The sequence below is a fragment of the Oryx dammah genome, unplaced genomic scaffold (assembly GCF_014754425.2).
Source record: "Oryx dammah isolate SB20612 unplaced genomic scaffold, SCBI_Odam_1.1 HiC_scaffold_4, whole genome shotgun sequence".
NCBI lineage: Eukaryota > Metazoa > Chordata > Mammalia > Artiodactyla > Bovidae > Oryx > Oryx dammah.
This window is the reverse complement of record NW_024070188.1, coordinates 21416708-21488796: the sequence shown is the minus strand read 5'-3', so window position 1 is coordinate 21488796 and position 72089 is coordinate 21416708. Positions and strand designations below refer to the sequence as shown.

The window sequence follows — 72089 nt, the reverse complement described above, 5'->3', positions numbered from 1 at the left end:
CTGTGGTACATATACACAAGGGAGTATTACTCAGCCATTAAAAAGAATACATTTGAATCCATTCTAATGAGGTGGATGAAACTGGAGCCTATTATACAGAGTGAAGTAAGCCAGAAAGAAAAACACCAATATAGTATACTAACACATATATATGGAATTTAGAAAGATGGTAATGATAATGCTGTATGTGAGATAGCAAAAGAGACACAGATGTATAGAACAGTCTTTTGGACTCTGTGGGAGAGGGAGAGGGTGGAATGATTTGGGAGAATGGCATTGAAACATGTATACTATCATGTAAGAAACGAATCACCAGTCTAGGTTCAATACAGGATACAGGATGCTTGGGGCTGGTGCACTGGGATGACCCAGAGAGATGCTATGGGGAGAGAGGTGGGAGGGGGGTTCAGGATTGGGAACTCATGTACACTCATGGCGGATTCATGTCAATGTATGGGAAAACCAATACAGTAAAGTAAAGTAAAAATAAAATAAAATAAAATAAAAAATAAAAAAGAAAGCTGAGTGCCGAAGAATTGATGCTTTTGAACTGTGTTGTTGAAGGCTCTTGAGAGTCCCCTGGACTGCAAGGAGATCCAACCAGTCAATCCTAAAGGAAATCAGTCCTGAATATTCATTGGAAGGACTGATGCTGAAGCTGAAACTCCAATACTTTGGTCACCTGATGCGAAGAACTGACTCATTTGAAAAGACCCTGATGCTGGGAAAGATTGAAGGCAGGAGGAGAAGGGGATGACAGAGGATGAGATGGTTGGATGGCATCACCAACTCAATGGACATGCTGCTACTACTGCTGCTAAGTCGTTTCAGTCATGTTTGACTCTGTGTGACCCCATAGATGGCAGCCCACCAGGCTCCCCCATCCCTGGATTCTTCAGGCAAGAACACTGGAGTGGGTTGCCATTCCTCCTCCAATGCATGAAAGTGAAAAGTGAAAGTGAAGTTGCTCAGTCCAGTCCAACTCTTAGCAACCCCATGGACTGCAGCCTACCAGGCTCCTCCATCCATGGGATTTTCCAGGCAAGAGTACTGGAGAGGGCTGCCTTTGCCTTCTCTGTCAATGGACTTGAGTTTAAGTAAACTCAGGGAGTTGGTGATGGACAGGGAGGGCTGACGTGCTGCAGTCCATGGGGTTGCAAAGAGTTGGACACAACTGAGCTACTGAACTCAACTGATTTACAATGCTTGTTACATATATGTATGTACATATGTGTGTGTGTGTATATATATATATATATATATATATATATATATACACATATATGGCTTCCCTGGTGGCCCAGTGGTAAAGACCAGCCTGCCAATGCAGGAGATGCCGGTTCAATCCCTGGGTCCGGAAGATCCCGTGGAAAAGGAAATGGCAACCCACTCCAGTATTCTTGCCCGGACAGAGCAGCCTGGTGGGCTATAGTCCATGGGGTCACAAAGAGTCAGACACAACTTAGTGACTAAGCGAGCACACATCCTTCACCTCAGTCCCTTTATAGCCTTAAAAATCCAGTGTGGCTAGTCCAGGTCTAACTGCAGTCGCAGCCTACACTGCTGAGCTTTTCGTTTGCTATTCTACAGCCACTTTGTCTCCTATCAGTGTCTCAGAGGCACTGTCTCTTTGAGCAATAGTCCTTTCACCCAATAGTCCTTTCAATCTGTAAGATTTCCCTGATTTCTTAATGTGGTGTAGGTCACTCAATTAGTGTTATTGATTCATTTACTTTTTCATATTACATTTATTGCAGTCTACAGTTTTATATTTGTGTATTTTATTTAACACTTCTCTCTCTGTTCTTCTTCTTCTTCTTTTTTTTTTTTTTTAAATTTATTTTTGACCACACTGCCTGCAGCATGTGGGATCTTAGCTTCCTGACCAGGGATTGAATCCAGGCCCCATGAAGTGAAAGTGCGAAGTGAAAGTGTGGAGTCCTATCCCCTGGGTCAGGGAAGTCTCACTCCACTCTCCACTCTTATGCTGGGACTAAATACGTTGTGAGAAAAGGGACTGACTATTTTCTATTATTTCACAGGGCCTGGTACATAGTAATCACACACACACAAAAAATTGTTCAATGAGTTAGCTCTCAAAGGAGTATAAAAGTAATTAGGCAGACAAAAGAGGGAAATTACTCTTGGGAAAACAAGTAGGAAGTATGAAAACTCACAAGATGAGAAGAGTATTGATGCTTTTGTGAATCGCCAGATAGTTTGATGTGGCCAGAGGTCAGTATGCAAAAAGTAAAGGATAGACAATATACAGAAAAGGTGGATTTGAGGACAAATTCCCAGAAAATCACCTAAGGATTACAGGATAAAAGGAAAGGGATAAGAAAAGTTAATAAATACATAAGCATGTCCAGTAATGCATCTAATTCTTTTAAAAAGAAAGAAATACTATTTCCACTATTGTTTTCTAAATTATGAATGGATCTTCAAGTGAACAACAGACCATGAAAAGTGCATGTGTATATGAATGGAGAGTACTGTTAAATGTTTTTAATCGAAATAATTCTGGCAAAATTGCTGATGTATAGAATCACTTGTGATCTTCATAACAATTATTTCTAAACAGGAATCATTTAACTAAATAGACAATTTCTTCAAAACCTTGGACAAAGGAGAATCTATTGTCTCTATCTGATCTTGCCCCCAACAGAACAGCTTCTGTTGTAGCCCATAGCAGAAGGGTTGGAGTGGGGGGTGAGGAGTGGGGAAGGGGTAGGTAACTATTGTAAACAATCTAATTGAATTAAATGAGACATACGTAGATGAATAACCAGACCAAGTCCAAGTCTAATGATTCAGTAATACAACCATTTAATTGAAGCTTTTCCACAAGAAGAAAATAGGTATTGTATAGCAAGGTTATTATACAGCTATTGCAATAAAGGGCTTCCCTGGCAGCTCAGTGGTAAAAGAATCCAACTGCAATTCAGGAGTTGCAGTAGATGAGGGTTCAATCCCTGGGTCAGGACAATCCCCTGAAGGAGGGCATGGCAACCCACTCCAGTATTCTTTCCTGGAGAATCCCATGAACAGATGAGCCCGGCGAGCTATCATTCATAGTGTCGCATAGTATCAGACACAATGGAAGCGACTTAGCATGCATGCATTGCAATAAAAGGAAAGCAAAATGAAGTGTTATGAGGAAACAGAGATAGACCTCATATTCAAGGCTATTAGAATGATGGTAAACATGAGTGGCTGCTGATCCTGGAGTTATTTCACTGTGACAATCTTTTCTTTCTCATCAAAGGAGAAAAGAGAGAACCATTGTGAAGCATACCACCAGAGACAAGACTGAATTGCAACTGAGGGACCATATTCATGAAAGGATCCTATGGAAATAGTCTTTCCACCAGTCCCATTTTTCTCTCTTGGTAATCAGAGGTATGAGAGTTTAAAATAGTCTGTAAGTTAAGAAGCAGGAAATGTGTCTCCTCTAAGTAGGCAAGGTCAAAATTTACCCCATCTAGTCAAGGGAAAAAACTATGCCCAAAATTAAACTGAAAGCTTAAAAGAAGCAATGTAGAGCAAAATATTAAAGAATCAAGAAAGCACCTGCATTGTTTTACATATCTGTGTCATTCTAATGCACAAATATCATAGGTGATTTTCTGTTGCCTTGAATTTAAAGCTCATTATTACCCCCAGATAAACTCAACAGGAATATTTTTCATCTTTTCCTGAAAAAAAAAAAAATCATGATTTTGTTGCTGTCAGTTGCCAGTAACCATATGTAACAGAGGTGGGTACAGATGGGAGGAAATAGTAAAAAGGTCAGCTGCAAGTGAGTTTTGCACAAATAAGGCATATTTTGTTGAAAGCTTCAAATCTCTGAATAATTTACTGCATCCTGACCACTTTTAATTTAGAGAAGTGTGAGGTAGGTGGCTCAGATGATAAAGATTCTGCCTGCAATGTGAGAGACATGGGTTCGTAGATCCCTGGGCCAGGAAGATCCCCTGGAGAAGGGAATCGCTATTTACTCCAGTATTCTTGCCTGGAGAATTCCATTGTCATAGGAGCCTGCAGGACTACAGTCCATGGGATTGCAGAATTGAACATGACTGAGCGACTAACACATACACACATGAGGTGATACCTGGGTCAGGTCTGCAAAGCTACCACTTCATTTTAATGATCCCAAGTTAACAACTGGCCAGATTGTCACATAATGTCAGTGAAGTCTGGACCCTAAATTATTTTAAATGAGTACTGAGATTTATATTTACTATATTCTTAAACTTCAAAATTGTTCATATACCTACATATGCATAAAATAAACTTAACAGCCTTATTTAAGCAAACAAAACATAATTTGGAGCATCCTAGTTGATAAAATTAATTTAATAAAATAATAATATTAAGCTATTTGAAATACATTTCTACAATGAATTACCAAACTCCTCTGTATTCTGCTATGTCAGAGTTGCCCTACAGTTTATGCTCTCTGATTTATACCTTTTCCTCTTGTTTCCCAGAAGCACAATTTCAACATCAGACATGAGTCTCCTTTGTGCCAGCATGATCTCACTGAAAGTGGTTAGCCTCTCTGAGATTGGCCTGTTTGAAATAAGAATGTCCTCCCTTGACTCAGCTCAACTCTCTTTTCTCAAAGATATCTCTTCTGAATGCTCTGCTCTTTCATAATGCACAGATCTCCTTTCAACAGCCCATAACGTACAGGTCTGAGACACTATCTTTCTCATTTGGCTCATATCAAATGTGATAATATGCATATAACACAATAGTTGGGAGATGTTCTTCATATCATTAATTTCCAGCTGTGTGACCTTGGGATCAAATGTACCACTCCAACTTTATATTTCTAAAATATGTTAGGGAGAAGAGATGTACATTATAAAATTCATGTAAATAAAAAAAGGTTATAATTTAACTTTAAATAGCTAAGGGAAAATTATCAGCATCACCGACTCAATGGACATGAGTTTAAGCATGAGTTTAAGGGGCCACAAAGAAGCCAGGACTTAGCAACTGAACAATAACAATATTTGCATTTTGTAGTAAATTTAACCAACATTAACACTAGGTTTACAGAAGGTCAAGGGCTCACTGCTAGGATCTCTGTGGTTAAAAGAATGGGGAAGTCATACTATTACTTCCATAAACAAATTTATACTCTAGTTAGGATAATGAGGTAATCCCAAATATAACAGAATATGTTTTAAAAAACAGAACTTTGTGATTGAATTTAGAATGCACATTCCAAATGAGGTCAAATTGAATTAAATAGGATGATGATGTAGTAGGTAATAAATTTTAAGATGAGTTATAAACTTATAAGACACACAGGTCAGTAAGTAGTAGACATAGAACACAGCAAAGGGGAGGGGTCAAACGTTTGATTAGTAAAGAACCTTGACCAGAGGCTGCAGCTCTGGACCAAGCTCTCTAGATACTCTAGATATTGAGAGAGAACTTAGAGGTTTCCAGTTTGAACTCTCATAAAGTAAGAACCACCCCCCTCTGCAATCTCCTAAAACATCACACTGCTTTCTCATTAAACTAACATTCCAAAGAGCTTATCACTCCCACAATCACTGAATCAGTGTTGAGACAATACAACCTACAAGAGAGCTGTCCCCTATAAAACGAGCCAAAATTTAGGAGTGAAACGTCTTGACGTCTTTGAACATATTTTGCCCTTGATCATCATGTCAGGATTTGAGCTTTATTGAGGGCACCTGCTATAAGCAAGTATAAATGGAAATTCTATGAAATTGACTAAATGAAAACAAAGAATGTTATCTAATCTGCTCAGTCTAAACAGTTTTAATGGTAAAGGATTTGGGAGTTTACTAGAACTGGCTTAAGAAAATAACAAATACAGCCAATAATCTGATGATTATCGAAACAATGGCAAACTCACATGTTAAAAGAAAGATTCCATCAAAAACAGGGCAGTCTCCCGGAAGGGGAAGGCAGATGAAGGAGAGGTGCTGGGGAAGCCAACCGCGTGGTCCGGCGGCCGTTGGGTGGACGCCCTGGCCTTGGCGCCTCCGCCCGCTGTGTAGCCACGGGCAAGCTCAGCGGCTTATCGCGCCCACTCCCACCAACGTGGCTGCTGGCATGCCCAGCGGCAAAGTGAGATACGCAAAGCTCTCCAGCCCCGACGGCGGACATATTAACAGTCAGAAGGAAACTTCACCTGCCAAAGAGAGCTTAAAGCCGAAAAGATGCCCAGGTGTCGTAAGACCTCATGTATGGGAGAAAAGCCGTACTGACATTCCTTTTAAGGCCATTGCCTGCGCCTTCTCACAGTTTTTGGTTGGTGCTTTTCTCATTATTACGGGCTGCCTCCTGCTGGCAGGCTATATCAGCAAAGTGGGCGCCAGTCGAGCCTTCCCAGTCCTGACTGTCGGCATCCTGGTGTTCCTCCCCGGGTTTTACTACCTGATCGTCGCCTACAGAGCCTACCGAGGTTGCCCGGGCTGCTCCTTCCATGACCTTCCGGATTTTGATCACTAGCCCCCACCCCAGCCAGAGGAGTCACAGGTAGGGGTGAGCAGAGTTGAAGGCATTGGACAGAAGTTGTGGAAATCTATGCTTAAGAATTAAGGAAATCTACCGTTTTGCAGATAAATGTTCGGCACAACTATGGCCAGATTTTCTAAATCCATCCTCCAAATGTTAATTGAATTTACAGTTAGCCAACTAGGAAGTTAAGAGAGGACGTGTTCTTTTTTTATTTTCCTGGCCCTTGCAGAATCCCATGACAAATTTTCCACTTGGATATGTATCCAGGAGGAATAGCAATGTTAATTGTGTGAGGAAGTGAAGAGTTACTCTGTGAAAGCAAAATGTTGCCACCACCTAGTTAGAGCTGAATGTTTCTTTTAAATAATCCTCATCGACAATTTTATTATATCTTGTGGCAAATAGAAAAATGCAACGATTATGTTAAATTTATTACCAAGTGATTTATTTGAAAAGATTCTATTTTATCCCTCATATTAATCTCTAACTTTGTATTCTATGGATGATCTTGATAAAACCAAATATCAATTGAGGAAAAATTAAAAGAGCACTACAGCTGTGTTGTATGGAGGCCCTACAAGCTTTAGGGTCACACAGAGCTCCATTTAAATCCCAGAGGCAAACTTTCCAGCTGTATAAGTTTGGACAAATTAATACTCTGAGACACAGTTAGGGACCATAATTCCTACAGTTTTGGGTTCTCAGTTCAGTTCAGTTCAGTTGCTCAGTCGCATCCAACTCTTTGCGACCCCAAGAACCACAGCACGCCAGGCGTCCCTGTCCATCACCAACTCCCAGAGTCCACCCAGACCCATGTCCATCAAGTTGATGATGTCATCCAGCCATCTCATCCTCTGTCGTGCCCTTCTCCTCCTGCCCTCAATCTTTCCCAGCATCAGGGTCTTTTCAAATGAGTCAGCTCTTCGCATCCAGTGGCCAAAGTATTGGAGTTTCAGCTTCAACATCAGTCCTTCCAATGAACACCCAGGACTGATCTCCTTTAGGATGGACTGGTTGGATCTCCTTGCAGTCCAGGGACTCTCAAGAGTCTTCTCCAACACCACAGTTCAAAAGCATCAATTCTTCTGTGCTCAGCTTTCTTTCTAGTCCAACTCTCACATCCATCCATGACCACTGGAAAAACCATAGCCTTGACTAGATGGACCTTTGTTGGCAAAGTAATGTCTCTGCTTTTTAATATGCTGTCTGTGAAGTCATTCAGTCATGTCCGACTCTTTGTGATCCCATGGACTGCAGCCCACCAGGCTCCTCCATCCATGGGATTTTCCAGGCAAGAGTACTGGAGTGGGTTGCCATTTCCTTCTCCAGGGGATCTTCCCGACCCAGGGATTGAACCTGGGTCTCCTGCATTGTAGGCGGATGCTTTTGCCGTCTGAGCCACCAGGGAAGTGTCTAGGTTGGTCATAACTTTCCTTCCAAGGAGTAAGCATCTTTTAATTTCATGGCTGCAGTCACCATCTGCAGTGATTTTGGAGCCCAGAAAAATAGTCAGCCACTGTTTCCCCATCTATTTGTCACGAAGTGATGGGATTGGATGTCATGATCTTAATTTTGGGTTCTAGTGGGGGTTAAATAAAAAAATTCCATATCAACAACATAGCACATACGTGTTTTCAAAAGTGTTAATTTCTCACGGTAAAATAGGGTTCTATAGAAGAATGCACTAAGCCATAAATGAATTACATCTATTCACCTCAAACAACATAGAAGAGCTGGCCACCAGAGAGACTGAGACTGCTAATCTGCAAAGTTACAAGTTTAAATCCAGACACAGCATTACTTCTTATTTGCATGAACCTTCTCTTGATTCCTATAAATGAATAGGGCAGATCCAGGCTTTGTGGTGCTTAAATTTTCTATAATTTGGATGGGGGGGGTCTCTTAAGAAATAGAATGCAAATTTGTGAATTCAGAATTAAACAGAGGGCTTATCAAAGGGCATATACAAGGGTGGGACCCTGATGCGTAAGTCTCATTAGCTTCTGATAAATTTGGCTGTTAGAGAAAGTGAAGAAAGGATCTAGAGAAGAGGACTGAATATGGAGTCAAGGCTGTGGCTCCATAATAAAGGTAATATTGAACAAACTAGTAATATTTTCTAGAGAAAAGTATATCATCATATAAAAACAAATACTTTTTGAAGTGTTGTAATAAAGAACATAGATTTGTGAAAGATAAGGAAAGGAGTATATTTTCTGGACAAAGAATATTGTCAATTCATAAAAGAGAAGGAAAATACTCTCAGATGTGTTATTGTTAGAATAAACAGGATGTACTCAAGTTTAAAAAAAGAATTTGGTGATCTTCCATGGGTATTATATTATTGTTCATACCTAGACATATACATAATGAATGTGAAAAACAAATAAAGCTCCAAATATTAGTTTGATATTTATCAAATTGTGCTAAACAAACAGGGATAATATGAAATGTAATTTGTTTGGGCTCAGATAGCATCATCATAATCCACTCTCTTATTAGAAAGCACAGAATTTACAGAAGAGTATATTGGGAAAGTAACTGGTAAAAAGTTCACCACAGCTTCAATATGAGTAATTAATATTAAAGAACAATAAATCTGTGCAACATTAGTTAAGGAATGCCAATTCATGAAATCAAAGATCCAAATAAAGTCAGTAGTGGTAAACCTTTGCTCAGAGATGAGCCTCATCCCAAAGAACAGTTAGGCCAGTAAAGACATGCTATGACAGCATGATCATACCACAGAAGATGATACTAGAAATCCAAACATTGTTTTAACTCCACATTGTATGGATAGTATATGTGGTAACTTTATAAGTTTAGTTTATGAAGTCACATGTCTAACAACTCTTCTTGAATTGTAACATATTTATGTGCCTTTTCTTTTGTTATACAGAGTTTAGACAAATTTCCTAGGACAACATCCTTTTGAAACAACTAGATTTCCAAGCAGTGCCTGACAGCCATCTGATAACAGTTAATTGGCTCACCAAGCTAAGTCATTGGACCCAAGAGATGGTGAGAGAGTGTAAGAAGCAAAACCCATCTCCAGACAGAAGAATATTTCTAATAACATTCTGATAGTAGGAGCTTATCTTTGATTTTGGAACAGAGCACAGTACTTCATTAATTTTTGGAAGAAAGTCTTATTTCTCTGTCCTCCCAAGAGTGTGGGCCACAAACTAATAATTTACTCTGAGGTCTTCTTCCATGGTTTTGAAAGTAGCCTGTTTCACTGCGGATTCCACAAGCTCATTCATCAGCTGCTTTTCAAGAAATTTATAGAACATGTCAAGTCTTAAAACCTGTACTGAATTGAGAATATTATCTGTCAAAATTTTAAACAGACTAGATGCACCTGCCCAGTAAACTTGGGTCCCATCATCAAGATTTGTGTGGGAGACACAATGACAAACACCTATCCTGTGACAGCACGTTCAGCTTCAAATATATCATTTAAATGAATGTGGGAAAAAAAAACAAGACACTTGTCCTGCTGAACAGGTGCTAGTGCAGCAGCCAAATGAGCTTTTTTTCCAAGCCTTCTCTTTTCTGCCTTTCCCTCCTCAAAATACTTTATGAAAGGGTCTATTTGACAAAGTCGGCAAGTAAAAGTATTGGGAAAACAAGAACAAAACAAAACAAAAAAAGAAAACAGGATCATATAGAGCTATACCTGGAAAAAGGAAATGGGAAGTAGAAGAAAATGTTTCTAGCCTTGAGTAGATCCAGCTCACACGCTAAGATCTTTCAAGTTAGTCATCAATGATTGGAAATTGTTGGGCTCCCTCAAGTTAAGAAAGAATGGTTTGTGCATTTAACAATGAAGTGATATATTCCATTAAAACTGATCAGGATACACATACTTTGTTATACCTTTCCTCTCTTGGGACACGTTTGGGAAAAAAAATAATTCCTAAAAAATGATAATAAATACTTCTAACAATATTTTCTAGTGATTATTGATATATACACTGCTGCTGCTGCTAAGTTGCTTCAGCCATGTCTGACTCTATGTGACCCATAGATGGCAGCCTACCAGGCTCTTCCATCCCTGGGATTCTCCAGGCAAGAACACTGGAGTGGGTTGCCATTTCCTTCTCCAATGCATGAAAGTGAAAAGTGAAAGTGAAATCGCTCAGTCGTGTCTGACTCTTTGCAACCCCATGGACTGCAGCTTACCAGGCTCCTCCATCCATGGGATTTTCCAGGCAAGAGAACTGGAGTGGGTTGCCATTGCCTTCTCCTGATATATACACTAAAATGTTTTAAAAAAAAATTATATGACTTACTATATTTCAGATAAGAATCAATAAAGATGAGTAGTGTGGATTTCAAAGTCTTCCAGCACATTTAGAAAATTTGGGTTCAAAAGTGGGCATGAAAATTTAGAGTTTTGAAAGTGTACCACTGATTATCAACTGCTTTTGTTTTGATCTGCCATTGTTCAGTGAAATGCTACTAAAGCAGAGTAGCAGTTTAGAAAAAGTGAGTTTAATTTCTTTACTAGTCAGTGTGTAACAGGGCAGTACAGGGGGAATAAAAACAAGACAGTCTGGACTCTTAGCATTACTACCAGCCAATAAGGTGCTTTAAAGCCCGATATTCTTAAACAGATACATTTAGCTTCTAATTTTAAATGGTTTGTTAGATGTTTATGTACATTATTTGAGTGCTAAGTTATAAAGGGTATATCACATAGCATGTTCATAAGTACAAACTTGTTTTGAATGGCCAAAATACTAGATCATGGTATTTATTTGTATTTGTATCACATTCTCTGTGACATCAATGTAACTGATATACTGACATTTTAAGATGGTTGCATTGCTGCTTCTACATATAAAAATTTAACTGGAAAATCAACCATTTATAAATACAATTTAATAGAAAAATTTTTATACAGAATCAGAATATTTCAGGTAAGATATTATTTAACCAACTGACTTGTTCAGTTGCTCAGTTGTATCTCTTTGCGACCTCATGGACTGTGGCACCAGGCTTTCCTGTCCTTCACTATCTCCTGGAGCTTGCCTTATTGAGGTGAATTTATAAATATGGGCACAGGCCATTCATATCTACACAACTCAAATAATTTGTCAGTTCATATATTGCCCCAGATTTTTCAGACATCAATGTAACAATTATAGTAGCTTATCCATCTTTGTTGTTATTTAGTCACTAAGTCATGTCCGACTCTTTTGAGGCTCCATGGACTATAGCCCTTCAGGCTGCTCTGTCCATGGGATTTCTCAGGAAAGAATACTGGAGTCGGTTGCCGTTTTCTTCTCTAGGGGATTTCCAAACCCAGGGATTGAACCCTTGTCTTCTGCATTGGCAGGCAGATTCATCAGGGAAGTCATTATCAATACTGTTAGCTATCATTTGACAATGTAAATAAAAATTTTAAATGTACATAACTTATGATGCAGAAATTTCACATTTAGAATTTATCACATATATATAAATACATATACATACATATAATATATACTTTATGATCTGAACAAACATAATTGTGGTAAGATGTTTAAGTGTTATACTGTTTCAAGTATTAAAAATTGAACAACTAGGTCTCCATCAATAGTCATTAGGGTTAAATAAATTATAGAACATATTTAATATCAAATATGTTATACACACATATATGTACAAATTTTAGAATATGTTGAATAATTATTGAATATAATAAACAGTTCTAGAATAGTGCCTAATATCATCCCGTTTGTTTCTTTACAAAGTAAATTCACAAATACATATATTCCCTCTTAGTTTAATAAAAAAGATAAACTAACAGTGGGAAAATATTTTTTCTAAGTTCACGCATTTTTATCAATTGGCTTAGAAATATACACTATTACAACATTCATATTTGATTAATGGATTCAAAATTGTATGTGCATAGACTTTTTTACATTATACTAATACTGTTTAAATGTTTATTATGAGCATATATTATTTCTGTGTTTGAGAACTACTTTTAAGTACCTTGAATAATGAAATTTTATCCTATCAAAAATAAACTATGTGTACTAGATCTATAAAGATGTGAGAATGCTGAAATAATAGTAATTTGTGTCATTAAAGCAATCAAGTGAAAGTACTTTAGAGAATGTCTCCAAATACTAAACTCAATATAAGATTAATATCTAACTGTATTAAAAATAATGATGTTAATCATAATACCATTATTTGACCACATGTCCTAAAATTATTACCACAACCCTTTATAGATGTTAGTCCCACATTTTTATGGATAAAATCTGAGGCAAGAAGTCTAAGAAACTTACCTATGAGCACATAACTAGTAAGTAGAGAGCCGGGACTGGAATTCACAATTCTATGTGTTTAAGTCCTGGCAAAAAGAAAAAAAGGAATACCAAAGATGGCAGTGGAATCACAACCAAAATCACCAGGTCCATGCCAGAAAATTAAACAGAAAACTGGACAGCTTTCTAAGTTTAGAGGGCTAACAACATTTTTCAGGTAATAGATTTAATTCATCCTGTTTTTACATAAATACCCGATAGATTTTTATCTTGTGAACAAACCCAAATGCCTCTGCCATCCTTCATCTTAAGAATTGCTAGCTTTGTCTAAAACGATAGCAGTGACATGGTAGAGAAGGACAGTGGGCAGAATGAAAAAGCATATCTTTAAAATGGAAAGAGTTTGTGACTATATTATATAAACTATATCCCACAGTAGCAAGAGCTATTTCAGGGAGTTATTAATTGTAAAAGTGTAAAGTGGCTCTCAATAAAAAGTTTATTTATATAAGAAGTTCCCCCAAATAACCTGGTATCAAGTTGTATATTCATTGTCTGTAAAGGTGTTTCTTTCAGAGTAATTTGAGAATTACAAAAGAATTAGAAGCCTCCCTTCAAGAGTTAAACAGTAAACTGGCCCTCATTTGAGAGTCTGTAACTCAAGAGCATTTTTCACAGAAAGACATATCACTATCAGGGAGCAACTGGTTTGTTTCTAAAGTCTGAGATAGCAGTGAAGTCTGAGTGAGCTAATGTGATAGGCTATTAGATATGTCAGAGATTATTGAGAGGCAATATTAGTTCTTTTTGTCTTTTTTGCATTCTTCCAGTTTTTTTTATTTTGCAGTGAAGTTGGTCTACTAAATTGGCAGTTAGAAATAGGAAAGCAAGAGGATAATAATATGTCCATTTTTTATCTACTTAATACTCATACTCCATACCATGGCCAAAGAATAATGATGGTGTTAGCTTCCTGTACATACCAAAGGTTTTGTTTGTACACTGGGCATGTCAGTTCAATTATAAAAGATTTAACAAAGTCAGTTATTTCTTATCTACAAGAAACTCACTTTAAATATAAAGACACATATCAGTCAGTTCAACCGCTCAGTCATGTCCGACTCTTTGCGACCATGTGGACTGCAGCACGCCAGGCTTCCCTGTCCATCACCAACTCCCAGAGCTTACTCAAACTTATGTCCATTGAATCCGTGATGCCGTCCAACCATCTCATCCTGTTGTCCCCTTCTCCCACCTTCAGTCTTTCCCAGCATCAGATTTCCCAGTCTATTCCATGAGTCAGCTCTTTGCATCAGGTGGCCAAAGTATTAGAGTTTCAGCTTCAGCATCAGTACTTCCAATGAATATTCAGGACTGATGTCCTTTAGGATGGACTGGTTGGATCTCCTTGCAGTCCAAGAGACTCAAAAGTCTTCAACACCACAGTTCAAAAGCATCAGTTCTTTGGTGCTCAGCTTTCTTTATAGTCCAACTCTCACATCCATACCTGACTACTGGAAAAACCATAGCTTTGACTAGATGGACCCTTGTTGGCAAAGTAATATCTCTGCTTTTTAATATGTTGTCTAAGTTTGTCATAGTCTTTCTTTCAAGGAGCAAGAATCTTTTAATTTGATGGCTGCAGTCACCACCCACAGTGATTTTGGAGCCCAAGAAAACAACATCTCTCTCTATTTCCATTGTTTCCCCACATATTTGCCATGAAGTGATGACCCTGGATGCCATGATTTTAGTTTTTTGAATGCTGAGCTTTAAGCCAACTTTTTCACTCTCCTCTTTCACTTTCATCAAGAGGCTCTTTAGTTCTTCTTCACTTTCTGCCATAAGGGTGGTGTCATATGCATTCTGAGGGTATTGATATTTCTCCCAGAAATCTTGATTCCTTCTTGTGCTTCATCCAGCCTGGCATTTCACATGATGTACTCTGCATATAAGTAAAATAAGCTGGGTGACAATATATAGCCTTGATGTACTCCTTTCCCATTTTGGAACCAGTCTTTTGTTCTATGTACAGTTCTAACTGTTGCTTCTCGACCTATGTAAATACAGATTTCTCAGGAGACAGATAGGTGGTCTAGTATTCCCATCTCTTAAAGAATTTTCCAGTTTGTTCTAATCCACACAGTCAAAGGCTTTGGCGTAAACCAATGAAGCAGAAGTAGATGTTTTTCCAGAACTTTCTTGCTTCTTTGATGATCCAGTGGATGTTGGCAATTTGATCTCTAGTTCCTCTGCCTTTTCTAAATCCAGCTTGAACATCTGGAAGTTCATGGTTCATGTACTATTGAAGCCTGGCTTGGAGAATTTTGAGTATTACTTTACTAGCATGTGAGACGAGTGCAATTGTGCAGTAGTTTGAGCATTCTTTGGCATTGCCTTTCTTTGGTATTAGAATGAAAACTGACCTTTTCCAGTCCTGTGGTCACTGCTGAGTTTTCCAAAATTGCTGGCATATTGAGTGCAGCACTTTCACAGCATCATCTTTCAGGACTTGAAACAGCTCAACTGGAATTCTATCACCTGTACTAGCTTTGTTCGTAGTGATGCTTTCTAAGGCCCACTTGACTTCGCATTCCATGAAGAATGGGTCTAGGTGAGTGATCACACCATCGTAGTTATCTGGGTCATGAAGACCTTTTTTGTATAGTTCTTCTGTGTATTCTTGCCACCTCTTCTAATATCTTCTGCTTCTGTTAGGTTCATACCATTTCTGTCCTTTACTGTGCCCATCTTTGCATGAAATGTTCCCTTGGTATCTCTAATTTTCTTGAAAAAATCTCTAGTGTTTCCCATTCTTTTGCTTTACTCTAGTTCTTTGCACTCATCACTGAGGAAGGCTTTCTTATCTCCCCTTGCTATTCTTTGGAACTCTGCATTCAGATGGGTAAATCTTTCCTTTTCTCCTTTACCTTTAGCTTCTCTTCTTTTCTCAGCTGTTTGTAAGCCTTCTTCAGACAACCATTTTGCCTTTTTGCATTTCTTCTTCTTGGGAATGGTCTTGATCACTGCCTCTTGTACAATGCCATGAACCTCTGTCCATAGTTCTTTGGGCACTCTGTCTATCAGATCTAATCCCTTGAGTCCATTTGTCCCTTCCACTGTATAATCATAAGGGATTTGATTTAGGTCATACCTGAATGGTCTAGTGGTTTTCCGTACTTTCTTCAATTTAAGTCTGAATTTGGTAATAAGGAGTTCATGATCTGAGCCACAGTCAGCTCTCAGTCTTTTTTTATTTTACTTTTTTTTTTTTTTTTTTGCTGACTGTATAGAGCTTCTCCATCTTTGGCTGCAAAGAATATAATCAATCTGATTTCAGTACTGACCATCTGGTGTTGTCCATGTGTAGAGTCTTCCCTTGTGTTGTTGGAAGAGGGTGTTTGCTATGAACAATGTGTTCTCTTGACAAAACTCTGTTAGCCTTTGACCTGCTTCATTTTGTACTCCAAGGCCAAGTTTGCCTGTTACTCCAGTTTTCTCTTGACTTCCTACCTTTGCATTCCAGCCCCCTATAGTGAAAAGGACATGTTTTTGGAGGTATTAATGCTAGAGGGTCTTGTAGGTCTTCATAGAACTGTTCAGCCTCTTCAGCATTACTGTTCAGGGCATAGACATGGATTACTGTGATACTGAATGGTTTGCCTTGGAAACAAACAGAGATCACCCTGTCATTTTTGAGATTGCATCCAAGTACTGCATTTCAGACTCTTTTGTTTACTATGATAGTTACTCCATTTCTTCTGAGGGATTCTTGCCCGCAGTAGTAGATATAAGGGTCATCTGAGTTAAATTCACCCATTCCAGTCCATTTTAGTTCACTGATTCATAAAACGTTGATGTTCTCTCTTGCCATCTCCTGTTCGACCACTTCCAATTTGCCTTGATTCATGGACCTAACATTCCAGGTTCCTATGCAATATTGCTCTTCACAGCATTGGACTTCACTTCCATCACCAGTCACATCCACAGCTAGGTGTTCTTTTTGCTCTGGCTCCGTCTTTTCATTCTTTCTGGAGTTATTTCACAACTGATCTCCCTTTAACATATTGGACACCTACTGCCCCGGGGAGTTCATCTTTCAGTGTCCTTTTTGCCTTTTCATGGTGCTCATGGGGGGTTCTCGAGGCATGAATAATGAACTGATTTGCCATTCCCTTCTCCATTGGACCATGTTTTGTCAGAACTCTCCACCATGACCCATCCATCTTGGAGAGCCCTACAGGGCATGGCTCATAGTCATTGAGTTAGACAAGGCTGTGGTCCATGTGATCAGTTTGGTTCAGTTCAGTTCAGTTGTCCAGTCATGTCTGACTCTTTGCAACCCCATGAATTGCAGCAAGCCAGGCCTCCCTGTCCATCACCATCTCCCGGAGTTCACTCAGACTCACGTCCATCGAGTCAGTGATGCCATCCAGCCATCTCATCCTGGGTCGTCCCCTTCTCCTCCTGCCCCCAATCCCTCCTAGCATCAGAGTCTTTTCCAATGAGTCAACTCTTCGCATGAGGTGGCCAAAGTACTGGAGCTTCAGCTTTAGCATCATTCCTTCCACAGAAATCCCAGGGTTGATCTCCTTCAGAATGGACTGGTTGGATCTCCTTGCAGTCCCAGGGACCCTCAAGAGTCTTAGTTTTCTGTAATTATGATTTTCATTCTGTCTGCCTTCTGATGGAGAAGGATAAGAGGCTTATGGAAGCTTCCTGATGGGAAAGACTGAGGGTGAAACTGGGTCTTTTTCTGATGGGTGGGGCCATGCTCAGTAAATCATTAATCCAATTTTCTGTTGATGGGCGGGGCTTTGTTCCTCCCTGTTGTCTGACCTGAGGCCATACTGTGGTGGAGGTAATGAAGACAATGGCGACCTCCTTCAACAGGTCCCCTGCACGCACGGCTCCACTCAGTGCCATGACTCTGAGGCATCCCACTGTGGACACATGCCTCTGCCGGAGACTCCTGGACACTCACGGGAAAATCCGGGTCAGTCTCTTGTTGGGTCACTGCTCCTTTCTCCTGGGTCCTGGTGCACACAAAGTTCTGTTTGTGCCCTCCAAGAGTCTGTTTCCTCAGTCCTGTGTAAGTTCTGGCGGGTCTATGGTGGGGTTAATGGTGACCTCCTCCAAGAGGGCTTATGCCATACCCAGATCTACTGCACCCAGAGCCCCTGCCCCTGCGGCAGGCCATTGCTGACCCATACCTTTGCAAGAGACACTCAAACATGGTTCTGGCTCAGTCTCTGTGGGGTCTCCAGGTCCTGGTGGGCACAAGGTTTGTTTGAGCCCTCTGAGTGTCTCTGGAAGGTAAGGGGTTTGATTCTAAACGCAGTTTCACCCCCATACCATCTTGCTGGGGCTTCTCACTTGCCCTTGGAAATTGTATGTCCTTTTTTTGTGTGTGGGATTCAACATTTTCCAGTCGATGGTTGTTCAGCAGCGAACTGTAGTTTTGCAGTTCTCGCAGGAGAAGATGAGCGCACATCCTTCTACTCTGCAATCTTATGCCACAAACATCGGCAAAGACACACATAGGATAAAGTAAATGGATGAGCAAGAATGCCATGCTAACACTCAAACTCGGAGCAGCTATATTAATTTCAGACAAAGCTAACTTCAAAGCAAGGAAAATTATCAGAGATAAAGAGGGGTATCACATAATAAGGAATCAGTCGTCCAAGAAGACATGTATTCAGTTGCTCAGTCATATCCGGCTGTCTGTGACCCCATGGACGATAGCCCACCAGACTCTGCTTGTCCATGGAATTTTCCAGGCAAGAATACTGGAGTGAGTTGCCATTTCCTTCTCCAGGGGATCTTCCTGATCCAGGGATCAAACCTGCATCTCTTGTATATCCTGCATTGCAGGCAGGTTCTTTACCACTGAGCCACCTAGAAAGCCCCCAAGAAGATATCAGTTCAGTTTAGTTCAGTCACTCAGTTGTTTCTGACTCTTTGTGACCCCATGGACTGCAGCACACCAGGCAAGAAAACATAACAGTCATGGTGGCTTCACACTTACAAGCAAAAAGTCAAAATATGTAAGGCAAATACTGATAGAGTTACAGGGATAAATAAGTGAATCCACTATTGGAGATGTAGACTTCAACACTTCTCTATCCGAATAGACAGATATAGCAAGGAGAAAATCAACAGTCACATAGTTAAAGTCAACAATACCATCAATCAACAGACTGTAATTGACAACTATAGGCTACTTCATAAAACAACAGCAGAACATGCATTCTGCTTAGGCCCAGTGGAGAAGGCAATATCACCCCACTCCAGTACTCTTGCCTGGAAAATCCCATAGATGGAGGAGCCTGGTAGGCTGCAGTCCATGGGGTCGCTGAGGCTTGAACATGACTGAGTGACTTCACTTTCACTTGTCACTTTCATGCATTGGCGAAGGAAATGGCAACCCACTTCAGTGTTCTTGCCTGGAGAATCCCAGGGACGGGGGAGCCTGGTGGGCTGCCGTCTATGGGGTTGCACAGAGTCAGACACGACTGAAGTGATTTAACAGCAGCAGCAGCAGCTTAGGCCCAGATCGAATATTCGTCAAGGTAGACCACATTCTAGGCCATAAAAGGATTTTAACAAATTTAAAGGATATAAGAAAATAAATATTAAAATCATATAGACCACAATGGAATTAAACTATAAATCAATAACAGAAAAATAGGTGGAAATCTCAAAATATTTTGAAATAAATGGAAATGAAAATATAACATCAAAATTTGGGGAATGCAGCAAAATCAGTATTTAGAGGAAAATTTATAGAGGTGAACACATATATCAGAAAAGAAGAAACATATAAGTCATCTAAGCTTCAATCATCTAAACTTCCACCTTAGGTAACTATAAAAAAGAAGCAAATTAAATCCAAAGTAAACAAAAGAAGGGAAACAATATAAATTAGAGCAGAAATTAATGAAATTGAAAACAGAAAATTAACAAGATCAAAAACTATTTCTATGAAAGGGTCAATCAATTAATAAGCCTCTAGCAAGGTTAAGTAAAAGAAAAAAAGGAGAGAAGTTGCAATTACTAATTCAAAAATTAAAGATATAATACCACTAGTGATCCCATAGACATTAAAAGGATAATAAAAGATACTATGAACAAGTCTAGGTTTGTAAATTTGATAACACAGGTAAAATGGACCAGTTCCTTGAAAAAATCAGTCTGCCAAAACATACATAGACTTATATATATAGGCAAGTTCCTCATATGTGTGTGTGTGTGTGTGTGAATCTATTGAATCAATAATTAATAATCTTCAAAAATAAGCCCAGATGGGTTCACAGGTGAATTCTACCAATTCTCTACAATCTCTTCTAAAAATCAGAACCAGAGAAGATACTTTCTGATTCATTCTATGAAGCTAGAATTACTCTAACAACAAAACCAGACAGACATTACAAGAAAAGGAAACTACAGATAAATACTTCTTGAGAACAGAGATGCAAAAAACTCTTCCTTATCATCCCTTTCTCCTGGTCTTACCATCCTGCTCTGGCTTGTCAGTCCAAGAAAAAAGCCACCATCATTTCTTGCCAGCTTCAAGGGTGGAGAGAATAGAACTATGAAGGGGGAAAAAAAATGCTATCCCCCCTTTAGTCCTTGTACCAATTACAAAAAATGAGATCTCCAATTTATAATTCTAGCTTATCTTTCATTTTGTTTTTAGAATCTATTCCAAGAGCTCTAATCGGGGGGCCTCTGACTTCAAGGAGTCTCTGAACTAGAAGAAATTACATACAACATTCTGTGTGTGCACATCCATGTACATTTTGGGAGGGGTAAAGATCCACAGCTTTGAACAAAGTATTGAAGAGGAGTTCTGTGCTTTTTTTTTTTTTTATTTTTTATTTTTTAATTTTTACTTTACAATTCTGTATTGGTTTTGGCATAGATTGACATGAATCCACCACAGGTGTACATGCGTTCTGTGCTTTTTAACCTCCACTAAACTCGGGGTGGGTGGTGGTAAATACGATGCTCTTTCATGAAGTTAGAATTTATGACCAACAAGTAGTCAATTAGAAGTTATATCAAGTATTAATTGGCTTGTTTTAAAAGAGAGATACAGAACAAATTAACATGAAAGACTTTAATTAATTTACAGTTTTTAGTCAAAGCCAGGTAGGTATGATTCCATCCTCTATACATTCTTTTTGTTGGAGATGGAATAATATTAATTAATAGTCATAATCATGACCTTAGATACTGCAAAATTATGAAATCACAGGTATATTATCAAAGAAAGATTACATTATACTAATATAGTTTTAGGGTTAATTTGAATTTCAATTATTAGAAAACAGGTAACCTATGAATTATCTATTTACATAGGGTAACCTTCTCATTGCCTTCTCCTTGAAGGTAATTTTCTGCCTACTTATCTGGCAGATTACACAGGAGGAAGAAGAGGAAAATCAGGACTCCTTTGTTTATTGTCCAAAAGTCGCGGGTTTGTCTGGCAAAAACGAGACTTTGATTTCTGAGTTTTGGACTCTGATGTTCTGCACACTGGAGTCTCCTTGTCACCTGAACCTCCAGATTTCCAAGGTCTTCACCTCGCCCTGACCCTCGTCAGTCTCTTCTCCGTTACAAACACACACACTCTCTCTCTCTCAAACACAGATAAGCTCTGTAAATGCATTCTCCCCCGCCCCCATTAATGCAAGACTCACTCCTCAACGCTCAACTTGAATCAAAATATTAGTTCCAGACCCTGAAAATTCTCCCGGGGCTCCTCCTCTGCGTCGGCCCAGTTCTCAGGTTTCCAGGCGGGCCCGATGGACGGCAGATTAGATTGGCTGAGCTATTGGAGGAGCAGAGGCTCCACCAAATCACAAATCCAGGATTTTCATCCTTCTCGGTCTCCTCCCTAGATTCCTGGCCACGGGCATGAGTTGTTTCTCTTAGGGGAACCCAGCCTGGGGTTGCTATGGAGACATGACGCTGCGACTTGCAGAGCAACTAGGACCCAGATATCGCCTAGGAAACCTAAGCAAAGCCAGTGCCCTGCGTTGCTGCCTTCCATATCTGCACGCCCTCTTCATCCAAAACTTTTTTTTCTCTTGACTCCCTCCATGGAAGAGTCCATCCGCGTCAACCAAAAAACAGAACACCAAGAACTTGGGGAAACAGGGCGGCCGTGGGAAGAAATGGTAACTACTTCCCAAGATCCTGAGCTTGGGTTATCCGAGACCCTAGAGTTGGAGCAGGGGCCAGAAACTGGACTCCAGACCAGGAGCAGCCCTCCTAGGATGCCCCTCTCTGGAGCCAGAACGCCGGATAGACCTGTGGATGACCTCGTAGGACTACACGCATCATTTCCATCTTCCTCATCTCAGGAGCTCCCTTCCACTCTTTCTCCCCTGGCTCTGGCCAGGCAGGACTTTATGGCACCATGGCAGTCAGAGAAGACCACTAGTGTTATTTCTGAAGCTGAGACACCTCATTTTGGCCATTTGGAACAATTACCTGATAAAGGTGGATCAACTCCTCATCAAACATGTCAATCAAAGGGAAACAACTTTCATCAGTCTCAGCAAACTAAATATCCCCTGTATGAACTGGGGGAGGTGAGCGACCACACCTCTAAACAGAAAGAGCTGAGATTTGACATTTTTCAAGAAGACGACTCAAACAGCAACCATCATCTAGATCAGCCTGAGTCTGGGGCTTCTGAAGTGGCCCCCAGCATGCTTGAGATTGCTGTTCAAAATACTAAGGCTTACCTACTGAAGACCAGTAGCAAGTCGGGCTTAAATCTGTAAGTCTTGGAGGAAAAGAGAGAGGAAAAATTGGCAAAGGGAGGGGGTATGATTATCTTTGTGTGAGGATGTGCTTCTGTGGGTGAATGAAAATATATCTGAAAAGTCTGAATTAGTGAGAGAGTGACTTCATAACTCTTTGTATTGTAGGACTCAAGACAGGTCACTGATGGAGTTTCTTTCAGCTTCTTTAAAGATCCTAGATACACAGAAATAAAATCTAGGAATTATGGAATCTGGGGTTTGAAAGAAACCATAAAGTATCTCTGCTGCTGCTGCTGCTAAGTCGTTTCAGTCATGTCTGACTCTGTGCGACCCCAGAGAAGGCAGCCCACCAGGCTCCCCCGTCCCTGGGATTCTCCAGGCAAGAACACTGGAGTGGGTTGCCATTTCCTTCTCCAATGTATGAAAGTGAAAGGTGAAAGTGAAGTCACTCAGTCATGTCTGACTCTTAGCGACCCCATGGACTGCACCCACCAGGCTCCTCCATCCATGGGATTTTCCAGGCAAGAGTACGAGTGGGGTGCCATTGAAAGTATCTTTCCAGGATGCTTATTAAAATGGACTGTCTACCAAAATCTAAGCATCCTCAGTGCTTGCATGGTGTGGTTTCAAGTCCCTACCCAGGCCAGTGCTGGAGTGATAAATTACCTGCTTCACCTGGGGCTGTCCCAACTAAGCATGGCATCCTGAGAAACTTCGCAGTCCGAGGCAAATCAGGAGAATTCCTTGCTATACAGGCCACCCCAAGTGCATGCCATTTTATCCAGATCTCTTTTAAAATGTGGTAACCAATGACCCAGGAATTTTCTGACCATCCTATTATAGCTAAGATTCAGATCTCATCATTGAGTCCAGATTTCTAGAGGTTCTTGCTTCCAGGGTTACATAATCATAGGGTCAACAAAATTACAGGGCTAGAAGGGACTTGAGAAAACATCTAATATAATCTGCTTGCTTTTTAAATGAGGGGACTAAGTCATGGAAAAATTAATTTGCTCAACATTTCTCTGGCTACAACACTCTCTGACTCTTACCTTTCCTCCATCACTATGCTTCAGCCACATGGCCTCGTCAGTTCTAGTGCTGCTACCTTGGCCCAGATGGCTTTTTCCCTAAGTCCTCCTTAGTCTTTGCTGGCTGTCTTCACATCTTAGGAATCAGCTTCCATAGAACTCTATTATAACTGCCTGCTCTTTCCTTCGTAGTACTTAAGGTCATTTATAATTGTATAGAGACTTACAGACTTATATTTAATGTTTGACTCTCCCACTAAAGTGCAGGTCCCGAGTTCAGGGACCATTTGAGTGTTGAACACCACTACATATTTAATGCCTAGAACAGTGGTATCAGCTATTTACTGACTAAAGAATTAATTAATTAATTAATGGCAGTACAGGAGACACAGTCTAGACCTTTTGAATCTAGTTAATTCTCAACATGGGGGCTTCCTTGGTGATTCAGCAGTAAACAATTCACCTGGCAATCCCGGAGATGCAGGTTCAGTCCCTGGGTTGGGATCTCCTGGAGATCCCCTGGAGAAGGAAACGGCAACCCACTCCAGTATTCTTGTCCGGTAAATCCCATGGACAGAAGGAGCCTAGCGGGCTACAGACCATGGGGTCGCAACAGAGTTGAACACAACTTAGTGACTAAACAATGACAACAATCCTCAAAACAATTTGCTGAGATGCCTCCTGATTAGTCAGCAAACATTAAATGAGTGCCATTCAATATACGTATGTGGCAAAAGCTTGTAAAAAAAGCTATTATTTGGATTTTAAAAATATGAAGTATAATCTTAAAGTCTGAAGAATAAGATATCAGTTAATATATAATGTGAGAAGTCTTCACAAAACTCAAATTAAAATATTATTTATAAATTACTGTCTTTAACTACAATTTACTTAAACTTCAGGGATGTGATTTGCTGGATTCTACTTGAATTGCTGATATAAACTTCTTGTCACAATTCCCTAGGTTATATAACAAGCAAGAATTTACAAACTTTGATAAAATGTCAAAAAAGCTCATTATAAACACTTGAAAGTTCACAATTTAAAACTGAATACAAAACATAAAATGGGAAATTTTCTTTTACTGAATTATTTTATAACTGACATTACTTAAATAGCTAAATTTAATTTAGTGTCCAAATGCTAAGTCTCTGAGGTGGTTAATGAATACCGTCCATAATGTTTACTATTACTTTCTAAGTGCTTTATAGCCTGTAGTTAAAAATGGCTCATTAAAGATGAACTAAACTCCATATCTTATATACAGCTCTTTTTAATAACCATGAAAGCTATTTTTTATTGCAGTTAAAACAATGTTGACTAAAATACAAAATTGGTTTTCATATTGTTGAATAAAAAGCCTGCAAAAAAGACTGCTTCCTTCTTTTCTGCCAGTCATAACATTTCTGTTCATTTATAAAAATAGCAATTTTTGGAGAAAGAAGAAGATATTCTTCATATATAATATTTGCAAACTGTCCATCACATTGGTTGTGCCTATAATTTACCTATTTTTCTTTGACATTCTTAAGATCCATTAGACAAATACAGATATTAAAGAAAGAATTAAATAAGTAGGGCAGGTTAAAATAGGAATTTATTGAACATCCATTTTGTTTCACTATAATAAGGAAGGAGATATATTAAAACAATAAACAAAAACCTAATTTCAGCCCTGGAAGAACCTACTGCAGACACTGAATGAGAAATATGTAATATACACAGTTATACCACAGTGTATCAGTGATCTTAGAAAGGCCCAGTCCACACTGAGGAAGAACAGTTTCAGGAATAACCTGAATGGTAAGGCTTTGAGGATTAATTGTATTTTAAATCATTTCTTGAGAAAAATATGTATTGGACACGACAAGCAAAGGCTCTCAAGTCAGACAGCAACAAGATGCTGGACAGACATTTACCTTGCTGGGCAGACATTCTAACTGAACTAATTATTAGAAATGAAAGTGGAGAGAGACAGTGCTTATCCACCAGGGAGGTAATTTATGCAAGTCCTCAAACTGGACAGAGGAATTTCTATCTTGCCTGAGAGCAGTTTGACAGGCATTTTGGGTTCTTCAGTAGTAAATTTCACATTGAAAAACTGGTATCTTAAAAAGCACCTCCTAGCAGTTATGTGTAAAATGTAATGAATTAATGAGAGATTAGAGAAGGCAATGGCACCCCACTCCAGTACTCTTGCCTGGAAAATCCCATGGATGGAGGTGCCTGGTAGGCTGCATTCCATGGGGTCGCTAAGAGTCAGACACGACTGAGCAACTTCACTTTCACTTTTCACTTTTATGCATTGGAGAAGGAAATGGCAACCCACTCCAGTGTTCTTGCCTAGAGAATCCCAAGGACAGGGGAGCCTGGTGGGCTACTGTCTATGGGGTCACACAGAGTCAGACACGACTGAAGTGACTTAGCAGCAGCAGCAGAGATTAATTAATGAATCAATAGAGAGGTTAGAGGCAGCTTCACTAACTCAGTTATGAAATAAAAAGCTACAGCAGTGGTTTTAACAGAAAAGGACAAAAAATATTAGAGTGCATCACATTTTAATAAACGTGAGTAACATCAGATGACATTTTTCTCTCCGTTTGTGTGTGAGGGGTGGGTTGGGGTTGCAATATGAAATGTATTTCTTGTAGGTCTAAAAACACTAAAGTATATAACTGGCTTAGGAAATGTGAAAAGAGAATTGATCTTAAAAGAGTCAGCTGTATTTAAAAATCAAGTTGTATTTGATGAGGGGTAGGAAAGGGGGATGGGAAAGAAGTTATGTTAAAAGAATGAAAAATAAGCTTAGTCACTTTTAAATATATAACTGAGAGATTTTGATGTGAATTAAAAAGTAAAAATTGTAGCTGATGTAGAACATGTATCTTGCTCTAATGTGTTTTTCTTTAATAAGTTAAATATTCATATCATATTGAAGGAATTTCTTAAAAAGTTCTAGGATAAGTTATTCTTGGCAGTGGTAAAAGTTACTGAGTTTTTCCACTAAAAATCTCTCAAGTCTTTAGGTTGTTGATGTTTCCTAAAAACCAGTGAATATGTATGAAATTATTTCTTCAAATGCTTTAGACAGGGATATTATTTGGAATTTTCTCTTTTCGGGTAGATATGATCATCTTTCTGAAATGCTGACCAAGGTCTTAGATAAGCGTCCTGAAAATGCTGTGGACATCATTGAAAATATTAGCCAAGATGTCAAGATGGAACATTTTAGTAAAAAATTAGATACACTCCAAAATGAGAATGAGATGCTTCCAACCTATGAAATGGCAGAGAAGCAGAAAACTCTTTTTCTTCAGGGAAATTTAGAAGGAGCTGACCAAGAACTGGAAGATGAAATAGTAAGTCACTCTGTAAATTTGAATAGGTCAATCTTACGTTTTTTTTGAGGTGAATGGGGTGTGGCTTTAAATTCATACCCACTGCATTTTTATAGCTTACTAAATAGTATTTGTAACCTCATTTCACACCACTCATTTCCTTGGTTAGAGTTTCTTATGTTTTCACATTGTGTTTTAGTATTTCACAGATATAACTATTTTATGTTTGTGGGGCTAAACTCCTTGGTATCAGTGAAAATGTTTTCTTCATCTTTTATATTTTCCAAAGTGCCTGGGACAGCCTGAGTTCATAGCTGTTTCTTATTGAGTATTGTTGAATGAATGAATAAATGGCACATAATTTAAAATTTGGCTTTAAATCAAGATGCATATTTTCCCCTTTAATTTACTGGAAAAATTAGAAGAGCTTCTAATGTCATTTGCATTTTCTTCCAAGGCTACTTCATATTGTAACTTGACAGTATGTATATTATGTCAATGAGACATAATAGGAGAGAAATAAAAGATTTCTTTTAATCCCCAAAGATAAATTGTTAAAAATATTTACAGAGAAAGTTGGTGACAGAGATTAAAAGCTATCATTCAAGAATGAAATCAGCTGTATTACAGAAATTTTACCTTCAAACATTTCAAATCAGTATTTGCTTTGTTTCCTAAATGCCTGCATATTTGCAATTTATTCTACTGAGTAATTTATACTGTACATCTACTGAGCTTCTATGTTCCATTACTGTTAAGCTATTTAAAACTGTCTACATACTTGCAAATTTGATGTTTGGAGTAAGATATGTTCAAAAAAGGACACAGAGTTCAGTCAAGGAAAGATAGGTCGGGTAGGGATATACCACATGGAACTAATGGTAAAGAACCTGCCTGCCAGTGCAGGAGACCTAAGAGATGCGAGTTAGATATCTGGCTTGGGAAGATCCCCTAGAGGAGGGCATGGCAACCCACTCCGATATTCTTGCCTGGAGAATCCCATGGTAAGAGGAGCCTGGAGGGCTACAGTCCATAGGGTCACAAAGAGTTGGCATGACTGAAGCAGCTTAGTAAACACACGCACAAACCCTCTAGAGCTCTGTAGCCTTCATAACGAGACACAAATGACGCAGTGAGATATAGAATAGTCAGAAGGGACAAGTGATAGGTGTCAAGGACTTGACATTGGCTGATCTTTTCTAAAAATATCTTACTCAAAACACTTGGTTATGGACAAGTCTGGGGACAAACAGCATGTGGGGATCAAATATTTGTTATTTTTGCTTTTACTTCTTTTGCCTTCGGAGACTGATCTAAGCAAATATTGCTATGATTTATGTCCGAGAATGTTTTGCCTATGTTCTGTTCTAGGAGTTTTATGGTGTCATGACTCACATTTAGGTTGTTAAGCCATTTTGAGTTTATTTTTGTAGATGGTGTGAGGGAATGTTCTAATTTCATTTATTTTTATGTAGCTGTCCAGCTTTCCCAAAACCACTTGCTGAAGAGATTGTCCTTTCTCCACTGTACACTGTTCTTGCCTCCTTTGCTGTAGATTAATTGACCATAGGTACACAGGTTTATTTCTAGGTGCTCTATTCTGTTTCATTGATCTATTTGTCTATTGTGCCAATACCATGCTATTTTGATTACAGTAGCATTTGTAGTGTTGTCTGAAGTCTGGGAGGGTTATACCTCCAACTTTTTTTTTCCCCCTCAGGATTACTTTGTTTATTCTGGGTCTTTGTAGCTCCAAATAAATTTTAGTATTAATTGTTCTAGTTCTATGAAAAAGGTCATTTTTATAGGGATTGTATTAAGTCTTTGGGTTGCAAGCAGTTCTCTTATGGATAAAATATTAATCACAGTGCTTGTATTCCCAGGCAGAACATGCTCTTCCAAACATAATGGAATCAGCTTTTTATTTTGAGCAAGCTGGAGTTGGTTTGGGCACAGATGAGACTTACCGCATATTTCTTGCCCTCAAGCAGCTTACTGACACCCACCCAATCCAAAAATGTCGTTTCTGGGGCAAGATCTTAGGTCTGGAAATGAATTATATTGTAGCTGAAGTGGAATTCCGTGAGGGAGAAGATGAAGAGGAGGTGGAAGAGGAGGACGTACCTGAAGAGAGGGACAATGGAAATGGTGAAGCTGATGAAGACGATGCAGGTGAATTACCAAGGCCCTTTTACAAGGCCCCACAGGCTATTCCAAAAGAAGAAAGCAGAACAGGTGCCAACAAATATGTCTATTTTGTTTGCAATGAACCAGGAAGACCATGGGTGAAGTTACCAGCAGTGACACCTGCACAAATCGTTATTGCAAGAAAAATCAAAAAGTTTTTCACTGGGCGACTGGATACCCCCATTATAAGCTACCCACCTTTCCCAGGAAATGAGAGTAATTACTTACGAGCACAAATTGCCAGAATTTCAGCAGGGACCCATGTCAGCCCTCTAGGATTCTATCATTTTGGTGAGGAAGAAGGAGAAGAGGAAGAAGAACTAGAAAGTGGGCGAGATAGCTTTGAAGAAAACCCTGATTTTGAAGGCATCCAAGTGATTGATCTAGTGGAATCCCTATCCAACTGGGTTCATCATGTACAACATATCCTCCCTCAGGTAGGGGTTTTGCAATTCTCAGCCTATCAGCTAGTCAGTAAATATGTATTAAATTCTGTCTATAATGCACACAGTATATTCAAGACAAAGGCCTTCAGACTGTAGACAAAGACAGAGACAATTAAAAAATCTAAACACAAAGTAGTGTATAATTGCCAAGTCGTTTAGACCCAGGATCTTCAAACAGATTTTATTTCCAAATGGAAGTGAAATGGGCTTTATTTTATTTGGGCTTCCCTTGTGGCTCAGATGGTAAAGAATCTGCCTGCAATGCGGGAGACCTGGATTTGATCCCTGAGTTGGGAAGATCCCCTGGAGGAGGGAATGGCAACCCACTCCAATATTCTTGCCTGGAGAATCCCCATGGACAGAGGAGCCTGGTGGGCTACAGTCCATGAGGTCGCTAAAAGTCGGACACAATTGAGTGACTAAGCACACATGGGGTATTTGGCAAGTTATGGAAGAATTTAGGTTTAGGTGTGTTGTGAAATTATCTTTATATGTTAAATATAAATGGGTACATTAATTTTGGGAAGAATTCTTTTATTCTATTCTTATTAGCCAAGGAACTTTTTTTGCATGAACAATAAAAGATTTTAACAAAAACAAGTAAAGTGTCATATAGTAGTTACATAGAACCTATTCTGCCAGTTTTTAATAGCACTTTATATGTAGTAGCTCATTTAAAACTCACACTTGTATAGAAGACTCATTTCCTTATTGTACAGATGAGGAAATTAAGGCAGAAAGTTTAGGAAATGTCACAAGGGAAACATATCTAATAAGTTTCAGATGTGAATGAGCAGAATGGATCCAGAGTCCACACTCTTAAACAATCCGGTAAACGGTCTCATCGGCAGGTAGAATATCTTCACTATACTTTGATGTAGATAAGGGATATTCTTAAATATCTCTAGATGAGTCAATTAAATGAGAAATTATAATCTCAAAACTCCATGCTGCTAAGTTGCTTCAGTTGTATCTGACTCTGTGCGAACCCATAGACGGCAGCCCACCAGGCTCCCCTGCCCCTGAGATTCTCCAGGCAAGAACACTGGAGTGGGTTGCCATTTCCTTCCCCAATGCATGAAAGTGAAAAGTGAAAGTGAAGTTGCTCAGTCATGTCTGAACTCTTAGCGACCTCGTGGACTGCAGTCTACGAGGCTCCTCCGTCCATGGGATTTTCCAGGCAGGAGTACTGGAGTGGGGTGCCATTGCCTTCTCCCAAAACTCTATACCTAATCTTATTATCACATTGTTGTTATTAATAATAATAGTACCTTACCATCATATTGGGCTTCCCTGGTGGTGCAGAGGTTAAAGTGTCTGCCTGCAATGTTGGAGACCTGGGTTCAATCCCTGGGTTGGGAAGATCCCCTGGAGAAGGAAATGGCAACCCACTCCAGCATTCTTGCCTGGAGAATCCCATGGATGGAGGAGCTTGGTGGGCTACAGTCCATGGGTCGCAGAGTCAGACACGACTGAGCGACTTCACTTCACTACCATCATATTAATTAGTAAAATGCATTATTACCTTTTCACTAAGGTTTGAATAATTTTAATATATAAATACCCTGTAACAATATTTTGCTTAAAATAACATAGATCAAAATAGCATTTGGTAAATATACATTGAATGAATGAATGGTCAATATGCCACACAGTGGAACACCATGCAGATAATTACTTCAATCCAAAGGAATATTCTGGCATTTTAAGGTCCTCATTAGACCACTAGATCTTGCAGTATTTTTGCCCAGGGTCGCTGTAATTGGTTCAACCCCGTACAAAAAAGTGAGGAAGAAGAGGAAGAAGAAGATGAAGAAAAAGAAGAAGAAAAAGGAGAAGAGCCTGATGACATAGAACAGGAAGTGGGGCCTCCACTCTTGACACCAATCTCTGAAGATTTAGGTAATTTTACATATCCTACATATGTATGTGTGTCCGTATATGTATATGTATATATATGTGTGTGTGTGTATACAGGAATACATAAATATGTACACATGTATATACGAGCATGAAAGTGAAAGTGAAGTCGTTCAGTCATGTCCGACTCTTTGCAACCCCATGGACTGTAGTCTACCAGGCTCCTCTGTCCATGGGATTTTTCAGGCAAGAATACTGGAGTGGGTTGCCATTTCCTTCTCCAGGGGACCTTCCCGACCCAAGAATCGAACCCCGGTCTCCCTCATTGCAGGCAGACGCTTTACCCTCTGAGCCACCAGGGAAGCCCATTTACGAGCATACCTTGGAGATATTGTAAGACAGATTCCAGACCACTGCAGAAAATGTGAATATTATAGTAAATGAGTCAACTTTTTGGTTTCTCAGTGCACATAAAAATTATGTTTACACTCTACTGCAGTCTATTAAGTGTACAATAACATAATATCTAAAAAATGTACATGCCTTAATTAGAAAATACTATATTGTAGGGGGATGAGAGAATTAGGTGAGGGAGATTAGGAGAGACAGATTTCTAGTTACAAGATAAATCACTCATGGCTATGAAATGTAGAGTGTGGGGAATATAGTCCAAATAACATAAGATCTTGGCATGGTGACATGCTGCATGCTAAGTCGCTCAGTTGTGTCTGACTCTTTGTGACCCCTTGGACTGTTGCTCAGCGGGGTCCTCTGACCATGAGGATTCTCCAGGCAAGCATGCTGGAGTGGGTAGCCATGCCCTCCTCCAGGGGATCTTCCTGACCCAGGCATCAAACCGGGGTCTCCTACATCGCAGGCAGATTCTTTACTGACTGAGCTATGAGGGAAACTCGTATATGAATATATACACACGTATTTCTGGCTTTTCAAAAAATCACTTTACAGCACTTTGCTTTTATGAGAGAACTACATTAGTACCAATTTTCACTGATAGAAATTTTTTTAAAAAGGCAAAACAAAAGTAATGTTCAGCATTTTTGCAGTGAGCAGTTATAGGGCAGCACACTCTTCAGGCTGTCAGAGCGACACCTCCAAGCTCCTTCCCCAGGAACTACACTCAGCATCAAGTTGTCATAGCTTTGAATTGTGTTTGGAGCTTCTGTGATTTATCTCAGTTTATCTTGGCAATCTATTAGCAAGATGTGTCCTAAGGTAATTGCTTCTTTGCTCTATGTCATTTCGGCTTACAAAAGGTTTCACAGGAGCGCTCTACTTTTGGATAGTAGGGGAAACCGTTACACACGCACACACACACACACTGTCGTTAATGGTGGGAATAAAGAATGTAACGTGGCCAGCCCCACAAAGAACTTTCTAGGAGAGAGGTTGCAGGAGTGTATTGCAGAGGGGAAACATAAGTTGGCTCTCTTACTAGAAATCTTTTTTTTTAAATACCTGTTTTGCATTCTACAGATCATAATGACATAGAGTAAAATATCATGAAGTACTATTTTTTTCCAATATACTATTGTTCTCATATTCTTCTTTTCTTCCTATTCAGTTTTGGAGTGTTCATGCTCCAAAACCCAGCTCTCTTTCATAATACTGATTTGATCATCACGTATTTTTCCCTCCACCACACAGGCCTCCTTTCCCTTGGTAAAACTTATTTTCTCTGTTGTTCAAATGCACATATATAAACACAGACAAATATATATAAATACACATTTTTTTTTCAAATTTCATTGTTCCACAATGTTCAAATAGTACCCTCCTGATTCTATGTTAAACAGATGTTTTAACTTTTCTAAGTCAAGTGTGTGTGTGTTTTAAGGTTTATAAATATAGCTTTTCTGTTGCACAGTATATGCTTGTCTATTTAGGAGTTAAATCTATTTTGAATTTCTCTTTGGTTTACAGAGATCCAGAATACATCGCCTTGGACAACACGGTTATCCTCAAATCTCATTCCTCAGTATGCGATTGCAGTCCTTAGATCCAACCTTTGGCCTGGAGCATATGCCTTTTCCAATGGCAAGTAAGTATGTGCCCACGTGTAAGGCTGTTATTTTGATGATTTAATTTCTGGAAATTATAAGTTATCACTGGAATGTTAAGTTACTACTGTTTTAACTCTTCTTTGGCATGTAAAGTCTGTAATGGCATAAGATGAATTCAAACAACATCCATCTTATAAAACAAAGCATCAAATTCATAACATTAGAGTAATTCAGACCTCTGTGTTTTTATCTGAATTATCCAATTTATGGAGCTAAAATGTTTTTTATTCTATGGTTATTTGAGTAATTGATAATCATTTCATGGAGGTAATTCTAAGCAGTGTTAAATTGAGTCTTATTTTTGTTAGTTATCTTGAGAAAAGATAATTGAAAATATGTATGATTTAGGCTATCACTTTCAAGAGAATTAGGATAAGAGGATAGTCAATGTCCTTTGGCCACCCAGAGCATATACTTCCATTTGTCTTATGCTTCCATTTCTTACTTAATAACCTAGGCTCAGAAGCTTGGCTGAGCTGGAGAACTGAGTGGTCAAATGTCAGAGTAGCTATGAGATCAACAAGCCAAAAATGAAAGTGTTTTCAAGCCTTTAATCACTTACTGTGATGGCATAAGCAAGTTGAAGCACTGATTCTACTCGCCGTCTGCCACCTCATCCCATTTGCCCACGTGGAACGGCACACTGGTGAAAGGTCAGATGGGTCAGCACAGTTGTGAGGGCATCCCACTGACAAGGAAGTCCTCAACATAAGGCTTTTGCAGTTTTATGGACCTGCGACCAGAGGAAGGTGGGGAGGGCTAGGAAAAAGTACTGGGTACTGGGACTTCCCTGGTGGTTCAGCGGTTAAGACTCTGAGCTGCCACAACAGGGGGTCCAGATTCGATCCCTGGTCAAGGAACTAGATCCCAGATGCCATAACGCCAAAAATAAAAAACAAACCAAAAAAACGACTGGGTACTGAGTCAGAGTAGGGGAAAGCATCTGTCAGTTCTCCTTTCCTCTTACTCAACCCCCATTAGGAAGCCTTGGCAGAGGGACCTGAAGGCTTCTGCTGAAGGCCCCAGATGAAGAGGCTTGGGAATAAAGGCACCCGAGCCAGAAACACAATTCTATCAAGAGCATGACAGGCCAGAGGGCCAGAGTCCTTGCCCACAACTCCTCTGAGACTGCCGTGCACTGGCTCTGCACCAAGCCTGTTGTGGAGAGAGCACTTTTCTCCATGAGTTCTACCAGGGAAAGCTTTTGTGACTGCCCAGGGTTGGACCTGAAAAATGATGCATAGGTTTCTAACCACAAGCTCAAGTCCTCATGCAGCCAAGTTTCCTAGATTGGCAACTTCTTAATTCTTCCTAACGCTAAAGAATGTATGCAACCTTTAACTTAGTTGTTTTGTTTTTCTGAACATAATTAAAAGATCAAAGGCTGTGGTCCAGTTCAGGTGTAGGGTACATTTTGACAGGGTCTGGCCCTATGTTTTCTTAACCAGCTTGAGCAGTTTGGCTCATAGTAACCCCCTGTGGGCTTCCCAGGTTGTGCGTGGTAAAGAATCCACCTGCCAGTGCAGGAGGTGTGAGAGATGTGGGTTCAATCCCTGGCTTGGGAAGATCCCCTGGAAGAGGTAATGGCAACCATCTCCAGTATCCTTGCCTGGGAAATCCCATGGACAGAAAGGAACCTGGCGGGCTACGGTACACGGGGTTGCAAAGAGTCGGACACAACTGAGCACACACACACACAGCTCCCTGTGGTAGAAGAATCATTTAGGGATATTTCATCTCTAATGCATTTTAAATACACTGTACTGTTTTAACATTATGGGACTATGATATTCTTAAGTCCTTTATTCTTACAGAAAAGGATACGTTTTTCTTACTGAAAACTTATATGATCTACATTTTTAACTTACAGAAAGTTTGAAAATGTCTACATAGGCTGGGGTCATAAATACAGTCCAGACAGCTATACACCTCCAGTTCCCCCACCTGTTTATCAAGAGTACCCCAGTGGACCAGAAATTACAGAAATGGACGATCCTACTGTGGAGGAGGAGCAGGCCTTCAGGGCTGCACAAGAAGCAGCAGCAAATTCAACAGAGGAGAATGAAGAAACTGAGGAAGAGGAAGATGATTATGACTAATACAAGTAGAATTAGCCCAGTCTTTTGAGACCGATACACACATACTCCTTATTTGGGACTGACTTATATATATAAATTATAACTATTCATGTGTAAAATGTCATTCCTTGAAAATAAAAATTTGGAATTTCACATTTGGAACTATTAATCTGTACTTTTAGAAAGATGCTCAACAGATTTTTCAGAGGCTAAATGACATTTAAAAAAATCATTTATTATTATTATTTTTTAATTTATTTAATTGGAGGCTAATTACTTTACAATATTGTAAATTACTGTTTTGATGGCTTCAGCTAACTGAATATGTACTTCTGTATTTTTTAAGCCTCAGGTTGAATTTCTAATAGGCAAACACGGTAATATATACCCCACAAAAGCTACTTGGGGGGATTAAATATTTTCTGAGTGTCAAGGAATACTGAGACCAAAAATATTGATAACTAAATTAGAGCATGTGTTCTTCAGCAATTTGTGATACTGTTGCAAATACTGTTATGTATATACATCTATTTATCTATATATATTCCCCCCAACCCTGTGTGTGGAGAGGGTATACAATTCTATTACCTGCTCCAAGACTGTAGGAACATTCAAATTTTTTAGCTTTTACCTGTTACTTCTTAAAGAAACTTTTCAATGTCTCTTCTTTCATCATATAGAAATTGGTTTTATCTGATTTGGGGAAAAACTATTTGCAGAGATGGCTAGCTGGGACATCAAGACTTCAGACTGATATTTTCTATCACTGCTTTTCTAAAACTAGTTATTTTTATTCACTGAAAAAGTATCTTTAAGTCCTATATCCCTGGCACTCCAAGGCTACTGTTAAAAACTAGGCACTGCTTCAGAAATCGTAGGAGCTTACTTAAATTCAAGGAGGTAAATATTTTGTGATACAAATATTATGCCATAGTACAGTGTCAAGCCCTGTGGTGAACCAATTAAAAAATAAAAATAAAAAACTCTTCTACTCCATGTTTATTATCTGTGTAAAATAAAAGTATCAGTAATTGTAGTTTCTGTAATGTTCTTGTCATAGACTGGCAGTTTGCAGATCAGTGATCTCATCTTCGAGCAACATTGCTTATCAGACCCTTAGGTGTATTTAATCCAAACTTGAGCAGTTCAGGAAGCACTTCTAAGAGGAGAACTAAGGGGGAAAGGGTCCTAGGCAGCGCCAGCTGTATTTTGGCAAAGGACTTTAGGCTGAAAGGAGTGAAACTTTTGAGCATGGTGAGAGATGAAACTGAAGAGGTAAGCAGAGCCCAGATTGTGTAGGAAGTTTGGATTTTAACCATGAGCAATGAAGGGGACTCAGCTAGGCAGTCACAAAATCATATTTTGTATTTTAGAACAATTTGGCTTCTATGTGGAAGATGGACTGACAGAGGATCAAGACAAGCAGACCAGTTAGGAGGATATTATACTGTCTAGGCAAGAGATAATGATGGCATGAAGCATCATAACTGCATGGGGATACAGAGTGGAAATCTGTTTACCAGTCTGAATGACAGTATTAGAAAGGAGGTTTTCCAGAATTTTCCAATTGGCAATACTATTCATTCCAGGAGTGCAACACTTAGTATTTAGTACAATAGATAATATTCATAGAACTTCATTCAAGTAAGTTCTTGTTCATTTTTTAATGGGGTAGCAGCCCCTTACTGCTTCTCCTTTTTAATATCTCTTTTTTCATCTACCCAGATTTCTTTCTGAGAAAGGGCCTCTGACCCATGGCAGACAGTCACATGCTAATCAGATGTGCTCTCTCTGGAATCTGAAATCTAAGCAGACATTCTACCCCAACTCCTAACCTGATTGCCCCTGCTATATTAGGCCATATTCTAGCCTCAACTGTTGCCTTTGTTCTAGAATAGCTCCCTAGTTACCTGTGGATTCTGTGAACTTCTGATAATTTGAACGAATTCTCTTCTGCTTAAAACTGGCCAGAATAAGATTCTTGCTTCAACCTTAACTGGCAATCCTAACATGAAACTGAAAGATTCCTTCTTACAGGACACATTAAACATAAGACTCTCACAGTTATATGAGTGTAAATATTTAACAAAAGCAAATTACTCTTTTCAGAATTATGCCTATGAAGTATTAAGGTTCTTTCTATCTAGTGAGGAGGGAATTTCATTACATATATAATAATAACAGAATAAAGCAGAATGCTATAATGGTAAGAGCTTGGAGGTGAGACAGTCTGGGCTCACATCTTAGATTAGGGCCACTTTCTTGGGCAAATTACTAATCTTGCAAGTTTCAGCTTCCTCACAGGGCTAATAACAGTATTTGTCTCACAAAACTATAAAATATTTTGGAAATCAAACTAATTAATACATGCAAAATACTGAGAATACCTAACACAAGTTAGAACTCAACAAATAGTCATATGACTATAACACAAAACTAGTTTCTGAAACATGGATAAATCAAGAAATACAAAACTCACAATGCAAACAAGATATTTTATTGGAATAATTACTAAACAATGAAGCACTAAAGGTATAATTTAGACATTTCAGAAATTAAAATATAAACGGAGTATTTAGAAAATCCACAGATTCATATGTTGTATTAAGGTTAATACCAGAATTTGGAAAAAAAAAAAGTAAAATTCCACAATCACTGAAATGCTGACTTCTTCAAGGGATCTTCTCAGCTGTAAAGACTTGAGAAGCTTGTCTCCTAGCCTTGAAAAGAAATTTTAAAAATGTTAAGTGACAAGTCAATTAATTAAAATAAGCATTATCATCTAATATCAAAAAAACTAAAATCTGGTTTTTTTTTTTTTTTTTTCAAGATAATGAAAATCTTGTAAAGAATAGTACAACTTCAAATTTAGGAAATTAGGAAATAATTTTTAAAGTCAAGCCATAAAAAATTAAAGAAAATTTGAGATAAAGATAAAATGCAAAAAATTAAAAAGAAAATATCACCTTTTTATGGAATAATGAATCAAAAGTAAAAATGTGGCTGAAACTCAGAGAGAGACAAGTAAAAACAGGGAAGGAGAGTTAAAGATGAGACTATGAGCAGAGAAATACCACCAATGCCTCTCTTTCAAGACCAGAAAAGTAACAGCCAAATAAAATACTCAGCTAAACTCCATCTTAGTATCAAACCTCATCTATGATCTCAAAAGTTATCTGTATATTGGTGAGCAAGCATCTTGCTTTTTCTAACAGTTAAAATTAACCTCTAACTTCATTCAGCCAAATAAATGATAGGGTTTAAAAAAAGGAATGCAATTCTGATATTTAAGTCATTGCAAAGAAACCTCTTTGCATAAACATTTGCAAAGAAACTTATCATAATTAAATTGAAGAACTTCGTCAACAATCCTTGCCTTTATATCCCAAGTTGTGAGGCTAAAAAGATTACTCTAGCTCTCTCTCATTTCAAACAACTTTAGTCGTTTCCCTCATGATCCTATTATTCTTCATAAATGCTCCTCTCTACTGCGGTGTCTGTTCTCCCTTTGAAAGTCAAAGTCGCTCAGTCTTGTCCAACTCTTTGTGACCCCACAGACTATACAGTCCATGGAATTCTCCAGGCCTGAATACTGGCGTGGGTAAGTGTTCCCTTCTCCAGGGGATCTTCTCGACCCAGGGACTGAACCCAGGTCTCCCACATTGTAGGAGGATTCTTTACCAGTTGAGCCATAAGGGAAGCCCTTCTCTCTTTAGAGGGAAACAAATGTGGAGTACTAAAGAGGGACTTTTTTTCTTCAAGATGAGAGAATTTGCATTTTCTAGACTTGGTATGCCACCATATAGCTTCTGTTTATACAAATGGAGGGGCCCCACTCCTCAGGAACTCTTCTATGATGTACTGCTCATCAGTTAAATGCAAGGGGTAAAGAGGCAGCACTACTGGAGGTAATTTCTGGAATTGTATATATCCGTAAGTATTGTGTGTGAGCAGTTCTTGAATCTGAAAGAAAAACTGTCCCTCAGAGTACTTAACTCTCTCAATAGTGTGATAATTGTATCTCCAATAGTACATCCAAGTGCCTAACTTAGAGCCTCAGGAATCTCTAGAATCACATTTAATCAACTAAGACCAATATGAGCTGGAACTCCTTGATTAAGTTAGACTTTCTTATCATAGTGTTGCCATTTTCATTACTCCCCTGATAATCAAAATTAAATTATGTATTATAAAATTAAATATTTTTATGAAGTTCTGAGCAAAGTATCTGACAATATTTGGGTATCATCTGAAATTTAAAGATGTCCATTCTGGAATTAAATGACGTAGTGAACAACAACATATCTTTGCCAATCTAATGTTATAGAATGAGGTGTTAGGAGTTACAAAGGAATAACATTGATGTTTAACTTAAAAATTTTACACTCTGAAGTTCAACCTGTCCAAGCGTCACATGAAAAATATTTAGATACTTACAATTTTCTCCTCTGAAGAAAGCACACCTTCTACTGCCACTATCTGGTATTGCTTATGTTTTAAATTCCCTACAAACTTCCGTAGTTGCTTGAGACTGCTAACTTCCATGTCCTGCTTTAAAAGTTTCTGCATTTCTCGAGAAGGGCATCCAGGATCAAATACTAGTAAACATAATGTTCGGTTTTTTCTCTCTTCAATTCCAACAACTGTTCGACTATGACCTGTAGAAAAATCAAAAAAGAGTACATATATACATGTGCGAGAGATACCTATTTGAGCAGCTGTAAGTTACTATACACACACACACACACACACACACACACACACATATAAACACCCTATATATACTTTTTATGTGTGTTTCATATATAAATACAGTCAGTCCCTCTGACATATTGGTTATCTGAGTTCTTTGAGTTCTCAGACACAAAACTTTAGTTCTACTTCCTAACCTCCAGTTTTCTTTCATTCAATTTTAGTTTTCCAAAGGCTTCATGGCAAAATATTCTACTTCTACTATGTCAAATATTTTAGTTTCCTTTCCTAATCCCATAGTCCTTTTTATTCCAGTGATCTCAGATAAAAGGATTTGAAATTTAACTGCTGGGGAACAAAAACTCATGGTTCCAAAAGGTAAACAAAAGTTAATTTATATATATAAGATAATTTCAATGGGAAGGGCTTAACTTTTATAGCTTATATCCTAAACAATGAAATTCCTAACATTTACTTCTCTTTCTTCCTGTCAATTCAAATCATCCACTTGAGAAATTTCATGAAATACCCACACATTAGGCACTGTTCCAGACAGTTTGTGACACAAAAGCACACAAAATAGACATGTCTGCTTTCATGGAGCTTACATTCTAATAGGAAGAAATACTCCATAAACAAGGTAAATGAGTAAAGTCTATATATGTTAGCTAAAGCAAAATCATGCAGGGAAGAGGGAAAGGAAATGCCAGTGCTAGAGAGGGATAGAGTAATGAGCTAAAAATTTTTAAAGGGTGGTCAGGGAAGGCCTCATTGAAGTGAGGTAAAGCCCTGAAAAAAATTAACGATTAATAATAAAGGAAGAGGTAGCCCTGAATCAGGTCACCCCAAAGATATCATGGATATCATCCATTACTGCAATGTATTATGATGACAATATAGCTCTACAAATCAGAGTAATGTCAGTATACTTCTCTCCTCTATTATCAGAATCTTAACATACCCTAAAGCAAAAGCTAATTAGTTGTCTTATATAAATAAATCATCTTATAAGTTACACTCAGTATCTATAAATTATACTAACCTTGATGCTGAAGATAGATAGGCGGTTTAGATGTACACACTGCTTTTGGACTTCCTTCTCTCTCTGAAGCATAGTAGCTCAATATCCATTCAAATAAGCGAGGGTGTGTACCCAAAGGACCAGTTGACTTGTGAAAGTCAACAATACGACACCTATAAAAAATTTGACAAATGGATTATTTAGAAAATATTTTAAAAACTTTTTATCAATGGAGTTATAAAATGCAAACATTTTAATTTTATTTCATCATTTTCCTAAGAAGAAATAAAATTTTATTATTTATCTGAAAACTGTTATTTTAGGAGGAAATTCTTTAAATAACTTAAGGTTGATGATAGCTATCAAAGTTACAAAAATTTTCTCACACTGAAAATCTCCCTTCGTAGTAAATGAGGATCATACCTGATTTTAAAGAGTCTACATATAACCTGAGACATGGGGACTTTAATTCTAAAGTCTCTAAACCTGATGATTAATTAGAAGTTGATTTTTAATTTCTCAGCAGCCATAAGAAGTTATCCAAAATATCCTAAATATTTTTCCGGTCAGTTCTCTCAAATTTCAATAATAGACAAGAAAAGAATACCTGTAAAGATCACAGAAAACCTGTGTGTACCCCCATCTGTACATCTATCTATCTACTATTTGGCAACAGACCATGCCGGTACTATTTCCTCAAGAGGAAGTCAACCATGAATAAATCAAATTATTTTAACCAGGAGCATTATTTATACTTCTCAACAACTATTTTAAAAAGACTGAGTATAAAGGAAAGGAAAAACAATTAAAAGATTTATTTTCACTTTAAAGTATAGCACAGACATCCTATTCTTGTCTTTCTTGGCCATAAAGTTTCCAAATACACCCACATTGTACTAGTTGCTATCTTCAGCCTCAGTAAGTTTAATATTTATAACTTTCAGCTGATTACTCCTGAGCTTTAAATATTGAAATGAACTTCTGGAAAAGCTATCAACAAGTAAGAACAGTGATCTTGGGTTAGCAGTTGACTACAGGTTTAGATTTAAAATTTGAATGGTATTCTATGGATAAATTCATAGAGAGCAAAAGGAAGACATTTAAATAACTAGTAAACAAATGAGGGTATAGTAATAAAAAGGCTTTACAAAGAACTAATTTATTTCAGGTACCAAGAAAACAGCATGATATATCAGGTACTTTAAACAAAAATTTTCCTTTCCTTAAAAATGACTTAAAACCTCAAAATATGATATAGTATAAATAATCTGAAGGTGTGAACAGACTGGCAAAAAGGAAAAGAAAAATTTAAAGGGCATTAAAACAGTTCTTTGAATTTAATAATTCAAGAAAGTTATACACACAGTCATTTTTCTATTTAAAATTTAAGAAGTATTTTTATCTCTGAATATAACTCATATATAGAAATGATGTAAAACACTGGCAAAATGACTTGGAAACAAACATAAAAGGAAATATACAGTCATGAAGCTTAAGGCAAACTTTCTATTAAAGATGATCATAAGCATTTATCTCTGATGCCTCTTGAAAGCGCGACAACATAATACTGAAGGAGAAAATTATTTAAACACCTATGGAGAAAGAGAATAGGGTCTGACAAGAAACTGGCACACATTTCTGGAAAATGGATAGCAGGAGAGAGTAAACATAAAAGTGAATGCAGAGAAATAGAGACAACTTTCTTAAAACCCAAAAGAGGACAGAAGTTTAATGCACACCAGGTACTGGGCAGAGTAATACTGAGGCTGAAAACAGAGATTAACTGGAAGGTTGAATAAACAGAGCAAGTCACTAATCAACTCCTCACCTAGTGGAGGAACTATAGGCAAGAATGGACTCTGAGAAAAGAGCTCCCTCTTATACTAATATTTCAGAGTCCCCAACCAACAGCAAACTTCCACCTAAGAAATGAAGTTTTCTCAACTACAAGCTCCATGAAACCCTACAAGACTGCCAATCAGCTTTTTTACTGCCTCATTCTTCACTTTAGTAAAAACAGTAAGGATTTTTAAAAGCTAGAAGAAAGTCTTCTAAATGAACAGACTAAAATAAATAGACATGAAACTAATTTAACATGGAGGAAACAGAAAAATGCAAGGAATAGAAAAATTTTACAACCATGAAAGGCCATGAAGCTGTGAAATTGATGCAGGATATGGCACGCTTGGGGCTGGTACGTGGGGATGACCCAGAGAGATGTTGTGGGGTGGGGGGTAGGAGGGGGGCTCATGTTTGGGAACGCATGTACACCCGTGGTGTATTCATGTCAATGTATGGCAAAACCAATACAGAATTGTAAAGTAAAATTAAAAAAAAAAAATCAAAAAACATTATTGTTAAAATAAAAATTTCAATAGAGTAGTGAGGAGATAAAGTTGAGAATCCAGATAGTAAAACAAAAAGCAAAGATCAAAAAGTAAGACATGACCAGTGAATTCAAAGAGTCAAAAAAGTTCAGCGGCCAACAGGAGTGCCAGAAAGAAAAATAAAGAAACTGGAGAGATCATACTCATCAAACAACACTGAACCCTTAAGCTCTTACTACATGCCAGTCACAGTCTAAGCACTATATTATCACTACAACTCTATGATGCAGTCACTGTTATATGTTCTTTTTTCAATGGTGGAACTAGGGTACGAACAAGTTAAATCATAGAGCTAATAAGCAGAGAGCTAGAATCGGTTGTAGGCAACTTTATTTCAAAAAGTCTAAGCTGTTAACCACTATGTGCTTAGTCCCTCAGTCATACCGAACTCTTTGCAACCCCATGGACTGTAGCCCACCAGGCTCCTCTGTCCACAGGATTCTTCAGGTACATCTTGCCTTCTCATTAAGTAATACTGATTGTTAGAAGCCAGTAGAGGAACAACTTAATCTGATCCATAAATGATTCTGAGTTACACAAACTATCACTCAGTAATAAGACTAGGCGTCCTTTCTTAGGAAGCTAATAAAGGAAGTGTTCAAGTAAAAGAGAATAATCCAGAAACGAGAAAGACGTGGAATCCAGGAAAAAATCCAGGGTCCAATTCAAGAGAGTGAAGAAATGCAACATGATTAGAGCTATGGAAAGGATCTAGAAGCAAACAATCCAGACTAGAGAAGGACAATCGGCTTCAAGAAAAACGTCTCCAGGAATAAGGAGTACCTCAGATTACATAAGTGGAGTTTCTGCAAAAACTTGACCATGATGTAGACAAACAGTAAAAGGGAAAAGGGAAGGCAATTCTTAAGGAAAACTTTAAAAAGCTTTTCAGGAAAGATATAAAATCATTAGTGAATAATATTTACATAGTTATGACTCTAACTTAATAAAAACTGAGATTTAACCATATTATAAGAAGTGAGGAGAAACAGGTGGGAGATACAAGGAGAATGTAACAGACAATGTCTAAAGCTGACAAACCAAGAAAAAGCCATGAAAGCATATTATTTATTTATTTTTTATTTTTTGATGTGCTAAATACTCTTTATTTGATGCTATACATAAACCACACTAAAAATGCCTTTCATTAAGTAAAAGGCTAAATTTTAGAGAATTTTAATTAAATTGGCATAGTTTATAAAACCAAACAGATAAAGTGGACTTTGTCAGTGTATTTTCAATCCTTGCCTTAACAGGCTAATGAACACAACTTGAAACACGTGTGAATCCTCCTCTGTTCTATGAGACAGTGAAGGGACCTTTTCAGTATTTAAATATATTAATATAACCAGTTATAGAAATCTAAATATAAAACCAATCTCTTATAGGTTTTGAGAAGGAATGCACCATCTCCCTAAAAAGTTTAATATTCCTTATTCAAGTTCAGTCATCTCTTTAGAATGGGAAAAGTGATAGTACTTGTTGAACCAGAATTACTATCAAAATTAAAAAAGCTGACCATATTTGTTTAGCCACAGACCAATCTTATTTAAATCAGGACTGTCCAACAGAATTATTCCATCAGCCGTTCATGATCTGAATTCTAGTGGAGGAGATCAATTTAAATATGGTACACATAAGTCATGAAACACTTCTGTTTCATAATAAATAAGGCAGTGGCCAACTATTACTCATTGGTAGCTTTTTTGAGATAAGCTATCAAGTCCTCCCTCTCTCCCTTCTTCTTAATGCCAGCAAAGATCATCTTGGTTCCAGGGATGTACTTCTTGGGATTCTCCAAGTACTCCATCAGCGTCTCCTCTCCCCAGGTGATACCTTTGTTTTTGTTGGCATCTGTGTAGGAGAATCCAGGAGCCTGACCTGTCTTTCATCCAAACAGACCATGGAGGTTTGGCCCAGTCTTGTGCTTCCCTCCCTTTTCCACAGTATGGCACTGGGCACACTTCTGAACAAAAATCTTCTTGCCCTTCTCAACATCACCCATTTTTAAATCGTTCTTTTTCTGTGCGCAACAGAGAAGTTCCCGCTCGCAAGCCGAACGTCCCGCTTTCTAAACCATATTATTTAAAAACAATGAAAGTGACAGCCGTCTCTAAGAAATAAGTCTTGAGAATAGAGAAGATCAAGAAACAGGGTAAGTGTGGTTGGTTTTCATTATAAGTCTTTCATTTTATTATTGCTCCTTAATGTGAACCGTAAACTTCCAGATGTTCAAGCTGGTTTTAGAAAAGGCAGAGGAACCAGATATCAAACTGCCAACATCTGCTGGATCATCGAAAAAGCAAGAGAGTTCCAGAAAAACATCTATTTCTGCTTTATTGACTATGCCAAAGCCTTTGACTGTGTGGATCATAATAAACTGTGGAAAATTCTGAAAGAGATGGGAATACCAGACCACCTGACCTGCCTCTTGAGAAACCTATATGCAGGTCAGGAAGCAACAGTTAGAACTGGACATGGAACAACAGACTGGTTCCAAATAGGAAAAGGAGTATGTCAAGGCTGTATATTGTCACCTGCTTATTTAACTTGTATGCAGAGTACATCATGAGAAACGCTTGGTTGGAAGAAGCACAAGCTGGAATCAAGATTGCCAGGAGAAATATCAATAGCCTCAGATATGCAGATGACACCACCCTTATGGCAGAAAGAGAAGAGGAACTAAAAAGCCTCTTGATGAAAGTGAAAGAGGAGAGTGAAAAAGTTGGCTTAAAGCTCAACATTCAGAAAAAGAAGATCATGGCATCTGGTCCCATCACTTCATGGCAAATAGATGGGGAAACAGTGGAAACAGTGTCAGACTTTATTTTTTTGGGCTCCAAAATCACTGCAGATGGTGACTGCAGCCATGAAATTAAAAGACGCTTACTCCTTGGAAGCAAAGTTAGGATCAACCTAGATAGCATATTGAAAAGCAGAGACGTTACTTCGCCAACAAAGGTCTGTCTAGTCAAGGCTATGGCTTTTCCAGTGGTCCTGTATGGATGTGACAGTTGGACTGTGAAGAAAGCTGAGCGCTGAAGAATTGATACTTTTGAACTGTGGTGTTGGAGAAGACTCTTGAGAGTCCCTTGGACTGCAAAGAGATCCAACCATTCCACTCTATAGGAGATCAGCCCTGGGTGTTCCCTGGAAGGAATGATGCTAAAGCTGAAACTCCAATACTTTGGCCACCTCATGTGAAGAGTTGACTCAATGGAAAAGACTCTGATGCTGGCAGGAACTGGGGGCAGGGAGAGAAGGGGACGACAGAGGATGAAATGGCTGGATGGCATCACCGACTCAATGGACGTGAGTTTGAGTGAACTCTGGGAGTTGGTGATGGACAGGGAGGCCTGGCGTGCTGCGATTCATGGGGTCGCAAAGAGTTGGACATGACTGAGCGACTGAACTATCCCTTTGATAGTTTAAAAACACAAACAACAAAAACTTCCTAGATATGACAATGACATTAACTTGGCTTTTTAGGTACATACTTTATCCTTAGGGAAGTGAGAAGGGTATATATTTCACATGCTCCAATCCAGGCCTTTGTTCCCTGTAACCTGTTATTAAGCTGAGAGGCACCCTGGGGATCAAAACCTTCCTTCCATGCATCTTCAATCATAGACTGAATTTTTGGAATGCAAGGAACTGACATACCTAAAATTATACAAAGCAAACATGTAATATGACAGTTACTAAAGTACTGAATAATACTTAGCAGTACATCATATATTCTACAAGAACCTATCATTTTTAAGACAGTTATTTCTGACATCTACTATATCATTTTCTCTTCCTACAACCAGAATGAAGATTTTTAATGCAGATATCCACTAAAATATATCTTTATTAAAGCTATTAATTTTAATATGCATACTATATATTAATTCATTCCACATCATATGTACTTTATTAGATGGTAAATTCAGAGTCTGTATTTCACATACCTTTCAAGCTATCATCATAAGCATCATTTTGCAATAATGATGAAAGCAGCATTTGGAAATTTCTGTAACCACAACCCCAACCTTTATCACCAAAAGATGAATGAAAGTGATCCACCCCTGCAGAAAGCCACACACGCCTCACATCTGTGGCAGCATTCTGATAATACCTATAAAGTGCTTCCATAATTCCTAAAATGGAAAAGAGATTTAGAAGGTTTAGAAGGGTATCACCTTTCTATGTCTGTCTCATACATCTCCAGTATCAATCTCTTTCTCAAGGCAAATGTAAATCCTGCCAATTCCGTCTTCTACCTTTTTACTGACATAGTCTTAGTTATTGTCCTGCTTGTTTTACACAATGCAAGGTTCCTAACACTAGCATATTACTTATTATGCTGAATTGAAATTGTTTGCCTTTTTTATTTCTGCAACATAAAAGTACACTGCTGAATGAATGTTCTTCTTATCTCTCCATTTTATTATACATTGTGCTGGACATCATTTTCTCTGAAGCTCAGTTCTAATCAATTTGCTCCCAATTTAAAAACTTCATTATGGTTTATCACAGTTAGTTGATTTTTATGTGATACAATTAGTTCCAGTTGGCATAAAAAAATACCAAGATCTACATGAAGGAATTGTTTTTATGTACATATATATATAATTATTTTAACTTTTTATTTTATATTGAGTATAGTTGATTAACATTAACAATGTGATAGTTTCAGGTATACAGCAAAGTGATTCAGTTATGCATAATTCTGTTCTTTTTCAAATTCTTTTTCCCATTACGATTATTATATAATATTGAACAGAGTTCCCTGTGCTATATATCTAATAAAGTAGGTCCTTGCTGGTTATCCATTTTAAGGGTATAAATATTTAAAGAAAATATAAAAGGATATGTTTATGATATCAAAGATGGAGGAATTTCTTAAATAAGACACTTAAGACGCAAGTAAAGGGAAAGACTGAGAAATCTGATTACATTCAAATTTAAAATTCTGCCTAATTAAAGACACCACATACAAAATTTGGGCTTCCCTGATAGCTCAGTTGGTAAAGAATCTGCCTGCACTGAAGGAGACCCCAGTTCAACTCCTGGGTTGGAAAGATCCGCTGGAGAAGGGATAGGCTATCCACTCCAGTATTCTCGGGCTTCCCTTGTAGCTCAGTTGGTAAAGAATCTACCTGCAATGCGGAAGACCTGGGTTCAAGGTAAATATAGATTTGAAAAAGAAAACTGCTCCTCATATCATCAATGAAGAAATAATATCTTGAATACTTAACGGACTGCCAAAAATCAGTAAGAAAAAGACAAACAACCCAACGGAGACGAGAAAAGGGACTAGGTTGTTTACAGAAGAAATGAATTCAGGAGTCATCAGAGAAATGCAATTAAGAGATGTATCTTACCATTAAATGGCAAAAACTTAAAAGAGTCACAATATAAAGTGTGAGTCAAAAACACAACGACCTAATGCAGGTTACAACCGTTCTAGAAAACAACTTCATAATACTCTTAACAAAATTAGTTATGCAAGTGTCCTTTAATCTAGTATTTCTGGTCTGGATGTTAGAGAAACTTTTGAGGAGGAAACCTGTTCATAATTTTTAAGAATAAAACACTGGAAACAATGGAAGTCATAACAGCAAATTCTATTCAGCAAAGTGAAAGCAGCACAGTTTAAGAATCAACACATTTAAGCAAATCCAATCAGAGCACACATATTGTACACCAACTTACATATAGTTTAAAATATAAAAGGTTATCTATTATTATGGAAACTTACATACAGGATAAAATTACTAAAACATATAGGAGATTGATAAATGCCAAATTTGGGATAATGATTCCCTTTGTGGAGGAGGAGAAATTAGAAATCAAAGAGGGGTACACAAGGGGTTTAAAATGCATATAAAAGGTTTTACAGCTTAAAAACATTAAGTTTCATAAAAATTGGGTGGCAGGAACAAAGCTGTTTCCATATAATATTTTTTAACTATACTAACAGATATATTTTTTAAAAATGTGGAAGATATCAGGAAAAAATACATTCTTTGGAACAAGGCAGATCTGATTGTGAATACCAACTCAGCCAATAACTAGCTACGCAACCTTACCTTGTGCTAATTTGCTTCAGTCATGTCTGACTCTTTGCAACCTTATGGACTGTAGCCCTCCAGGCTCCTCTGTCCATGGGATTTACCAGGCAAGAATACTGGAGTGGGTTGACATGCCCTTCTCCAGGGGATCTTCCCAACCCAGGGATTGAAACTGCGTCTCTTATGTCTCCTGCATTGGAAGGAGGTTCTTTACCACTAGCGCCACCTGGGAAGCCCAACCTTACCTTAGGAAAGTAATTTCATCTCTCTAAGACACAATTTGCTCATCCAGAAAAATCTAATACACAAGATTTTTCTTTTGAGAGTTACATGACACAATATATATAAAGGTCTTAGTGTCTAAAACTATACTGAACAATATGGCAGAAACTATTTGCATATGGTTATCTGAACACCTGAAATGTGGCTTGTCCAAACGCAGATGTTCTGCAAACTAAAATACACACTGCATTTTAAAGACTGTACAAAGATTGCAAAATACTGCACTGATAATTTTTAATACCGATTACACATTGAAATATATTTTGGACATACTGGAAAAATATTAAAATTAATTTCACCTAGTCTTTATCTTTCTAATGTGACTACTGGAAATTTAAAATTATTTATGTGGCTCACTTACATTCTACTAGACAGCAATTGTCTGGAAAATAGTAAGCTCTCAATAAAAACTATTCTCAAAGGTCTGTTTTCAAATGTCAAGTAAATTGATACAAGATAAAAGTGAATCATTTACTATAAAAATAAAAGGTCAGGAGTTTTAAAACAACACACAAAAAAATTATTTGAATACATGGTCTCACCTAAAACTATATAAACTGTGGGTTGTGAAAATCAAGCATAATTCAAATAATCCTATTACTTCAGTGACATATGCAATATTAAAACCATGATTTGGATGTTTAAATACTCACCAGATGTTTTTGTTTTTCCATCATCAACACCAATAGCTAGTGATTCCATCATATCAGCTTTTCTTCTATGAAATTCAGATGGATGCATTCTTCCCCTATTTACTTCTATCTCCATATTTCGTAGCTGCTGTTGTTTGTACCCTCCAGAATTATCTAAACCATATTGTCTCTATTGAACATAAAAACAAATGACTTAATTTTTATGTCCCTTTATATCAATGAGGTGAAAAATTTACCACTATTTTATATATTGGAAATATATTTTGAAACATTCTGGTTTATAGACTTCTATATGAGTCAACTTACAGATTTTTATGAAAAATAATCACACACACAAAAAAATCCCTGAGTTAATAACAGCCTTTCTCTACAAACCACCATCATGGCAAGAGACTTGTTTTCCTTGAAGCAGGGAAAGTAGAGAATCCAATCTTCCTATTAATAGTAATGTGAAAAGCAGATGAGTTCTGACCATACTGCTAATTTTTTTCAAGACAACCTGTCAAGGAACCTGTACTTGTTACTTGGTTCCTAGGCTAGTCTAGAAAGGCCTACTTAATCCATAATTCACTCAGGTATTTACTCTATGCAGTAAATGAACTATGTTTTTGCACACTGATAGAAAACCTAAAATAATATGTTAAAATAGCTCCTACAAAAATATTTCTGAGATCTAAACAACTAACCTGCAAAGTTACATAATTAACTTATATTCCCTTAAACATTGAAAACTATTGTATTGATAATATAAGGTAGAGAAGATATAAGAAAAGTAAACTTTTTTCTCCTCTGAATCTTGGTGGGAAAATAATTATGCAAATAGATGAACCATGGATGAGAAAAATAGCCTAAATTAGATATTCTAAAGAAAGAATAGCCATGTGCAAGAAATCAGAGGAAAAAAAGTTAGAGGTCAAACAAGTTCAGGAAGATTATGATATGTACAATGCATATTAGTATACTAAAGGCTTTAAGAAGATATCAGGTACACAAACCTGTTTAATTGAACATTTTCAAACCTATTCATTCATAAACCCTTTTTATTCAGACATTATCCTATAAGTACATAGAAAAAGAACATTTAAAATCTATGAGCATTATTAGCAAATGACTACATAGTCCACAGCAAGTTAGGACTGAAAAGAGTCGAAAAAGCTGTTAAAATATAAAAGAAGCTACCAGTTTAGTTCAGTAGATACTACCATTCACCTAAGATAGGCTCAAACTTCATAAAAAAGCATTTTCCATTAAAAGTGGTTCTTTCTAAATTCCTGAACTGCAGTCACTAAACGAATTTTAAGACTCAGGAGACATTAATTCTAAGTTTCTGTTTTAAGTATTTATGCAAACATTTAAAATTCTGAATCTCAATTTCTTAGTTTTCTCAATTAACATAGGTTTAAAAGTAGGCTTCACCATTTGATACTGTCCAATCCTGAACAAGTTAAGCTACATAAGCACTCTTTGTTTCCATTTCTTCCTCTGCTGTTCAAAAAAAAAAACATCTAAAATAACTTCATGGAGTATGGAAGACTATAAGATACTTTACATCAGGGTCCCCAACTCCAGGGCCACAGACGGGTACCAGTTCATGACCTGTTAGGAACCAGGCCGCACAGCCGGAGATGAACAGTAGGTGAGTGAGCAAAGTTTCTTCTGTATTTACAGCCGCTGCCCATCACTTGCATTACTGTCTGAAACTTTTGTCCGATCAGCAGCAGCATGATAAACATAATGCACTTGAATCAACCTGAAACCATTCTCCCTGCCACTCCAGGTCCATGAAAAAACTGTCTTGGTCCCTGATGCCAAAAAAGCTGGGGACTGACACTTTATAAGAAGTGTTTGCTCCAGTATGTAAATGCATACTTATGAACGGTGGTTGTTATGAACTATAAAAAATATATGCAAAAAATATTTTGTATTATAATAAAGACAAAAATAATAAGCTGAAGTCTTAACAGCATGTTTGAAAAATAAGAACTCTAAATAAACCAAAATAATATAATTATTATTAATCGTTGTACCTGCAGCTTCTGAAATTCTTCCATTTCTTGTCTTGATTCTTCAGATCTCCTCTTTCTGTCTTCTTCTTGTTGAAGCTGTTGAGCCAACTCTAGATCTCTAGAACACTGGACTCTATTCACACCTATTATATATTTTTAATATTTAGAATAAAAGACTGAAAACAAGGCTAAGTTATATGTTAGTACATATTTTTTAAATGGAGTAAAGGCTATTATTTTGCCATTTATTCTTGACTATGATGTCATAGAAACACTGAGTATAAATCCAGCAGAACTTGAACTGCCTCTGTAAGGGTATAACCTCCACTTAAATCACTAATATTCACTGAGTGTTTAGGCTGTGACAAACATGTTTCATTAATTCTCATTAAATATCTCATTTGGATCTTCATAACAGTTAGGAAGTTAAGTATTATTATCTGTTGAAGAAACCAGAACTTAAGAGAAATTAAGTAGCACCCTGGAGTGGTGCCCCTCATTAATACATATAAGGCAGATTAGTTTTTAAGAGAAATACTTGGTGGGGGGGACGGGAGGATGGAAATAATTAAGAGAATAAAGAAACAAGTGAGCAAAGTACAGATATTAGATCATAACCTAATGTCTGACCTCAAGCAAATAGTGTAACTTGCCCATTTTGCTCTCTATCTAGTGTCCTACACATCTATTATTCAGTGCCTTCTGGCTAGCATCTCCTTGACCTCCCAATTTGATGGTTTAATTATGTATCTGAATATTCTTTCTTTCCCTTCAAATCGCTCAGCCTCTGATACCTCTTCCTAATTGGTCCCCACTTTTACTGGCAGAAATACACAATCCAACACTGATTTTTAGCATACTTATGAGGCTATCTACAGTGATTCACTCAGATTCACCTCAGACTCCAGCCTATGGAGTACACATAGCCTATGTGTAAGCCTATGGAGGTTACAGAATAACTCATGTACCCATACAAAGCTTGGGTCTCCTTGGTGGCTCAGTGGTAAAGAATCTGCCTGAGACCCGGTTTAGATCCTAGAGTTGGATAGATCCCCTGGAGGAGGGCATGGCAACCCACTCCAGTACCCCTGCCTAGAGAATACCATGGACAGAGGAGCCTGGTGGGTTGCAGTCCATAGGGTCACACAGAGTTGGACAGGACTGAAGTGACTCAGTAGTAGCAGCAGCATACAAAGCTTATCATAAACAAACAATTATCAGAAACTCAACATCAGAGTTATTCTTCCACCATAGTTAGTAAAGAACTGTTCATCTTTACTCCAGCAATTCTCATCTGTATTAGGCTGAGTGATCGGGTAATGATGTCCATGGACATCACTAACTGTACTAGGATCGCTGATAATGAATACTAGAAACCTCTGCAGTAACAGGAGATATCTATGTACCTTAAGAAACTGATATCCAGTAGAACACAACTGGTTTTTCTTTTTGTCTACTTTATATTCTGTTTCAATGGAATTGTGAAATTCATATAGGATCTTTCCACTTCTAAGGCACCATCATGATTACTTAATCAATGCCAGTAGCAAAAAAGATAGGGAAACAGAAGAAAACTTTAGAATCTCTTATAAAACTAGTCAGTGGTAATAAAGAAGCTAGAAGAGTAGTTGAAAATGTACTTGAAAAACTTTGAAGTCACATACTTCACATTCTTTTTAAAATGACATGTGCCATATGGCAGCTTCTGAGCTCATAAACAATTTTTACTGATAAGATGTTAAATTCAATTACTTCCAGCTGCTGGAAGAATGGCCTCAACTTTTAAATCAAAAAGATTTTAAAAAATGGTACAATATTTCATTATCTTCTGATGTTCTGGGTCAAAACCCTGGATGTACACCCCTAATTCAATTGTTAGTCACACCAGTTAATCCTTGACAGTCTTTTCTGTGAAAAATCTTTGACAAGTTGAAGCTGTATTAAAAATTTTTTAAGGGACAGATTTATTTTTAACCAATGTGTTTTCTTCCGCTCTATAACTCTAATCTAAAAAGTAGATAATGTCCTAGGAAGTAGAAATTAAATCATAACATCCTTATCTTTAAACATATAGTCATACCTTGTCCAAAGCTGCTTTCTTCCAAATGCAAGTCAACATGTTCCTGCAGAATATGGTAGTTTGTACAGATGAGCCCACACATAGGGCAGTCATAGAGTAGTTGATTACAGTCTGTATTAGAGATATAATTTAGTTGGTTTTATTTTTCAAATCTTTAGGTTTTTCACATCAAGTCTAAGACTGTCTACTACCACTAACTTTATTAAGTAAAAGCTCTTTGTAGTTGGATTTAAAGCAATTTTCTACTTCTAGATGAAAGACTGAGCATAAGCACAAACCTCTTATCACTACAGTGAAAGAAAATATTAATTATAAATATTCAGCTCTGTAGTCAAAATAAGAAAAGTATAAAGAAAAATCAAATGGTAAATAGTGGTCAGTCTAGATATGGATTTTGGGGGCTGGATTCTCAGTACCCTCCAAACTAAGTGGTGATATCCAGAATTCAAGCATTCAGCATGAAGCTGGACACAGATCAAATGCCCTAGTTGGGAGCATAAGATCAAAGAGCTGCATCCATTAACCAGTACCTCAGACAGACAGGTACAACTTGCCCAAGAGAGAAATGGTACCTCTATAAGACCAAGACCTAGCTGATACTGGCTACAGAAGATGTTATTAGAAGATTACAAATTAAAATAAAACAACACTACATATATATTAGAATGACCAAAATCTGGCTAGTCACAATCTGTATGATCAAAACTCTGGTTTTTCCTAGTCATGTATGGATGTAGGAGTTGGACCGTAAAGAAGACTGAGCGCTGAAGAACTGATGCTTTTGAACTGTGGTGCTGGAGAAGACTTCTGAGGGTCCCTTGGACAGCAAAGAGATCAAACCAGTTAATCCTGAAGGAAATCAACCCTGAACATACATTGGAAGGACCGATGCTGAAGCTGAAGCTCCAATACTTTGGCCACCTGATATGAAGAGCCAATTCTTTGGAAAAGACCTTGATTCTGGAAAAGACTAAGGACAAGAGGAGGAGCGGGTGACAGAGAATGAGATGGTTGGATGGCATCACTGACTCAGTGGACAGGAGTTTGAGCAAACTCAGAGATATACTGAAGGACAGGGAAGCCTGGTGTGCCACAGTTCATGGGGGTCACAAAGAGTTGGATGTGACTTAGTGACTGAACAACAAAATCATTGACAACACCAAATGCTGGCAAGGACATGAACTCTCATTCACTGCTGGTGGGAATGCAAAATGGTCCAATCCCTTTGAAAAGGTCTGGCAATTTCTTATAAAACCAAACATACTATTGCTACATGATCCAAAAATCACGAATTCCCTTGTGTTCACCAAAATGAATTGAAAACTTCTGTCCACACAAAAGCCAGTACAGTTTATAGGAGCTTTATTCATAATTGCCAAAACTTGGAAGCATCCAAAGAGACCTTCAGTAGGTGACTAGATAAACTGTGGAACATCCAAAAGAATATTATTCAATTTTTAAAAAAAGTTATTAAGCCATAAAAAGACATGGAGGAATCTTAAATGCACATTGCTAAGTGAAATAAACCAATATGAAAAAGCTACATGGCATGTGATTCCAATTATATGACATTCTAAAAAAGGCAAAAATATGTAGACAGTTAAAAGACCAATGGTAGCCAGTGGCCACAGGGAGCGAAGGATGAACAGGAGGAGCACAGGGGATTTTCAGGGCAGTGAAGCTATTCTGTATGATACTAAATACTAAATGGTGGGTTCATGTCATTATACTTGTGTCAAAACCTGTGTACATCACCAAGAGTGAACCCTAATATAAACATGGGCTTTGGATGATATTGACATCAATGCAGATTCACTGACTTTGACAAATGTATCACTTGGTATGGGTTGTTGAATGCTGGAGGAGTTTAGGAGGGACAGGGGGTACTTGAGTACTCCCTGTACTTTCTACTCAATTTTACTGTGAACCTGAAACTTTCCTAAAAAATAGCATTTATTAAAATTCAAAAAATGAATTTATGCTCTCTCCTTCAGTTCAGTTCAGTTCAGTCGCTCAGCAGTCTCCGACTCTTTGCGATCCATGAATCAGAGCACGCCAGGCCTCCCTGTCCATCATCAACTCCCGGAGTTCACTCAGATTCATGTCCATCGAGTTGGTGATGCCATCCAGCCATCTCATTCTCTTTCGTCCCCTTCTCCTCCTGCCCCCAATCCCTCCCAGCATCAGGGTCTTTTCCAATGAGTCAGCTCTTCACATGAGGTGGCCCAAGTACTGGAGTTTCAGCTTCAGCATCATTCCTTCCAAAGAAATCCCAGGACTGATCTCCTTTAGGATGGACTGGTTGGATCTCCTTGCAGTCCAAGGGACTCTCAAGAGTCTTCTCCAACACCACAGTTCAAAAGCATCAATTCTTCGGTGCTCTGCCTTCTTCACAGTCCAACTCTCACATCCATACAGGACCACTGGAAAAACCATAGGCTTGACTAGACGGACCTTTGCTGGCAAAGTAATGTCTCTGCTTTTCAATATACTATCTAGGTTGGTCATAACTTTCCTTCCAAGGAGTAAGTGTCTTTTAATTTCACGGCTGCAGTCACCATCCGCAGTGATTTTGGAGCCCCCCAAAATAAAATCTGACACCGTTTCCACTGTTTCCCCATCTATTTGCCATGAAGTGATGGGACCAGATGCCATGATCTTCGTTTTCTGAATGTTGAGCTTTCAGCCAACTTTTTCACTCTCCACTTTCACTTTCATCAAGAGGCTTTTTAGTTCCTCTTCACTTTCTGCCATAAGGGTAGTATTATCTGCATATCTGAGGTTATTGATATTTCTCCCGGCAATCTTGATGCCAGCTTGTGCTTTTTCCAGCCCAGCGTTTCTCATGATGTCCTCTGTGTATAAGTTAAATAAGCAGGGTGACAATATACAGCCTTGATGTAGTCCTTTTCCTATTTGGAACCAGTCTGTTGTTCCATGTCCAGTTCTAACTGTTGCTTCCTCACCTGCATATAGGTTTCTCTCCTTAACCTTTCATAAAAATTATTCAAATGAATCAGACTTAAATGTAAAATTCAAAACTTCTAGAAGATAACATGGGAAAGGTGACCTTGGGTTTGGCAGAGTTTTGATACAACACCAAAAGCACAACCCATGAAAAAAGAAATCAAATAAGGCAAACTTCATTAAAAGTAAAAACTTCTGATATATGAAAGACACTGTTAAGAGAATGAAAAAACAAGTCTCAGACTGGGAGAAAATATCTGTGAAATATTTGCAAAATCCAATAAAGGACTTGCATCCACAGTATATAAATTATTCTTGAAACTCAACATTATCAAAGAGACACATGATTCTAAATGTGTATGCACCAACAAGAGCCTCACAATATATGAAACAAGTCTGAAAGAGCCTAAAGGAAAAACAGACAAATATACTGGGATATAGATCATAATAGGGAACTTTAACCTCCTTCCAAAAACTGGTAGAACTGCTCGACAGGAAATCAGTAAGGACATGGAAGATCTGAACACAATCAAACAACACACTCTAACTGACAAATATAGAACATTTGATCCAACAACATCAGAATATACATTTTTTTTCTCAAATGTCTATGGAACACGTGAACATGTGCTAAAACAGACCATATCCCATATCTTAGGCCATAAAACAAGTTTCAATAACTTCAACAAATTCTAAAGAACTTAAATCATAGTTTGCTCTCTGATCAAAAAAGAATCAAAGTAGAACTCAGAAAATCACAATCCCAGAGAATCCAGATGCCACTGGCCTAGGTGGTAAATAAAAGAATACCCTCTGGAAAGTGGTCTTCCCTGTGGCTTAGTTGGTAAAGAATCTGCCTGCAATGCAAGAGACCTAGGTTCCATCCCTCGGTTGGAAAGATCCCCTGGAGAAGGAAATGGTAACCCACTCCAGTATTCTTGCCTGGAGAATTTCATGGACAGAAGAACCTTGTAGGCTACAGTCCATGAGATCACAAAGAGTCAGACAGGACTGAGCAACTAACACTTTCATTTTCACTTTCTTCCTCTGGAAACTAGACTGTGAGTCTACTTCTCCTCAGAAAGTTTCTACAGCTACTTTCAAAGTAGATGAAACATTTATTGTTTGCATCAAAACTCTTTTCCATTATAGTAGTTTCATATTATAATAATGGCAAATGAGCAATGCTATAAACTGAAATTAAAAACACATTTGTAGTAATCTTATTTACAAACCAACTTTTGGGATACTACATATTAGATTGAGACTAATGCTACTTATTATATAAAATGAATACTTTACCTTCTAACGGAGTGTCTAAAAGATCAGCATGCTTTGTTTTCACGTGAGTTTCCATATCTTGACTATTATCTTCTATTTTTCCACAGAATGGACATTCAGGAGGACTGTACATAGTTTCATAAATTGATTCTTTAATTTTGGTTCGGTCAGACTGTCTTTCCATACTTTTCAGGAATTTTCTAGATTCAGTTAAGTTCTCTGAATAAAAGTCTTTATGTTTTAAAGTACCATCCTTAGGCAGGCTTTGAGCTGAAATCTTCGGCTGATTAGATGCACAAGCTGAATGAACACTTGAATTAATGTCTGCTCTACACTGTAGGCTGCTGTCCTTCCTGTTATCGGAAGTTCCATACTGTACTGTATTAATCCTCTCAAAGTTTCTTTCTAGTTCATTTTGCTCAAAATGAGCAGTTTCAATATGAAAACACATTTCATCATAATTCACACCTGACAACTTGCAAAATGGACATATAACTTCATTTTCCATGTGAACAATTAGGTGAGCCTTCATGTCTGGTTCTGAGGATACTGTTTCACCACAAATATCACAAGATAGCATGGTAGAGCAGGTAACTAGAAAAGAATACAATGTTATTTATGTTAGAAAGTAAGAGCTGAAGAAAAAGAAAATACATTTTATAAAAGGATTTGGAACAACTATATTTGTTATTTATAACTAGATTATTTAGATGAAGAAATTTTCAATGTCCTTACTGTTCCTCAAATATACTAATTTATTTGTAAATTTCAACTACTGTATTTCAAGTTTATGGTTTGGATAAAACAAAGGCAAAGCGAAAGTGAAGTTGCTCAGTCATGTCTGACTTTTATGGACTGTAGTCCATCAGGCTCTTCCATCCATGGGGTTTTCCAGACAAGAATACTGGAGTGAGTTCTTATTTCCTTCTCCAAGGGATATTCCTGACCCAGGGATGGAGCCCTGGGTCAGACTCTTTACTGTCTGAGCCACCAGGGAATCCCTAAACAAAGGCAATGATACTGCAAATTGAAATAAAAAATTTTTCAAAAATTTCAAAGTGTGTCTGGACTGAGGTGAAGAAAAAATATTGTATATAAACTCGCCCAGGTAAAATAAGCCAAGTAAGAGAAAACAAAGAGAAGAAACCTTATCCACCAATATATCTAAATACAAAAACTTTAAAGTAATTAACAATGAGTTGCGCAAATAAACAAATTTCATAATAGCAGCTAACAGTTGAAGTTTTACATGTCAAACTAATTTAAGCACCATTACTATCATTCTGGGCTTCACTGATGGCTCAGCCGTAAAGAATTTACCTGCAATGCAGGAGACGCAAGTTGGATCCCTGGGTCGGGAAGATCCCCTAGAGGAGGGCATAGCAACCCACTCCAGTATTCTTGCCATGAAAATCCCATGTACAGAGGAACCTGTCAGGCTATAGTCCATGAGGTTGTAAGGACTGAATTGACTGGGCACACATGATCATTCTCAATGAAGGAAACTGGCTCAAAGTCACCAGCACCAGAAAATGATTAGTCCAAATGCTAACCCAGTCAGGCTCCAGAGCTGCACTCTCCACCCAAAATGTAAAAGCACAGTGAACACAGTTAAAAAGAGCACTGATTCCAGAGTCAAGAGAACTGGGTTATAATCTCAGGTTTCATAATTTTAGATGACACACCTCACCTTTCTGAGGTTCGGCCTACAAAATGAGTTGTACTGAATCAGCAGTCACTTCTGGGTTTTACAAAGTTCTGGCTCTGACACAAATTTTGCTACGAAGTTTTTTAAAAGCAAGCATAGTCACAACCTTTCTACTACCTAGATTATCTTTCAGCTAGAAACTGTTTTAAAACAAACAGAAAGTGAAAAATAAGGTAACTATCCCCACCATTTAAATAAATTTAGTTTAATAAGACCGCCCAACTTCGTCTCCCTGCCCCCCACCCCTTTTCCTCAGACAAGTGAAAACAGTCTCTGATTTTGACGTAAATTCTCCCAAACCATCAGTGCAAAGAACGTGACACTCAGAGAATTTTCTTCTTTTCCCGGGCCGGGACCCAGAACGGTGTGCTTGAGCTCCCCAACACTTAGAACAAGTGGATGACACATGTGTGGAGGTCGGCAGAAGGTACCGGAGCCTGCCCAAAGGTCCATGGCGACGTCCCAAGGCCAGGACATGAAACCAGTCCCGATACTTACTGGGTCAAAGCGTTCAGCCTGGGGATCCGGGGCTGGGACGGTCAGTTCCTACCGGCCTCAAGAGCCGGCCGCTGTCACACTGCCCTTCCTCTTCGGATCCCGCAGCAGATGCCGTCTGGCTCGCGGGCAAAGGAGTGCTGCGCGGTGTCGATTACCTTTCCCGGCCTGAAAAACTGAGGTAGGCCCTTATTTTTACCCAGACACTGACGGTTAACCGAGAAGAGAACCAGCGACTCTGAAAAGCCTCACCCTCCGGACGCACATTCAAAAAGCTTTTCCTCTCTTCCCCGGAAGAGAAGGAATCCCAGCATGAACCTCTGCACGCTAATCTGGGTCGTGGTGGATTGTGGGAGTCGTAGTCGTTTCCCCGTCAAGGTTCCAACGCCTAATTTAAGAGGAAACACGACTAGACTCAGAGGTCTCTATGAATGAATTCTCAGGTTGTGTCCTAAGGCATTACACAAATCCACAATACCCACTGTCAATGGCAACCCACTCCAGTACTTGCCTGGCAAATCCCATGGTTGGAGAAGCCTGGTAGGCTGCAGTCCAAGGCGTCGCTAGGAGTCGGACACGACTGAGCGACTTCACTTTCACTTTTCACTTTCCTGCATTGGAGAAGGAAATGGCACCCCACTCCAGTGTTCTTGCCTGGAGAATCCCAGGGACAGGGGAGCCTGGTGGGCTGCCGTCTATGGGGTCGCACAGAGTCGGACACGACTGAAGCGACTTAGCAGCAGCAGCAGCGCCTGACTGAGTAGTACTCTATCACATCATCAAGCAAGGGCTTATAATGTTACAGTGTGCCAAAGTCCTCTAACTATGGAGGGTGGCAAAGACCTGTTCTTGCCTCAAGGTTACAAGATAACGCTATTTTGATCCCTGAATTAAAAATATGAAACAGCTCTTGGTACTTAAACAATACAATATCAGAATTTAAAAAATCATATCAATAGAGAGCTGTAAGCTAACCCAAAAATTTTCTCAGAAAAGAGAACAAAAAGAACAAGAGATGGAAAACAGGAGCTTCTTTGGGGAAGGAATCATGTGTTATTATTTATCTTGCATATTCTGTGCCTAGCACTACATAAAGAAAAAAATCTGTTTTCAATACTGCTTGTTCAACCCCAAGGTTGAATCATGTGTTGAACAAGGCTATATGTGTGTTATAAAAAATCAAGAGTACTTTACTTGGAGTTATTTATTTCATACACCAGTGGCTACTATTTTGCAAAAAAAAAATCCACAGATGTCACGGCATCCAAAATTTTTCAACTGAAAGGTTGAAACAAATGAGCAGAGAAGATAGGAAAAAGTGAATGAGGTTGAAGAAAATGAAGCTCCACGAGGTCAGGATTTTTATCCGTTGTATACACTATTGTACCTCCAACATCAAATCAAGTCTGGCACAGATTAGTCCCTCCGTCAATACTACGTTGTAAAAAATGAATAAATGAATGGATGGAAGCTTGGATGGATGGATGAACAAAAGAACGAACGGGTGAATGACAGAATTGGCAGGGAGCACTACCGCTGGCAGGGCAGTAGGACACACTTCTGACACAGCAACGCGCAGAGTTAAAATCCCAGCGTCTAGAAGTCGCCGGATCCTCCATGAGTGGGTGGGGCTGGGGCGTCCGCTTCTCTCCGCCCCTCTGCCTGCCGGTGCAGCCCCTTCGCTGCCGCCGCCGCCGCCGCCGCGTGCAAGGGCTTCTGGGAGCCCAGACTTGGGGGTCTAGAGTAAGGGGCGCGGGAGACCGCCATCTTGAGTTGTGAGCCTGGTCTCTGTACTTATCGCTAGGGGCGGAGTGCTGACCCCACAGTTACCGCCGCCGCCGCCACAGCCGGGGACTGGGAAGTCAGGGCGCCGGCTAGTGCCACATTAATGGGTAAGTGGGAGTGACACACGCCAGGGGTGAGCCTCGGGTTTGGTCCTTTCGGGAGCTACTAGTTCCTGAGGCCACTGTTTTTATCTTCCCCTGCAATTGGAGAAGGAAATGGCAACCCACTCCAGTGTTCTTGCCTGGAGAATCCCAGGCACGGGGGAGCCTGGTGGGCTGCCGTCTCTGGGGTCGCACAGAGTCGGACACCACTGAAGCGACTTAGCAGCAGTAGCAGCAGCAGCAGCAGCAACAAAGGGTTCCGGGCCGGGCCGGGTTCTCTCAGCTTCTCGAGAGGGAGACCGTGGTGGCGGGGGCGTGGCGGCCAGACCTTTCCCTGGAGGACGCGAAGGCGCCGGGAGCTCAGAGCCTCTCCGAGAGCCAGGCTGATGACGCCCAGGAGCTTTAGGCACAGGATCCTCTCGCCGCTCTGCTCCGCTGTCTCTCGACAGTTATTTTTTTTTTCGGTACATGGTCTTATCAGACGTTGCCTGTCACTTCAGGGGCTCAGCAATCTGTTCCGCAGCTCAGCTTGTTAGAAGTTGTTTCGTGTCCAGAATAAGGCAGGTTCAGCCCCAGGGGCCTACGTGTCGCACCCTCTCCCTCCAGCGCTGCCGTCCACCTGGCGCAGATGCCTGGAAGGGCTCAGTGCTGACGCGGGCCAGCGCTGGTTAGATGCTTCTGCTAGCTCACTTCCAAGGTGACAGTTTAATAGTGTCTCCTCACTAATGCACAAGAGATGAGAGGAATTGAAATCTGTGAGAAGGGATAGTGCTACTCCAAAAGAAGATGACACTGGCCTTTACTCTTCGTCTTTTTGAACACTTTAAAAAAAAAACCTTCTGATCTGATGTCTCTTAGTTACAGCATCCCATGATTTATATTTTATATTAAAAAAAGTGACTTTCTCTCATGGTAAACAGGAAATAGCTCTGTCCTTTAGATCTTCAAGTACTGCTTGTTTGCTTGTAGGGGCTCTGATTGCTGCACTTTCCCCTTTGTACCGATCTTGTCATTTTACTAACAGACACCCAAGCCCATAGAAACGCAGGCTTTATGGAGACAAGAAATTCCGTTAATATGTTTTAGAAAAAGTTCAGATTCCAGTTGTTTGCCCAACCTCAGCACAGTTTTGTCAAAGCGTGGAGTCAAAAATAAGCTTATGACTGAAAAAAAAAAAAATCCTCTGGCAACATTATAGTGTTTGAATGGCATTTCTTATATTTGAAATAACTTGTATGAGACAGCAGGCTTTGAAGTACAGTCTTTTAAACTATATTCCAGAGAAAGAAAATCCCCTTGGGTGAGGCAGCTTTAAAAAATCATTTTCCTTGAACTTTATATCCCCTTTAAAGCAACTGCAGTGAGGATGCAGATGTTAAATAAGAGACCAGAAGTTAGTACTATAGAAGGAAAACAAACAAATAATATATGAGTTGCTGGCGCGAGATTTTATTTGGTTAGCATTTATACTGAAAGATTTTAATTTGTCATTGCCTAGATTGATGATCTTAGGAGTGCTGTCTGCTGTGTGTGTTGGGAGGCACAAGGTGATTCAATCAGATGTGGGGAGAAGATATTAGAACTTCTGCTTATCTTATAAAACTATTATTTTTTAAAAAATTTCTGTGAATTTATAATTGGATAGTTTATTGTTAGTAATATGCATATATAAATAAACAAGCATATTGAGGGTGCATTCCCAAATGTATTTTGTGTGCATAGGATATGTGATCAAAAGTTTAGAGGCCAGTGGCTTAGAAGATGCCTAATGTATAGGTGGTAAATATTGTAAAGAGGTTTATTGCTGCGAACATTTCATTTTGCTAAGATATTATACTGTTGAGTGTAATTCAACAACTAATATGAAGCCCAGTTTGCTTGGTAATTAACTTTGTTTTTCCCTTCCAAGCCTAAGCTTTTGTTAGTGCAACAGAGCTTTTATATATAAAATAGAGAATAATGCTAAACGTTATTAAGAAAGTTAGGTTGAACTGTTTCTAGACATAAGTATTTGTAGGTGCACACAGTATTGCTAAAATTAATTTATTGACTGTTTTATAAAGAGATATTGGTTGATTATACATCTATTTTAATTGCACAACTATATACATGTGTAAAGAAGTGCAAAGTACTTTTTAAAGCATTGTAAAGTCCTCAGTCCTTTCCATTCTACCTTTAGTTCCTCCACTAAAGAACTTTCTCTGTCTTTCCAGTGACCTGATTATCAAGTCTACCTTCCTATGGCACTTGACTTGTTGCAGACACTTAAATATTTGCAGGATAAATCAATGAATGAATAAATTGAGTGACTTTTTTTTTTTTAGTGTCACTGCAACTGAAATATTTCTTTATCTTTTAAATTCCTTTCTTTTTCGTGACTCTTATTTTCTTCTGATCCTTCTATTTATGTTTGGTTTCCTTTACTTTCCATGGAAATGTGAACATTCTTAAGATTTCTCCTTTGGGCATCTTTCTTTTATAGCTCTAATGCTCTTGAATGATCATTCAATACTCTTTTCCTGAGCTTGACTCATAATTTTCAACCATCTGTAAATCAAAACCTTCTGTTTGTGCTCTATGTCCTATAAATTTAACACATTTAAGATTAAAGTCAGTATACATTATTAGAGTGGCTGCAGTAAACAATAACAAAATTCTAATAAGGGTAGCCAGGATACAGAGCAACAGTAATAGCTAATGAAAATGCAAAGTGGTATACTTACTTTTCAGAATGGCAGTTATAAAATGTGAAGCATATGCTTGTCCTGTTATCCATAGATTCTACACCTACATATTTACGTGAGAGAAATGAAAACTTCTATTTACACAACCTGTACATTGAGTGTTTATAACAGTTTTATTTGCAACTGCCCTAAACTAGAAACCACCTAAATGTCCTTAAGCTAGTGAATCAATAAACTATGGTATATCTGTACAATAGAATATTACTAAACAATAAAGAATGAATTTTGATACATGCCAACAATATAGTGACTCACAGATATACTATGTTAAATGAAGGAAGACAATTAAGACTGTATACTGTTATAATTTCATTTATGTGAAATTTGGGGAAAGGCAGAGCTATGGAAATCGGGGTTACCAGGTTTTAGGAGTAGGAGAAGGACTAAATAGGAGCAACATGAGGAAGTTCTGGGGGGAATTATGAAGCTGTTCTATATCTTAATTGTGTTGGTTACATGCCTGAGCATTGTGTCAAGTTCGTAGAACTGTGTACTGAGTGGTTTTTGCTGTATGTAAATGAAAAATAAAATAATTGAATTCATTGTTTTCATCTCAAAAACAAGGAGGCAGAAAAACAAAACCACCACGCCAATCCTCCATCTGTATTCCCTGTCTTGGGTTATTTTGTCATTATTCTGAAAGAGTTCATGCTGAAAACCATGAAATCATCCTCAACTCCTTTCTCAGCACATATTCCTTACGTTCTCTTGGCCTCTAATTCTTATTGAATCAATATCTGAAATGTTTCTGGCATCAGTCTGTCTTCTGTGTTTTTCAGAATAATAATAATTTACTTTAGGTCTTTTATCATCAATGTTTGAAACAACCTTCTCTTTAATTTCTTAATTCTTCTCCTTAGGATCAAGACCAGAGTTCTCAGCTAGATTGCAGAAACTATATATTTCAGCCTTACCTACCTTTCTGGTTTTATCTCCTGCCCCTTTAAAAATATATTTTATGTTTATATGTTTTGTATATTTATAAAATGTTTATGTGTTAATTTTTTAAAATATGTATAATAAAACTACTTAAAGTATAGAAACATTTCAATATTTTAAATGAAATAATTATACTCTAGTACTGAAAATTGGTATTGTAGTCATAACTCAAGTCCTGACCTATGTGGTTTTTGTTCTTTAGGCAGTTCCTTAAGTAAATGAAAGAAGCCAGACACCAATAAATACATAAGGTGTGCTTACTGAAACTTGATGCCATATTTTGTTGAAAATAAGACAATTCATTGCTGATTATTTCTTGATTTTTCCAGAAGCTGTGATTTAGAAGTTTTTTATCCAGCTGTTTCATGATTGTTTCCTGGCTAACAGTTATTTTAAGATGCACCTCACTTATAGAAAGGTTAAAATACCAGGGATAGGAGAGTGCCTCTCCGAATCAGTGAAATTACGATAATGACTTTGTGTTTAGACCAAAATCTATTATTTGTTTGATAGTAAAGTCCTAAAACATTTGATCATTTTCCTCCAATTTTGATGTGGGAGTGAGAGGATGTATTCATTGTACATAATTTTCAGGATGAGTTTTGTTGGTGTATTTGATCCATGAGCCTGAATTTAGTTGCCCCAGAGTAAACATCTCATGTTATTTTGAAAGTAATATATATCTATTTTCCTCTCCTAATCTTAAGATGCCATGGCTAGTCCCGGGAAAGATAACTATAGAATGAAAAGTTATAAGAATAAAGCCCTAAACCCCCAGGAGATGCGTAGACGAAGAGAAGAAGAAGGAATACAGCTTCGAAAACAAAAAAGAGAAGAACAGGTAGGTGTTTTAAAATATTTAATTCTGTTATTGCTAATTTTTAAATAATTTTAAACTAAAAATTTTTTTCTAGGAAATTGAATATAATATATTTTTATTAGAATCCAATAATATTAGCAAATTCATGAATCAGAATCCTATGCTATTTTTAATCCCTGACAAGAATGCCTTTTCTATTCCATCGATACACCTTTTATGTCAATATTTCTACCCCCAGACATATTTACTCTTGAGCCTATTTGTATCACTTCCACTCAGCGCTGAAAAATTTGCCCCCTAGAAAAACATTAACTGTATTCATTTGTCACTTTGTGGTTTTCATAACGCTTGCCCCTAAGTTAATTATAATCGTTTTCCTATGCTACTCATACTGTTCCTCCTGTAGTCTCATCAGGCAGACCCCTTAGCCTTCTCTGTTTGAGCTTTATATATGGAACATAAGGAATAGAAAAATTCATTTAGAAGAATGCATCTCCACATGTTTCATTCCAAAATACACTGAAATTTAGAAGTATTCATAAATAAGTAGAAGGGTATGGTCCTCACATACGTAATTAGAACTACTATGTAAAAGGGACTAGCAATGTAGAAAGTAAAAAAAAGCCTGTTTTAGAAATATGATTATCTCCCCTGTTTATAGCATCTAACATAGTCTCTACTATATTACAGTAGGTACTTATGAAAAAAAAGTGTTGAATAAATGAATAGGAAAAGAACTGTGTAGAGACTGAGGAAGAGCAGAATTTTATTTAGCTATCAAAAAGATTATGATACCAGATTTTTTTAATCAGTTTTGATTTATGAAATATACCTGTAAATCATGCTCAGTGACTTGACCATGTCTCTTTCTTCCTCTTTTTTTTTCTTTATGTGCACTCAGTTATTAAGCATAGGGTCATCTTTCCTGAGAGTTGTTCTTGTTACTTGTTAGTCTGATATACTGGCTCTGTTAATATATCATATTATCTCACTCATATAATAGATCTGGTTTCCTTCTTAGATATCTCATAATTCAGTGTAGGCATATGTGTTTTTCCAAGTGCTATAAAATATAAATATGTGTTCTGTTTATGATACTGGAAATTGGTTAAAAGACCTGAGATTAAGAATGCCCCAAAGCAGTCTATAGGACAAGAGCTAATCTAGCCCCAGATTTTTAACTTCTCTTGAATAATTTAGTTAGTAGTTTATGGTATGGTGATTAAGAAATAATAAAATATTCAGAACTTTAAGCGATAAAATGATTGTTTTGTTCACTTAAAGGAAAAAATAATTCTATGGAAATTTAGTGTTTTATGGAAAACATAATATATTATTTCTCTTTATTATAGTTATTCAAACGCAGAAATGTCTCTTTGCCCAGAAATGATGAATCTATGTTAGAAAATCCTATCCAGGATCCAGACATCAGTTCCACTGTACCCATTCCAGAGGTAGATATTACAAATGTATTTCAAATTATATTTCTTCAGTATTTCAGAGATATACTACAAAATTATTAATTTAAAATATTTAGATAATAATTATATTTTCTGTGTTTTAGGAAGAAGTTATTACTTCAGATATGGTTCAGATGATTTTTTCTAATAATGCTGATCAACAACTAACAGCTACACAGAAATTTAGAAAGCTGCTTTCTAAAGGCAAGAATTATTTTCAGTATGCTTATTTGATGTTACTTATTTCCTGATGTTACAGGAATTTGTAGTGCAATTTTGTTAGTTTTTTTTTATTTTAAGACTTTTTTTGCCAGTACGTCTTGATTTTTTCTATAATAATCTCTTTTTTAAAACCATTATATTGTCAAAGTAATACATGTTGATTGTAGAATATCTGCAAATATAAAAGAATTTAAAGAAGCAAAATAGTCCCAAATCAGTCCCATTGCTAAGAAAGTTAGAGATACATATTTATAAATACAGAAATATTTTTCAGACTTTTTAAAAATGGCAGCAGACAGCAGAGCATAAATGTAAAGTAATTTAATCAGATATTTCTTTTTTTCCAAATTAAAAAAAATTTAATTTGTATTTTATATTGGGTGGGAGTAAAAGCATTAATATTATGTATTATCTTGTTGACGTTTTATAACTGTAAGAGCAGTTTAGGCTGTAGTCTGGAATTTACATTTTGAAGGATCCAGACTTTTCATGTAGAACACCAAAACAAAACTTTGTAGTATTTTACAGCTTTGCAGAAATCTCCCAATTTTTGAAAAAGTTCGGATAGCAAATTTGTAGAAAAAAGAAAGGGAAGAAAGTCTATTCCTTTTTTTTTTTTTTCTTTTGACCACATTGCTTGACTTGTGGGATCTTAGTTCCCAACCATTGAACCTGGGCCCCCTGCATTGCAAGTGCACTGGACTGCCAGGGAATCCCAGAAATATCTTTATTTTAAGTTTGCATTTATTTTAATTGCATTTACTTTTTGCATTTATTTTAAATTTGCATTTAAACTTCTCAGATTTTATTATTCTCATAAGTCCTCACCTATTGTGGGAGTTTATCAAGAATTCTACATAGTTCAATAGCATTTTTATAAATAACATCTTGAGAAGATAGGACTTGTCTGGCTGAAAGACATTAGGCAGTTCATGGTTGATAGTAAAAGGGACATCCCTGGAAATTGGAGTATGGTTATGAAGAATTAGAAGGACTATTACCCTTAGAAGGATTATTATCCTTTGATTGGTGTTTTGAGTATTGGACTGAAATACTCCCATACTGTAAAGGTGACCTGCTAAATAGCCTTAGAAATTTTAAATATCTGTTTAGGAAATATTTTAAAATTTTCTTACTGTTACACTAATGAAAAAGAATTTGCTTTTGTGTGTGTGTGTGTGTGTGTGTGTGTGTGTTTGCAGCAAACATTGCAGTTATGAGAGCATTTGTCTTCTTCAGTTACATCCAGCTAAGGGTTTCAAATCTGGCAGTGAAATCTAGGAAAGAGTTATTTTGTGTGTCCTGTTAACTGACACAGGGTCCAGATCATTGTGCTTTTGTATCTGCATAATAGCTTCATTCTTTTTTAATTTTTAGAACCTAATCCACCAATTGATCAAGTTATACAGAAACCAGGAGTGGTGCAGAGATTTGTCAAATTTCTTGAAAGAAATGAAAATTGTACATTACAAGTGAGTTCTGTAGTTTATGTTCTTAATTATCTCTTTCCAGAAATGACGTAGGATTAGTTTCTAGTGAAAGCAACTTCTACAGTGCTGAATATATTGTAAGCATTCAGTAAATATCAGTACGTGGCGATTAAAGGTGGTGCTACCTGTCTTGCCCTGGTCAAGTTTACAGTGCTAATTTTTTCTAGGAACTATTACTTTCTCTGAAACTATTATCATTAAACAATTTTTTTGAAAAATATATTTTAAATCATTTGTAATTTTAAGAAAAGTTTTATAGTTGTCAACCTTTAATAACTTTTGCTTTAGAAAATCATAAATCAAAATCTTAACTTTCTTAATTGTTAAATTTATTTTGGCTCCTAACTAAAGTCATAACTTTTAGTATAAACTCTTGTACCTCTTAAAACATTTTTATCAGATTGATGAGTTCCTTTTTCTTTTTTTTTAAGAAAGAACAAATCAGTATAAATCTACTTAAAATGTGACCAAAGTTAAGTGTGTCTTAAAGAGTGTTGCTTCTCAGTTATAGTGAAAATTTAAAGATGCCTTCTAAATAACTGACTACTAAAAGTATTGAAGTTTACAAATATTTTACTGTTTAAGATTGTTTTTCCTGACTTTCATTGCTATATATATAACCTACACCTACTTTCTCAATGCTCTTATTGGTATTGGAGAACTGTTCCTGGTATTTGAATAATTTGAAATTACATCTTAGAATAGTGTTCCACTTAATCTGAGTAATTTGGGAAAGATCCTCTCTCTAGGTATAAGCAAAGATGTGCTGCACTTGTGAATATTATCCATCATGAGCTTTATAAAAAATGCTGAGAATGTTTACAATAAGGATAGTCTTATTGTCAATTAAGTGATAGTGCTATAAGGACTATTCAGTTCAGTTCAGTCGCTCAGTCGTGTCCGACTTTCCGACCCCATGAATCGCGGCACACCAGGCCTCCCTGTCCATCACCATCTCCCGGAGTTCACTCAAACTCCATAGAGTCCGTGATGCCATCCAGCCATCTCATCCTTGGTCGTCCCCTTCTCCTCCTGCCCCCAGTCCCTGCCAGCATAAGAGTCTTTTCCAATGAGTCAACTCTTCACATGAGGTGGCCAAAGTACTGGAGCTTCAGCTTTAGAATCATTCCTTCCAAAGAAATCCCAGGACTGATCTTCAGAATGGACTGGTTGGATCTCCTTGCAGTCCAAAGGACTCTCAAGAGTCTTCTCCAACACCACAGTTCAAAAGCATCAATTCTTCGGCGCTCAGCCTTCTTCACAGTCCAACTCTCACATCCATACATGACCACAGGAAAAACCATAGCCT

General features: G+C 37.9%; 4 protein-coding genes and 1 pseudogene across 6 annotated transcripts in view; 3 read left to right on the top strand and 2 right to left on the bottom strand.

Annotated features, from left to right (window-relative positions):
* The first annotated feature begins 5892 nt into the window (after positions 1-5892).
* LOC120863108 (transmembrane protein 230-like) lies at positions 5893-6504 on the top strand. The gene has a single exon (XM_040239335.1). It carries the CDS (start codon positions 5893-5895, stop codon positions 6502-6504), a length of 612 nt encoding a protein of 203 aa, XP_040095269.1.
* A 15252-nt stretch (positions 6505-21756) lies between these two features.
* On the top strand, positions 21757-36624 carry RSPH4A (radial spoke head component 4A). 2 transcript variants are annotated; one of them, XM_040238428.1, is made up of 6 exons: positions 21757-22581; positions 26723-26957; positions 28820-29560; positions 31321-31471; positions 33371-33488; positions 35381-36624. In XM_040238428.1, exons 1-6 carry the CDS (start codon positions 21896-21898, stop codon positions 35607-35609), a joined length of 2160 nt encoding a protein of 719 aa, XP_040094362.1. In that variant the 5' UTR covers positions 21757-21895; the 3' UTR covers positions 35610-36624. The 2 variants fall into 2 exon arrangements, with proteins under 2 accessions (XP_040094362.1, XP_040094363.1); XM_040238429.1 differs by lacking the exon at positions 31321-31471.
* Positions 36625-38063: 1439 nt separating this feature from the next.
* ZUP1 (zinc finger containing ubiquitin peptidase 1) lies at positions 38064-61983 on the bottom strand. Of its 2 annotated transcripts, none has more exons than XM_040238432.1 (10): positions 61223-61983; positions 59038-59610; positions 54769-54879; positions 52710-52831; positions 50683-50851; positions 47642-47830; positions 47186-47351; positions 41323-41474; positions 40026-40246; positions 38064-38308 (listed from the first exon to the last, which is right to left on the bottom strand). In XM_040238432.1, the coding sequence occupies exons 2-10, from the start codon at positions 59594-59596 to the stop codon at positions 38261-38263; spliced, it is 1737 nt and encodes a 578-aa protein (XP_040094366.1). In that variant the 5' UTR covers positions 59597-59610; positions 61223-61983; the 3' UTR covers positions 38064-38260. The 2 variants fall into 2 exon arrangements, with proteins under 2 accessions (XP_040094366.1, XP_040094367.1); XM_040238433.1 differs by having other exon boundaries at positions 38070-38308; positions 61275-61531.
* On the bottom strand, positions 44856-45731 carry LOC120862460 (annotated as a pseudogene).
* Positions 61984-62984: 1001 nt separating the features above from the next.
* KPNA5 (karyopherin subunit alpha 5) overlaps positions 62985-72089 on the top strand; it is a 48920-nt gene continuing 39815 nt past the window's right edge. The window contains exons 1-5 of the mRNA XM_040238434.1: positions 62985-63111; positions 67496-67629; positions 68961-69062; positions 69173-69272; positions 70668-70762. Of these exons, the coding sequence (XP_040094368.1) occupies positions 63108-63111; positions 67496-67629; positions 68961-69062; positions 69173-69272; positions 70668-70762 (435 nt within the window). The 5' untranslated portion in view covers positions 62985-63107. The remainder of the gene's footprint in view (positions 63112-67495; positions 67630-68960; positions 69063-69172; positions 69273-70667; positions 70763-72089) is intronic.

Excerpts from the sequence above, each read along its gene's own strand:
- LOC120863108 (XM_040239335.1), top strand. The coding sequence starts at position 5,893 with ATGGCAAACTCACATGTTAAAAGAAAGATTCCATCAAAAACAGGGCAG.
- RSPH4A (XM_040238428.1), top strand. The coding sequence starts at position 21,896 with ATGGAAGAGTCCATCCGCGTCAACCAAAAAACAGAACACCAAGAACTT. Across the intron at positions 26,958-28,819 it reads AAGAACTGGAAGATGAAATA|GCAGAACATGCTCTTCCAAA; the intron begins GTAAGTCACTCT and ends TTGTATTCCCAG. Across the intron at positions 31,472-33,370 it reads ACCAATCTCTGAAGATTTAG|AGATCCAGAATACATCGCCT; the intron begins GTAATTTTACAT and ends TTTGGTTTACAG.
- ZUP1 (XM_040238432.1), bottom strand. The coding sequence starts at position 59,596 with ATGCTATCTTGTGATATTTGTGGTGAAACAGTATCCTCAGAACCAGAC. Across the intron at positions 50,852-52,709 it reads AAGAATTTCAGAAGCTGCAG|AGACAATATGGTTTAGATAA; the intron begins GTACAACGATTA and ends TATGTTCAATAG. Across the intron at positions 47,352-47,641 it reads TTATGATGATAGCTTGAAAG|GTATGTCAGTTCCTTGCATT; the intron begins GTATGTGAAATA and ends GTATAATTTTAG.